At 42.5% G+C, this 63,105-nt stretch overlaps 1 protein-coding gene across 3 annotated transcripts; it reads left to right on the top strand.

The window, feature by feature from the left end:
- Positions 1-2,537: 2,537 nt before the first annotated feature.
- KLHL31 (kelch like family member 31) lies at positions 2,538-45,529 on the top strand. Of its 3 annotated transcripts, XM_057303911.1 has the most exons (4): positions 2,538-2,792; positions 32,090-32,204; positions 39,904-41,108; positions 42,862-45,529. In XM_057303911.1, exons 3-4 carry the CDS (start codon positions 39,937-39,939, stop codon positions 43,592-43,594), a joined length of 1,905 nt encoding a protein of 634 aa, XP_057159894.1. In that variant the 5' UTR covers positions 2,538-2,792; positions 32,090-32,204; positions 39,904-39,936; the 3' UTR covers positions 43,595-45,529. The 3 variants fall into 3 exon arrangements, with proteins under 3 accessions (XP_057159894.1, XP_026363006.1, XP_026363005.1); XM_026507221.4 differs by lacking the exon at positions 2,538-2,792 and having other exon boundaries at positions 31,876-32,155; XM_026507220.4 differs by lacking the exon at positions 2,538-2,792 and having other exon boundaries at positions 31,883-32,204.
- The last annotated feature ends 17,576 nt before the right edge of the window (positions 45,530-63,105 follow it).

The following is a 63,105-nucleotide window of genomic DNA, read 5'->3' as shown; positions in this document are numbered from 1 at the left end:
AGAAAAATTAAGAGGAAGAGAAAAGAAGTAACAACCTCCCATGCGTCAAATTCTTCATTGTGCAAAGTTAAATAACAGGTCTTAGTGCCCTCATCTGATTATTTCCTTAGTATACCTTCCTGGAAGTAGAACTGCTGTGTCAAAGGGTATGATGGGAAGGTTTATGCAGTTGACCCTTGAACAACAGGTTTGAAACATGCAGGTCCACTTATATGCACATTTTTTACAGCACTGAAAATGTGTTTTCTCTTCCTTATGGTTTTATTAATAACATTTTCTTTTCTCTAGCTTACTTTATCCTAAGAATTCAGTATCTAATGCAGATAGCATACAAAATATGTGTTAATTGGGTGTTTTCATGATCAGTAAGGCTTCTGATCAACAGAAAGCTATTAGCAGTTAAGTTGTTGGGGAGTCAAAAGTTATACTGGATTTTCCACTGTGGGGGTGGTGGGTGCTCCTAACCCCCCTCACCCACAGTGCACAAGTGTCAACTATAACACACTTCACCAAAGTGTCCTCCAGAAAGATGTCTCCCGGCATTCCAGAAGAGCTCTGCTTGCCCACACTCACCTGGGCTGGTATTATCCAGATGTTTTTGAATTTTGGCCCTGGAATGTGTTCAGATTCTGCTTGGTCTGTTTTTCTTTACTCTGGGGGTCTGCAATGCACACAGTCTAGCCCCACCTGCCACTCTGATCCCATTTTATACTCTAGTTCATCAGTGCTCAGCTCCAGCTACAAGGGTCTCCTCGCATTTCCTTCAACATCTCCTGCCTCCACACCATCTTTGCACATGCTGCTGTCCTCCTGGAATCTTTCTCCCCAGGCTATGCCTGGTAGACTTGTACTTTTCCATCAGCTGTGCACTTGACCACCTCTTTCTCAGGAATGCCATCCCTCTTACCCACATGAAGATCAGACCTGTGTGAAGTGCCCTTCAAAGTACCTCTCGGGTGAAACTTAACCCACTATGTAGTTTACTTATTAGGGTTCTATCTCCACAACTAAATTGTAGCCCTATGAACCCATCATGTTCTGTTATTGTTGTTTCCTGTTGTATTCTTAGCCTATAAGTGCCTAGGGCATGCTAGATACCTAACAAATAATATTTGAATAAATGAATTAATGAATATTAACAAACAAATAGAACTTACCTGAAGCCGCTGTTACACAGGGAGCATAAGTTAAACCTCACTAAATTGATTGATTGATGAAACCCTTAAGAGTCTCAGAGATTTTTTTCATTTGAAGAGTTCTCCCTTTAATTACTTGGAACCATTCTGATTCCTCTCACTATATCCCTCCTTGACATTAATACCTAAACCATGGACTTCCTTCCTAACACAATGACAAATTCTGGGATCCCATCCCAGTGACCGGGGATGACCTCTTTCCAGAGTATTTGACCATCTTCCTGGCTCAGATATAATCTGTCAGAGCGTAGAGTCCAAATAAAGAAAACAACGGTGTGTGTGTATACACTGGTGAGTACATAGCACTAGCCAACAAACCAACCCCCTCATCTCCTCACCATCTCCTGAGTGATTTTCTGCCTGAGCAGTCACTTATTTGTCAAACCCTGAGCATGGCTTCTGTAGAAGGAGATGGTGACATAGATTTAGAAGCAACCCAGTGGCTTTTTCCATCATTTCTCCCATCAGAGGAGATCTACTCAACACTGGACCACAATTCAAGGTCATTATATATTTGGTATAACCTGAGAACAAACCAGATTCTAGGCTTTATGCAGGGGACTCACTGACTGCCCGTAGGCTGAATCCAAGCCCATAAAAAGCTTCTGTTTGTACAGAACAGCGTGTAAACAGATGTGAATGTCTGCAGGCAGGGCGTGCCCTCTCTGGCCTGTCCCACATCAGCGCTGCCCTACAGAGCAGCCAGCACCCCCTTCTCATGCACATTGCCCATCAGGGAGCCCCTGGGATAGAACGCAGCAGATTATACTAATTTTCCCACTGCTCATAACAGTGACTACTCTTCCCACACGTATGTTTTCCTTCATGGGTTATTGTGAAATCTTTGTACCTATCCCTATTATTTTGAGAGGTCTTATGATATTTTCTATCCAGTCTTTCCTCCCACCTTTCATCATACGTCCCTTTCTACTGTTCACTTGGCCACAAAATCCAACTGTTTTGGAGCCTGGCCCTGTCCATGGTTTTTGTAGAGAGGGCGCCAGCTTGAATCATGAGACGAGACTTTATTCTGGACTCTGCCCCTGATAAGCCATGTGATGTTGGGCAAGTCACCTTGGAGCCCCAGCCCCCACTTGCCCATCCCAAAGTAAAGAAACGGGAATAGATGACCTCGCTTTCCTATCGACTGTCACATGTTACACTTGTGTGATTTTTTTTTTCTTGATCCTAATCCAAATAGAAGGAAATGTCAGGAGAAGAGTAACATTCACTTTATTTACTCAACAATTATTAGTTGAACAGTAAGTGCTGGGGATAGATCGGTGAGGAAGACAGATGAAGTCACTGTCTCTGCTAGAGGGAGAGAGTAAGCAAGTAAACACAGATGGCCAGATGGCAGTACATGCGATAAAAGCATGGTCACTTCATAAAGAGCCACTGGGTAGTGACTAATGAGACCAGGGAGGGCATCTCTAAGAAGATGACATCTGGGCTGTGACCTGAGAGAGGGGAAGTCGTGAGCCGCAAGAGGAACCGTCAAGGCAGAGGGGACAGCAAGCGCAAAGGCTGCGAGGCACATTTGAGGGCGAAAAGCAGGCCAGTGTGTCTGAAGAGTCCCAAGCGAAGGGATAGAAGGTACAAGGAGAGGGGAGGGAAGGAGGAAAGGTCAGGTGATAAAGGGCCTTGCAGGCTCAGATGAGCGCGGTGCTCTGAAGGGTTGTAAGCAGCGCAGTGTCATGGGACAGTCCCTGAGGCTGCTGACTGGGGTGTGAGTGGGAGGCTCGTCAGCACCACTGGAGCTGTCTGGGGTCGTGCAGGTGGAGAAAGAAGCAAATCTGGTTCGGTCTTGGTGGTGGGTCTGGCAGGTGGTGGGCCTGGCAGGACTTGCTGACAGGCTGCGGAGATGCAGGAATTCAGAAGCACCCTTGGGATTTTGGATTGAGCGGCCAAATGGCCACCGTGTCACAGAGCTGGTGTTAGGAGATCCCCAATCACAAGCATGAAATCTAGCAACCCTTCCAAGTCTTCTCCTAACATCTCCCTGCTCACCTTATAAACACCAGTTAAGACAGCTTTGTTCTTCCATTCAGCACATAGTTATTAATTGCTTACTACAAGCTACTTTTAAAGTAACATGGCTGTTTGGTTAATTTTAGTATGGTTGGTTTAAACAGCTTAAATTGGAGCCCACTTACTCAGTAATCTAAGCTACTGATGAGATGAATTCTTTTCTTAGCATTGGCAGGCTATTTGCAACCAATGAAGATGCCTCAGCTTCATGCCAGCTGTAAGAAAATAGTTTTGGTTCTCAATTTGTAGTATTCTAGAAATTCTCAGGAGATAGCCAAGATGAGGCTTGGGAATGTCTTACCCTTGTCAGACTCTGTCCAGTGGCACAGCTCAGCTCTGCACTGAAAATTTCGCTTGCTAGAGAGGAAAGGCACACAGTCAGAGGACTCCTCTGGTGTCTGTCATGGTGTCTGTTAGTAAGCGATGTACTCAGTCTGATCAGCTCCTTAGAACTGATTGTGGGCACAGGTCTGAGTATGCTCTGCACAGTGGGTTTTTTATTTATTTTTTTTTAAGATGTGTTTATTTATTTTAGAGAGAGAGTGCATGAGCAGGGAGAGGGGCAGGGGGAGGCAAAGAGAGAGAATTCTCAAGCTGACTCCCTGCTGAGCACAGAGCCCGCCAGAGTGGGAGGGGCAGGCTCGATCCTTGGACCCTGAGATCAAGACCTGAGCCAAAAGCAAGAGTCGTCCGCTTAACCCAATTAACCCAGGCACCTCACGCACAGTGTTTTTAAATATTCAAACCTGCAGCTGAGATCGCCAACTTAGTAAAAGCTCCAGTCTTAAGGGGTTATACTGATGAATTATCTGAGACCCTTCATAACTGGGGCAAAAGAAAAGCAAAGCCTGGTTAGCTGTCTTGAAGGGAAAAGACATGAAACCTTGACCAACTCCTGACCAATTTGGGTCCTAAAACTCGTAAATTTGGTTGTTTTATTCCACTCATGAACCCTGACTTATTCAAGTGCATAAATATTCCGCTTTCTGAGGATGATCATTCTAAGAGGCCTCAGATAAACAGGTGCAAAGTCATTTACTGAGCTTGGCTCACTTCCAAATGCCAGAAGCCTCATCTAGACTTTGGACATTTTCAGTTGCCATTTGTGGATATTTCTGCTCATTCCCACATTAGCAAGGGTGGAATCCCAAGCTCACGTCCCAAGTTCACTCCCAGCATTGCTGCCTTGAATGGCTGCAGCTGTCCTGGAAAGTCGTCTACTTTTCATGGCTTGAGGGACTCACAAAGACTTCCTCACACTCCAGATCCCACCTTCCAATACTCTGCAAATGATGCCTATTAGACCCGAGTGATAAGGCATCAGGTAGATGCTTTTTCCCCTTTGTAGGGAATTTTGCGGAGGCCCGAAGGAAAGGGGAAAAGTCATTCCCACATGCAGCAGCTGGAGTCAGCCACCTCCCCACAGGGTTGTTGGAGAAGCACCCATTCGAGAACTGGAAGTTCTGCTCCTGAACCTATCCACCTCTACCCCCATTTGTTACAGGATGACCAGGTGGGAGAAGGGAAGTTGGTCTCCTCTCCCCAAACTCTGGACAGGAAGGGAGTCTTGCCTCTCTTTTCCTCTGTGTAAATCTATCCACCCCAGGCTGGTGGGGCTGAGGGGGGCAGTAGAAGGGCACCCTAGACACCCACCATTTGGCATGAGTATCCCTTGGAGGGAGGGGAACGTGGAAGGAGGGTCCCTAGCACTGGCTGCCTCTCTGACAGCCCTCCCCGGAGAGAGCCACCTGCTGGACGAGGGCTTGCTGCTCCCTCTGCCTGCAGTCCTGCTTTATGTACGGCTCCTTCTGGCCATTCGTCGCTCAGTTCAGACATCATCTCTTCAGGGAGGCCTCTGCCCTCTGGATCTTATGCTCCAGAACAAGAGTATTCATTCAGTTGGGGGAAAGCATGGAGCATCTTGGAAAGTGCATCTAGGGTGTTCATTTTATTACAATAGAGATGGCCTCAATTGGAGGCTCAGTTGGAGGCCTGGAAAACATAGCTCTTAGGATATCGGGCTTCTTCCCAGATGTCTGGGAAGTAGGAGAGTGGAAAGTACCTCAGATAAAGGAAGTACTTACAGATATTTTCGTTCGAAGATTCAAATAATTTAAATACTAAAGAAAGTAGGGAGGATTATTAAACAATTCATAGGTCAGGACCTCTCCATTCCCACCGCCAGCGGTTTTGCACGTGGGGAGAGATGAGTGATATCTGCTGCCAGAAAAATGTTTCATCTTACCGAGAAGCTGAAATCGCCTTGGCCAGGATGAAATACTTCTTAGTGCTGTTATTTTGTGTAGACAAGTGAAATATCTGGTGGTTTTTTTGTCTGACTCCTTAAGGACACTCTTGAGGCTAAAATTTTTGAAGGTAAGCTTCTCAGGCCCAACCTTCCAGGTGACGTTGGCTTTGTGCTATTGTAACTTTAGTGTTTGGTGGCAGTTAAAGATGAGACAAGCCCCACTGAAGAAGACCTTTTCCGTAAACTCTGTCATCTTTCAAGTACATACATGAACTCCATGTACACGTTGGTGTTCTGATCGTGTCATGTCACTGCGTTGTGTTGTCATTGCATCCCACAAATGCTAATCACATCATGCATTGTTTCTATGGACAGTTTAACACGGTTTGGATATCACTGAGATTGTTTTGTGTTGGTGGCAAGAAGGCAAGCCATGGTCAGTAGTACAAGTCACAGGAGTGTGCGTGTGGGGAAGAGTTTTATAGATTACATAGTTACAGAAGACAATTCAGTATGTATGTGCAACTATGGATTTGGAAATAATGCACACCTGCGTGTTCAAGTGTGAACCTGTCAACTGTTCTTTGTGGTACGGGTCAATATGATGGTCACTTTATATGCCTGTTCCGCAAGTAAGGCACATTTTAGTCCTTTTTCTCATTCATTGGCTTCCCCCCCATCTATTATTTTGTGTAGACTATAAAGTAATCATCAATGATAATGAACAAGATAAAGAACAGGAGCTAATCAGTTGCATGAGAGACTTAAAAAAAATGCCTACACTTTTGAGTGTGCCTAAGTTTTTCCATGACTGGTTTCTTCCTAATACACATTAATACACAGTAATTCGGAATTTAGGTTCTGTACTGAGTGTGATGGTCAATTCCTACTGACTTGGTGGACTATTATTTCAACGTTGGCATTTTGATTTCATTTGTAATACGAGGGAGGCCAAAAGAAGATTCGGATAATACACACATGACTAATTTATTTAAAATATGCTTAGAATCTACCAGATTCTTCAAAAAGCATTCCTAAGCTACTTGCAGATGAATGGGGAAAAGGTGGAGTATCTTACTTTTTGCTCCTTGCATGACAGCCATGCAAGCATTTTGGTACAATGCAAACTACTAATTTGGCTGGCGTTCCAGGTTAAACAAATTAGATTACTTGGTGCGGTCACTCTCTGTCATATGCCTGGTTAAATCCTACCCTACGCTGCACTTCCTTATCCCCCTTTCCTCTGTTTTCTTTTTCTACGTAGCATCGATCACCACTCTCCCTCTGCCTGCCGCTCCCCCTGCTCGTGCTCTCTCTCTCTGACAAATAAATAGAGGGGAAAAAAAGAAAGAAAAGAAAATACTGTTCCTCAGACTCCAAAGTTCAGTTCCAGACATTGGACTTAAAATGACTTTACTAAGGTGTAGGTCCCCGCGGAGGCCAAGGACGGGACAGCTGCCCTAGTTCAGCGCAGCGTCAATGCCGTTGATAAGACAGTCTGTATTCTCCAGCTGGCTTTTGTTACCTGATAGAGAAATCAGAAAGATGGTTGGAAAATATGTAGCTCTGATCAAAAAACAGTTTAATGCAGTGATTAGAATTTAATTCCTGATATGTCACTTCACCCTTGGTAACGTAATGGAAGGGTCCTTTGACTGCCTGGGCATGCAAAGGTCACACTGATGACCAGTCTGATTAGAAGCCAGACCATCCCAGGAGAACTCCAAATGTTGCCTCTCCTTACTTTGCAGCCCAAGCCTACTGTCACCCTCAGGCCTCTGAACACACATCCTATTGATTGCTTCCTGCTTCACTTCACCAACATTCCAGGATCCTTGTTTCTAACATGAGTCCAGGACCCTGCCTTCAGTTCTTCATGGCTCCTTTTCCTTGAATGCTTGCTATTAGTGTTCTTGACCTTGGGCCACACCTCATTGTACATAAATTCAGAACTTGGACTTCTTTTTTTTGACATTGCATACGCAGAAGGAAGAAATATTGTTGAAAGAAATAAAAGAACTTTGAGGCCAGACTGACTTGGACTGTAATTCAAGCCCCACATTTGCTAGCCCAGCAGACTTAGAACCCTTTTTTTTTCCCTTGTGAAATGGGGAAAATACCTCCTCCCGTCCTGCTCACTTGCTGGGACTGGATGAAACGCTGAGTAAGCAAAGGTCTGTGGCAGTGCTGAGACTTTCTGGGCTCTCAGTAATCTTAGCCTTTTTTCTCCGAGCTGCCTGCATGATTTTCTAGACCAGCAAACTATTTCTGCAAAGGAGCAAAGGGTAAATATTTTTGGCTTTTCTGTACAGATGCTGTCGCAACCAGTCACGCAGGCCAGTAAAGCTCATTAGCTATGTAAATTGGCACCCGGGTTGTCCATGAGCATTGCATTCCACAATCAAACTGCAACCCAATACTAGAATTACTGTAATTCAGTCACTAAGAAGGTCTCTGACTCTTTCTGTTTCTCTCATAAGTCTCAGGCACAAATAAAAATTAAGCAGTTCCTTTCTACCTCATTCTGCTTTTAATTTAGAGGAAAATCTACAATGGCTCTGGGATGGCATCAATTTTCCTGAAATCTGTCTAGCTTTACAATCTTAGGAATAAATTGCTGGTATATAAGTTTTCTTTCTTTCTTTCTTTCTTTCTTTCTTTCTTTCTTTCTTTCTTTTTTTTTTAAAGATTTTATGTATTTATTTGAGAGAGAGACAGAGCACAACCTGGGGGGAAGGGCAGAGGGAGAAGGAGAAGCAGACTCCTGACTGAGCAGGGACCCCTACTCAGGGCTTGATCCCAGGACCCTGAGATCATGACCTGAGCCGAAGGCAGATGCTTAACTGACGAAGCCACCCAGGCGCCCCTGTAAGTTTTGTACGACTCACAGAATAACTCCTTCTTGTGGCAACACAAAAGTGGGGGGAATAAAGCTACTCCAGGCATATTTTAACCGTGAATCCAAAGTGGCTAGAAAAATTATCAGAGAAAGGAAAGCATGTCTATATGCCTTTTAAGATTTATACAAACTTTTACAAAAAACAAAAAAACCACAAGAGCTTGCAGAAGAGTATAACTTGACTTTTCACCTTTTAAAGAGCCTGCGCAGATAAAAGTCTGGTTGCGCAATGCCTCCTCCTCCAGGCTCAGCTACAAAGTAACCCTAGCTGATCTGAGATCATCAGCAACTACCACAGCATTTCTTTCTTCCTTCCTGGCTATACAATTCATCAAGGCTAGTGAATAGTCCGGGAGATGTCACCGTGCAAAGAAGAATGATGATGTCTTAGGCTTAATATAATGATAAGTAAGAAGCAGGGAGGGCAGTGTCATAGAAGCTGTCTACCAAGCAAGTACTCGATGCCGTGTATCCTCTAAAAGAATCCTTCAGGATAGATTGTCCCCATTTTACATGTAAAAATGCGAAAAGGTTCAGGACTCCTGGGCGGCTCCGTTGGTTAAACGTCTGCCTTCGGCTCAGGTCGTGATCCCAGTGTCCTGGGATCGAGCCCATTTGGTCTCCTTCCTAAACAGGGAGTCTGCTTCTCCCTCTGCCCACTGCTCCCCCTGCTTGTGCTCTCTCTCTGACAAATAAATAAAATCTTTTTTAAAAAAATTAAAAATAAAAATATGAAGGCTCAGAGAGTTTATAATTCTTCTTCCCAAATTCATCTAAATGGTAGGCATCAAGCTGGACTTGAAATCCTCAAATTCTCAGCTATAAATGATCATTCTGCTTGTACAACAATAAAGATGCCCTTTCAAAGACAAGGGAAAGAATTAAATATGTAGAACCTTGGGAAATCCTACCCTTTCTTTACTTTGTTTTCTGATTAGAACTGATTTTACTTGATCATCAGCCTTCAAGAAAAGAATGTCTTTAATTCAGTCGTTCCTAATGAATTCTGTTTAAATAACTGTTTCAGCTACATTGGGGGTTATACAGGCTGTCTGAACTAGTCTGAAAATCTGTAAACTTATTTTCCCAATGATAAGTCCACCAAATTGCTGATCACTTATTAATACTCACTTAGAGTAATGTTCAATTACATGTTATGGATTTCCAATGTCAATGAGCAAGTATCCCAGAGTGTTACATAAAGTATTAAAATTTCTGTATTACATTTACATCCATTCATTTTTATTAGACTTAATAGTTCTGAATGGCTGTGGCTTATGAGTAGGAAAGATGAGACAGAAAGTTAAGATCAATATAAATCTCGGCTTTGGCTATACTGGGAAATCACCCAGGGAGTTTTTTGGGTTTTTTTTGTTTGTTTGTTTTTTAAGATTTATTTACTTATTTTAGAGAGAGAGGGGAGGGGCAGAGGGAGAGGAAGAGAATCTCAAGCCAACTCCACATTGAGTGCAGAGCTGGCTGCGGGGCTTGATCTCTCGAACCTGAGGTCATGATCTGAACTGAACCAAGATTCAGACGCTTAACCAACTGAGCCACTCAGGTACCCCGACACCTGGGGAGCTTTAAAATGCACAATGTCTGGGGTCTATTGCTTAGAGATTCTGATATAATTTGAATTAAAGCCTTGCTATCAGGTATCAAGCTTCCTGGGTAGTTCTAAAAAGTAGCCAAGATTAAGAAGAAATAAAAAAGAAACAACAAAAAAAAATACTTTGTAGAAAAAGCAATACCCCATAGAAAGTACAACACTAGGTGGGGACCCTGATGTAAACTATGGACTTTGGGTGCTTACCATGTATCAGTGTAGGTTTTTCAATTGTAGCAAATGCGCCACTCTGGTGGGGGCTGGTGATAAAGAGAGGGAGGCATATGTGAGGGCAGGAGACATAAGGAAAATCTCTGTACCTTCTTCTCAGTGTTGTTGTGAACCTTACTAAAGCTGCTCTAAAAGTAAAGAAGTCTTTAATTTTAAAAAGCATACAAAATAAATATTTTGAAAAGAATTTCTTCTTTAATTTGGTTATAGGAAATGTCAATATATATGGAAATATGTCTAGGAAAATATTTAGTCAAGGTGATAATGTAAGCAGCTCTTTTAATTCTAAAGACTTTTTATGTGATACATGAAAGCACGCTTTTGAAAAGTCATACCTACGTGTGCCAGAACTTTCTAAGTGTCTTACGCCTGCTTTTCATGTAACCAAAATCATACTTTAAGGAAAATGTATGGCTTGTAGGTGTATATATTGGAAAATAAGGAAAACTGAAAATAAATGATTATAGCACAAAACTCCAGAAACCAAAAAATAACAAAGAAAATCAAAGAGAAAAGATAATGAAAGAAGGAAACAATGAAGATAAAGGCAGAAACCAAATAGGAAATCTAAAGAAAAAATGAATAGTAATAAAAAAATGAAAAGTTGAGGGGTGCCTAGCCGGCTCAGTCAGTAGAGTGTGTGACTCTTGATCTCAGGGTCATGAGTTCAAGCCCCATGTTGGGTGTAGAGCCTACTTAAAAAAAATAAATAAATGTCTTTTAAAAAAAAAGTTGAAAAGAAAAGTAAAATTACTAAATCTAATCTGGCAAACAATCACACCAAAAAGAGATAATGCATAAGCAACATTAAGGATAAGATAGAGTCTATGGTTACAAATATAGTAGGGAATAAAACAACTTGAGGACAATACTATAGTCAATAAACTTAAAAATCTATATAATTTTTCAGATAGTTTTCTAGAGATACACGAATGAAGATTAGTTCAAAAAGGCTTAGGATACCTGCCTAGAATAATAACCATAGGAGAAAACAAAGAGGAAACTAATCATTTACCTTGAATAAGGACACCATTTATCGTTTTCAAAATGAAAGATGTGTTCTTTCCCTCTTTCCCTAGTAGGAAAGAGACTTCTTTTTTGTTGTTGTTTTTTAAAGATTTTATTTATTTGTTTATTTTAGAGAAAGAGGGTGCAAACACGGGGAGGGGCAGAGGGAGAGGGAGAGAGAGAATCCTCAAGCAGACTCTGTGTTGAGTGCAGAGCCCAAAGCAGGGCTACATCTCATGACCCTGAGATCATGACCTGAGCCACAACCAGGAGTCAGCTCCTTAACTGACTGGGCCACCCAGGTGCCCCAAGGAAGGAGACTTGCTAGAACTTCACAACCAACTTCTGCTGCCATCTCATTAGCCAGAACTTAGTCGCACGGCCATGAGAATTTGAAAAAGGTCATCTTGACCTGGCTCCCTGTTAAGGTGAATGAACAGAGAGCTGAGGTAATAAAAGAGCAATCCATATAGGTCACAAAATGAACAAGTGAGGAAATCACATTTAAAGTGATACAGAAGAAGAAACCAATCAACCCATCCAGACGCAAACCCCATATGCGTTTATGTCAACGAAAGCCATGTGAGGAATGGTTTTCGAACAAATTCTTGGGAAATCTTGATTATGTCAGGATCTAGTCAGCTTTTCAAATGGAATTATAAACCCCTAGCAAGAGTGAATCGGGCAGAGGCCTGAAATGGAGTGGCTGGGTGTGTGGTGAGGTCAGCAGCTATGTGTGGCGCGAAGGACAGAGGGCTCCATGACGCTGAACTATAATTGGCTGGTAGAAATGCCAGCAAGTCAGGCTGGCAGCAAAAGAAGGGACTGAGCTCAATAATCTAGTAGCAGAAATTACATTTGCATTTCTGCCCGTTAGTGAGAAGCACGTGGTTCTTTGTAAAACAAACTTTCAGCAAAACGGTTTTGGCATATTGAACACACTTACTCTTTTAAAAATCATGTCAGTTAATTAAACTGTGTGATTATAATTATGTGGGAGAAGCTCTGCAAATATAAAAAGAATGAAAACTGATGCAAGTAAAATGATAATAGTTGTCCTTGATTGCTGGGGTAATTTTTTCTACATTTCTAATTTTTGCTCTCACATACTCAATAACTTCATACTTGAAAAAATAAGCTAACAAATGAATTTGGTAAAATCAAAGCTCTATAGCTCCAAACACAATCGATTAAATTTTTAGGCCTTATGCACCTGGTAAGATTGATAATTAGGACATAAACATAGATTTTTTAAATTTGTTTTTAGGAGATAAATATATTTAAATCAACAGTGGTCTTGTATTGTCCGTGATCAATTAGAATGATGATTTGAAAAGAGATGTCACTATATATTTATACAGTTCATCCAGGAATAAACTTAACAAGAAATGTGCAAGATCTATGTTTGTGAAGAAATAGTTTCAAAAATACACATATATATACATATATATATGGAGAAACACATCTTGTTTCTGCATGGGACACTAAATACTATAAAAATACTATAAAAATCCACATTAGTGTATTAAAATGCAATTTCATTAAAAAAAATCCAATTAGACTTTGCTTTAGAACCTGACCTGGGAATTCTAAATTCATCTGGAAAAAAGCAGAGAAGAAATTTATTTTAAAAAGAAGAAAAACTAAAGAATAACAAGGAAGTAGTTGTCTTTCTTGAAGTCTTGTAAAACTGCAGAAATTATAAGAGCTTTGGACAGTCACAGAAAAAAAAAAAGAGAGAGAGAGATTAAGGAGGTGAGGAGACCAGACTGCATGTGTGGGGTGGATTATATGATCCAGGGGGTATTTCAACTCCAGCTCCATGAATAGTGCTGAGAATGGTATTTTGGAAGTAAAAGAAACAAAGTAAGAGTTCTCCTTCAAATCATAAGTAAAATACGTATTTTTCATATGGACCAATGACCAGATAGATTAATGAATGACAAATTTATCCAAGCAAGTAGATGGAAAAACCAGAGATCTATTTTATAATCTTGGGATGAGGAAGTCTTTCTTAAAAATAAAATTCAGAAGTCATGAAAGAAAATTGTAACATAAATAGTAAACAAAAGATTCATATAAAAAGGTAAGCAACCAAATAGTTAAAGTGGCAAATCCAAAGGAGAAATACTTAAGTCTAATAAATATATTAAAAGACATTCATCCTCACGCATTTATCATGACGTGTAGACTAAAGCATATTAAGAGCCATTTTTCATACATTAGACTGGTTAATATTGAAAAGATTGATCATACCCAGTAGTTGCAAGGTGGTGGGGAAAAAGTATTTCTAGATGTGATGGTGGGAATGTAATTTGGTGAGCCTTTGGGGCTTAATCTGCATACATACCCATGGATATGTGCCCAAAGTGTTATCTATAAAACTGAAAAATTAGGGGATGCCCAGGTGGTTCAGTCGGTTAAGCATCTGCCTTCAGCTCAGGTCATGATCCCAGGGTCCTGGGATTGAGCCCTGCATCGGGCTCCCTGCTCAGTGGGGAGCCTGCTTCTCCCTCTTCCTCCCCCCCCCCCCGCTCATGCTCTCTCTCTCACTTTCTCTCTCTCAAATAAATAAATAAAATCTTTAAAAAAAAAACTGAAAAATTGGAATCTACTGAATGCATGTGAGGGACCAGTGAGATGAACTCCGGTTTAACTGTGCTAGAGGATGCAATGCAGCAGGGTCAATAGGGGCAAGTAGATCTGCATGTAGGGACGAGAAAAAAAGTGCATGACATATCACTGAGTTAGGAAACTGTTGGATGAATGTGTGCAAGGATAGCTTGATTCAATTTTTTATTTTTTAATTTTTTTAAAGGTTTTACTTATGTATTTGTCAGAGAGAGAGCAAGCACAAGCAGGGAGAGGGGCAGAGGGAGAAGCAGGCTCTCCGCTGCGCAAGGAGCCCCATGCAGGACTTGATCTAATGACCTGAGCCGAAGGCAGATGCTTAACCAACTGAGCCACCCAGATGCCCCTTAATTAGATATTTTTTACAAATTCTTTATATTATGTTGAGAACAGGGGATTTTTCGCTTTCATTTTATACACGTTTATATTGTTTCAAATTTTATTACCCTTGTCTTTTTAAAACACTCAAGTTAAGTATCTCTCTCTCAGTCCACGGCTCCAACTTCCCTTGCTCTCACTGGGATCCAGGCTACTCATCGCCTCTACTCTGTGTATAAAAGCTTTTGGAAAATAGTGATGCCTAGGTTCTGTCTCAGAACAAGTAAGTCAGAATCTCAAGGGTTAGAACTGAGGCACCCAAAGCCTGGTCTGAGAGCTTGTTAGAAATGCAGATTCTCAGGCCCCACCCCAGACCTACTCCATCAAAGTATGCCTCTTCAGTCACATCCCCCAGGCAATTCATTTGCACATTAGACTGAGAAACGCTGACCATTTCTTTTCCTGACTCAGGGTCCATTATTTAATATCTGTAAATTCCACTTTCCTCAACTGTAAAATAGGGGGAAATGATACCTGTGATAGGTGAGCTTGTGTGTATAAAGGATCCAGAGTCCCACCAGGCACATAGTAGGCACTCAGTAAATGGTAACTCTTTTTGTGCTGGTCACTTTCAACTTTGCACATCCAAAGTGGACGGCTCACCCAACTGACCTCCACTTACCAACTCGCCAGAAAATCCTGTGCTTTCCGTTCTATGAGGCATACAGACCACTGTTCTTTTTTTTTTTTTTTTTTAGATCTTTATTTATTTATTTATTTTACAGAGAGATAGAGACAGCCAGTGAGAGAGGGAACACAAGCAGGGGAAGTGGGAGAGGAAGAAGCAGGCTCCCAGCGTAGGAGCCTGATGTGGGGCTCGATCCCAGAATGCCGGGATCATGCCCTGAGCTGAAGGCAGACGCTTAACGACTGAGCCACCCAGGCGCCCCAGACCACTGTTTAGGATACATGAGGCAGTAGCTACTCTCCAGTGCATCCACGTGCTTCTGCTCCCTCAAGTTTAACTGTGTTGACCGAGAGGCAGCTGGGTGTGTTCCCAAACCCGTTTATGCCAGTAGCGCTTGTTTTTGAATTACATACTTTAAATACTGTGTAAACTGATGAAATAGGAATCCAAAAAAGAAAATTGTTCCTATGAAACACTAAGTTGAAGGCTTTCAAAAGCCCCAATAAATGCAAGTTTCTAAAAAATAGGTATGGGTGAGATGACCGTGGAAGACAAAAGAAAAGAAATCATATACATGTATACAGCTATATTCAGGTTGCTTGGCAAGGTTTGTAAAATTTTCAGTCCGATATAAGGGATCCAAAATTGAATTCACAGTTGATGTTTTGTGGGTGAGTTTAAGAAAGATTTATCCACTTGTGCTCACACGGAGGCCTTGCTCTAGGTCAAAAGATTAAGGATGAGTATTTATTTATATGTTTCAAGTTAAAATAAAGTGTTTCCAGTACAGATAGTCATCTCTCTGAAAGATTTCCCATGGGGTCTGGTCACGGAAGGCTTGGCACTCGGCAGGGCCCAAAGAGAAATTGTCTCTGCCGCAGCCTCTCCTTGGTACCCACTGTGTGTCCTGATTCTTCCCCTGTCCTTATCTGAAGTCTTGAGCAGCTCTCCCAGTCACTCTAGGTGTGAAATGTCGTGAGGTCACCTTTGGTCTCAAGGAAAGCCTTGTTTTAGTAATTAAAAGAATCAGTTTAGTGTAATCATAAAATTCCGAATTTTTTCTCTTCCCCTCCCTAAGCCTCGATTTATGCCAAGAAATCTAGGGTCTTGGGAGTTAAAGGCACAGGGGCCATGAGGGCAGGTGGGTGTCCTTCCTCTTTCAATGCCTCTCCTTACTAGCTGCTTTTCCATCCCCTCCAGGGTTGGGCCCAGGGCACGCAGGGTTAGACAAAGGGCACAGTCTTCCATGGATGGTGACCTGGCACTGCTGCTCGTTGGTCTTGGGTGTGCAGGCTCAACTCTCTCATGAGGTATTTTCCCCATTGAGCATCCCCACCGAATTGCATGATGAAAGCAATAACTCCTCCACCTGCCTGCTCTCACTGCCAACACTCAACCCTCAGACTGCTAGTTTGAGGAACTCTGCAGAAGGCTTTTACTGGGTGGGCCTTCTTAAGAAGACTCCAGGCCAGCTCCCTCACATGAACCCACACAGCTAACCAGAAAATCTCTCACCTCCTTGTCCCAATGTTGGTGAAAGTACAACTTGCTTCCTGTGTTATTATTACATAACTGCAATGTCAGCCACAAGTGCTTGCTCTTGGACACCCAGGGTCTCCAAGTACCATTGTACAGGTTATAAACATTGTCATCTATGTGGATGGCACCCTCTACAGTTGTGCAGTGTACAACTTGAACAGTCATCCTCTAGAGTTCAGACACTAGTCCACCGAATTCCAGAGAACACAGATCAAGTTCCTCAAGTGACTCCCTCAAAGCCTTTTTCACTTGGATGGCAAAGTGAGGAAGCACATCTCTCCCCGCTCCCCAACCCTGACTAAGAAAAGGGGGAAATGTCAGGGCTCTCCAAGAATTTTCTCCATAAGAATCCTCTCTCTTTGATATCTTTAGCCTCCTCTTTGACCTCCTAGCTCCATCTTAAATTACTTCTGAGGATCACAAAAAGATTTTTTTTACCACCTGGCTTAGGTAGGACACTTTGGAATATGAGTTTATTGTTTGTTCTTATACCTTCCTTCAAATTGGACAGAAATTGCTCTTGTTACACCTTAAAGTGACTTTTAAAATTAATTGACCAACTGTGGACCCAGTTGCTGCTGTACGTGGAAACACTATGTGTAGGAGGATGAGCCAACCAAAGGGAATCAAGCATGCAGAGAACTTTCACAGAAGTGTTGTTTTCCATGAACACAATTTAGATCATCCTTGAAACATCTGCCAGAACAAATCTAAGTGGAAGGGTAAGGGAGCCAGGGAGGGGTCCTGCTGGTGGAGAGATTGAGATTGAATGTAACTATTCACTTGAATTATGTTCTCATGTCTATTAAAACTTGGTCTGGCAAACATCAAAAAGACACAAGAAGGGAATAATCGTAGCTTCTCTTACTGCTCTGTAAGCTAGAATGACTGTTAAAGAGATGTCAGGTCAAATATTTACGAATTTGTGTCATGCAATGGCTTTGAACGCCATCAAAAGATCATGGCCTAAACCCCATAGGATGACATACTGCTCAAGAATGCAGTTGCTGGAGCCATAAGGAGGTGGCCCTCCAGGTCCACACTCATGGGCTCAGCCATGTTTCCCAAAGGAGAGCACGAAGCTAGCATGGCCAGGTCCTGATGGGTGTCTCCCCAGTCCCATGCTGCTCCAGAGTTAGCCTTCCCCAGTGTGAGTTCAAGCAGGAGGCCAGACCCCCACTACCCACCTGCTGAGCCCTTGTCCTGTTGGGTCAGACTTGTATGTTATGGTTTTCAAGGTCAGTGCTGCAAGAAGCAAATGTCCTTCAAGCCCTTCCAACTATGGTGAAACAACGTGGCCATTAGGTGGATAGCAATGTCTTGTTAATGACCCTGATGCCTAAAGACATTGCCCAGTAGGAGTCACAAAACACGTGTTTTTGTTTTGTTACCATGGGCAATGTTGCAAAAAATTAGTGTCCAACATTTAGATATTAGGATATTTCGTGTGAAGAGGTGGGATGCTTTTTTTTTCTTGTCTTAAAATTAGGATCTTTCTCAATATACCAGGCCTGAATTCCTGCATGGCAATGGATAACTCAAACACTGTTTCTTGATACCCTGTGATAACAAACACATTTGAAAATGTAGGCCCTGAAATTGTACAGCGGTGTCCAGTGGTAAGGCAGGTCACACAGTTAATGCAGGTTTGCTTACCTGACTTTAAAAAGATCATCCTAAAAATAAAAGCTAAACTTGATATTCTCTTTAAGGAATTTCATGGACTGCATTGCAATCTCCTGCCCCCGTTGGAGAAACACACTGTAAGAGTCCTGACCTGATTCACCTGGAAGATGCCTCCAAATCTTTCAGGCCCAAATGTTATCTCCTATGCCAGAACATCCCTAGCCTCCTCGGGCTGATCCCCTGTGTTTCCATTACACCTAATGCTAGTGAGCCTGTTTCTGATTACATAATCATCACTTGTGTCCACAACTGGACTGTGAGCAATTGGAGGAAAAAGGTAATAATTTACAGGGTATTCCGAGCATCGGAGCTATAATAGCCAATTAACGCTTCTTTCATAGCGCATCATCCTTCAGGTCTCCGATTAAATATCATTTCTGTGAAGAAAGCACTCAACCTTTCCTGACTCAATTGGCTTTACCAGAGCCCCTGTTACGCCTCTCGAAACCTGGTGAACTTGTTCACAGCAGCTGTTACAATGGTAGTTCATTGGTGGGAATTATTATTATTTTTTAAGATTTTATTTATTTATTTGAGAGAGAGAGAGCACAAGCAGGTGGAGCAGCAGGCAGAGGGAGAAGCAGACTCCTCACTAAGTGGGGAGCCTGACTCAGGACTCGATCCCAGGAACCCGAGATCATGGCCTGAGCCGAAGGTAGATGCTTAACCTACTGAGTCACCCGGGCGCCCCCATTGGGAATTATTTGTTTGTGATGGCGTTCTTCACCATATTCATGAGGCTGGACCCGTATCCTCTTGCTCCTCAATGTATTTGCCCGTCTTCCTTGTACAGTGTCCAGCAGCTATTCTCAAGTGGTTGGACGGCTCATTCATAATCGTCCAGAGTCATGAGTATCCAGCAGAATAATTCTGCAGCCACCCCGGGGCTCCTATTTTCTATCACCTATCTGTGTCTGTACGTTCCAGAAGGAAGGGCCCGTGCCTTCTTTTGCTTACTGCTGTGGCTCCAGTCCAGTGCCTAGTTCAGTGCCTGTGTATGTGGAGCACCACCTGTGCCCACCTCCTGTTCCAGCCACTACCCCAGCCCCCAGTTCTGTGCAAGCATTCAGCTACGTGATGCAGGTATAATGTGTCAGTATCCCACTGGGCCCACACCACATCACTCTCTCTTCCTGCCCTGGTGCTTCTCTGGCCCAAGGTACAGAATCCTGGGAGAACCCACTTGACTCACAAGAATACACAAGCCAGAGGCCAGAGTGTTAATGCCTGTGAGGCCATTCTTGGTCCATGTGGACGGTTACGAGATCCACTTCAGAAATCTCAAGAGGTCCAGGGGGCTGGGGCACAGCAGCCCACAGTGCTAGCCAACTTTTTAATGCATCCTTGTGCTGCTGTCTTCCCCTCTGTCCTTTTTCAGTCTCCTGGCCTCTCACTCCTCCCCGGGATCGTTTCCCAAATACACCTCTTGTCTCAGGCTCTGCTTTCAGGGAAATCCAGGCTAAGACATGATGCAACAATTTGTTGTTGAAAGAATGAATGAATGACCCAGTGAATGAATAAAACCTTAACCATTTTGGAAACAAGAGCATAGTTGGTTTACCAAAAATATCATGAATGATTATTTGCATTCATTAGAGTTCCTAAGAACAATTACCTCTGATAGGTAAAAAATGTTGTCCAAAAGAACATCTTTAAAAGAATACACTCATTAAAAAGCAAGAAGAGAATGGAGGGTGGTTGCCGGGAACTGGAGGGAGACTGGAGGGACTGGAGGGATTCCAGTTTGGGAAGATGAAAAATTTCTGGAGATGGCAGGTGGCGATGGTTGCACAGCAATATGAAGATACACAGCACCCCTGGAATGTACACCTGAAGATGGTTAAAATGATACATTTTGTTAAGTATATTTTACCACAATCAAGAATTATAACAAAAATTATAAGTATAATATGATTACAATGATAAAAAATATGAAGAACATAAATATTAGTAGGAAATAAATACAAATGTTGATAGCTGTGATATGGGAGTGAGATTTTGGAATATATCATTTTTAGCTTCCAATTTTCTCTGCCTTTTTTCTACTGAATTCTTAACCCAATAATGGTGATGACAATGCTATTATTCTTTTGAGATGGCCCCAAAACATGAATCTCCATATTTTAGCTAACACATTAAATTCCAAGTACAAAAGGAGACTTACTAACGAGACTGCCTGTCTTTAATAATGATAGTGGGAAACTTCGTTTTGTTCTCTTCAATTTCTCATTTGTTAGGACTTAATTTTGACAGGAGGTAAAAATGAGACCATAACCATTGTATGGCTTACTTTTGTAATGGACATGCTTATAACATATATTATGTATTTTACAGTCTTATGTGAACTGTGAACATCAAAGGGAGGAGTGCTTTCCCTTTTTACACAAATAAGGCTAAGCCCCCATTAATGACCTCCTTAATCTCCTTTTACCTCCCATTTTTATTGTTATTATATAGTTTGCTACCATTGATTCTACATTAACATCAGTGTTCTTTTATCAAGGTTGTCACACTTTCCTCTCGCACTGTTGTGGATTTAACTAAGTCTGTTTATCCCCAAACTTAGTGATTAGTGTGCGCACTCCATCTGCATCCTGCTACCACTACTGATGGCAGGACTCAGATTCCAGCTCAGTTTCATCACAGCCACCATTTCTGTGTTCTGGAGCAAGTTGCTGTATCTTGTTTCCAACTGACTTTTCAGAAACAGTAGAAGGCAACATAATGAAATTGAGAAATCCTTAAGAATTCCTATATGCATTTTCTAAGGGTCGTCCCATGAAAATAGGTTTTATGGTCAAATATATATGAAGAAAGGTTACATGTTCATCCTCCTGGTAGAGACCAACAATGCACAAGTGTTTTAAAGGCTCTAAGAAGTTCTTCACTAAAAAAAAAAAAAAAAAAAAAGAAAAGAAAAAAAGTAGTAATTTATCTTTGCTGATAAATGAATAAATACCTGACTACTGAAATGTTTCTTTTATGTAACACCAATTTTTGTAAAGATTTTATTTATTCTTAGAGAGAGAGCGTATGCACGCACGGGCATGCACGTGAGTGGGGGGAGGGGCAGAGGGAGAGGGAGAAGCCGACTCCCCACTGAGCGTGGAGCTCTTGAGGCCTGCTTGATCCCAGGACCCTGAGATCATGACCTGAGCCAAACAGCAGACACTTAACCGACTAAGCGACCCAGGCACCCTGTAACACCAATTTTAACATCCCTTGGAATGAAGGTTCTACATAACATACTTTGGGTTTTACAAAAATAAAAGTAACTAAATCGGCAAGGGGGATGCAAGATCTTCTTGGTACAGTGGAGAATTCCCTGTCACTGTAAAAAAGGAAACCGTATGACAATTAGAAAATGGACCATGATATGAAGCTCTTCGTGGCAAACTGAATTGCCTACAGTGACTAGGTAGAAATGAGAAAACCAGCCGGGATGGGTGCCAGGCAACCCACACGTGGGCAATGGAAGTGACACGCGGGGGGCCATGCCCTCTCTCATAGGTGCAGTCACCAATCAGCATCTGCTACTCTTCCCATGTACATGCACCGGCCGGTACTGCCAGACTGTGTGATTGCTTGTGGAACCGCCTTTGTATGGAAATTGTTCTAGGGAACAATGTATTGTTCTGTGGACACCCCTTTATTCAAAAATATTAGTTCAATAAAATAAAAAAAAAGAAACACTGTAAAGGCCAAACAAAACACTTGGGCAGGCCAAATTTGGTCCATAAGACAATTGTCTTAAGTCCTCGCAGTGGCGCTCAGAAATGAGAGCCCCTACCCTCAATGATCTAAAACTGAGAGTTTGGAAATTCCTGTGCCATGTTTTCAACAGTTGGCTTCCATCCCAATCAAATGGCCACCTCTTGCTGTAAATGCCTTCTTGACTGCCTGGGAACCGACTTAACTGAAACACGTGACAAAAGAATGAAAATGCATTGAGTGAGGATGTGAAGGGACCTCCTATGGGGAAAGAATAGCAATGTATACTATCTGGGTTTTGATCAGCTTATTCTTTCCAGCTGTTTTCCACATTGCATGGAGTCACTGTGTTGCCCGAGAGATCTCAGGGACAGCCATCAAGCTTTCAGAAGATAATTTTAATAAATTCTTCTGTTCAGAAATAGCTTTTGCAGTTTAAAGCTGTTTTAGGACAACATATAATTGATCCCAACTTGCATAAACACAAGCCACTATGGTGTCAAGATTTTATGATTGCTGGTCTTCTTTAAAAGGGGGTTGGGGGCCAGAATGAAAATGATTGATGAAACTTTACCAAAATGACATCACATCTCTCCTTTCAACTTCTTCAAATCTTGCATAACGATAGAGCTTTTGATCATGGTGAGGCAGAGGAGAAGTATTTTAGTGGAAGAGCTGGATGGGTGAAAAAGGAGAGCAAGGCAGGAAGGAGAGAGCGGGGCCATCACTTATCTAGGGCATTGAATGAAAGGCGCCTTCAGTCTTTTAATTACCTTTTGAAGGTAATTTGACAATGCAACTAATGAGAAACTAATCTTTGGCATCTTGTCTAATCTTGTTTAAATCTTACTTAATTCCAGAGTTAGTGAGTCATTAATGCAAGCAAATGGGTCATTCCTAGAGTGACAAACTTTCTTGAGGGTTGACCATTTACCAGGCATCATACTGGGTATAGAGATTAAGAAAAAAAAAAAAAAAGACACTACAAGGACTTTGTCCTCCAAGATGTGCCAGGTCAGGGAGGAGAAAATCACATTATCATAATGTGGTAAGTGCCACGAGAGACAGCTATATCCATGGCATCACAGGGACATGGAAGGAGTCACCTAACAGCCTACAGGTGGGTAGGAGAAGGGAATATGGACAGGTCAGGGAAGGAGTCTACAAGAAGGTCTTCGATGGGGAAATGCCATTCAACACCTGTTAGTAAAGTTATATCATGTTAATTCAATATGACCACGGGAACACTGTGGCCAGGAAAGCAAATTCCCGAATAAGAGGCTTCTACATTTTAGATGGGTTAACTCTGCATTAATCCACACCAAATGAGTGTTAGTCCTCAGCTTTCATATGTAGATTGTTTTTATTATTTGATATCTAAAAGCAACCCTCAGTGACTGTATGCTTACAATCACTGGAGAAGCCGGCTGTGTGTTTTGAAAACTGTCATACTTTTAGAAGTACTTGTAATCAATATGTTTTCTCCTTTACAAGGGTGTCTTTATACCAAAACAGTACTGCCACCTTTAAAATGTCCTTATAGAGCATGTGGCTTGCGCGTGCCCTCTTACGTCAAGAACTTCTTAACTATACCAAGCATAGTCCATGCACAGTTGGCATCTGTAGATGTTACTGGAATAGGCTGTGTAAATTCACGAATTGGCTGCAGTTTCCATGAAAGTTTTTACTACACTGACTGACCTCATGTTTATTTTCCAAAAGTAAGAATTTAATGAGACCTTTGAATGCCTCTGTGCTGGACTTACATAGTCAGTGTTTTCTGCTTAAAACCTATGTGTTTAAAATAATGAACTAGACCCCTTTGCGTCACCTTGAAAAGACAATGTTTCATGTCTACTATCTGAAAATTCTTGGCATGTGGATTCTTCTAGCTCTGCCTCTCTTTCATTTGTTTTAGAGAGTCACTAACTCTTTCAAAGATTACTACTCCTGTAATAAAGATGAGAAACTTGGTTGTCCCATGTGACCATCCCAGAGCCAGTCCTTCTTAGTAAAGATAAATAGATTAATGCGGGTGTGACCCTGATGTCAGCTGACATCTCCAAGCCTTTTTGATATTAAATAAAATTGGCTTAACCTTCCTAAATCACAGCCAGTTGAGAAGTTCCAAGCCCTCACCGGGATTTGGGGGAATTAGCCAGGGCCCTAGGCTCACGTGGTGTCACCTCTGACTCCAAGTTACTGCTCTGTTGAGCTGTCCCTCACAGTTCATCTCCACAGCTCTCCTGTCATTTTTGTTCTGTGCCAACCTGGGTGACTTCTCATTGATTTCCACAGAAAACACCCACCCAGAATATTTGTATAGCAGCCTTTACTGGGACTTTTGTATGCCGTGGAGAGCATTTACAGGGCAGAAATGCAAACTGCTGAACAGGAATCATGAGGCACCTTTGTTGGTCCGGGTCCCTCCGCCACCCTGCCGTCAGAAATGGCTCCATCCTCCCTGGCTCCCCCCCGCCCCCGCCCCCTACCTGCAGATGACAGCTTCGGTCTTGTCACTCGGCCAGTCTCCCTCAAGACTCCCACCATCTCCGTGCTTCCCCGGTTTCCAGGCTGCCCTCCCTCCGTTTCTGTCCCTCGGGTCCCCTCATTTCATTATGCAGAAGGGCTGAGCTCCTGAGCCTGTACGCGGAGTAACCAAGGAAAGAAATGTCCTGAAAGGACACCGTGCAGCTCACAGACTCACTCCCGGAGCACCAGAGACACAGACCAGGAAAAGGACGAGAACTAATGAAGACTCCGCGGCCGCAGCCAGAGCGAAGAGCCCCGGACACCACGGCTGCCCCTACAGAACAGTCGAGGCCCCTGCTGGAAGTCCCCGGCCCTCCGGCTGAGGATGCAGAGGCCGCCACTGGCCCTGCTGCCCAGGCAGCTACTGAGAAGGGAGATCGCCCATGCTGCTCGCGGGGCCACCCCGGAGCCGGAACAGCTTCCCCCCTGCCCTGCTCCTGTGCATCGCTAGCTCCCACTTCCTAATGCGGGGTGCAGGCAGCTGCTCGTCAAACCCATGCCCAGCCCTGTCGTAGCCGCCAAGAAGCCCGACAAATCAAGCATCTGGCTTTTTGGCTTCTATGGGGGAGACTCTGCTTCCCACCCAGCCTCATACAGCGGGAGGGTAAACACAACCATCCGAAAGGGGTTCAGATGTCCAGCAGCCCGAGGTAAAAATGTCCGTGTCGCCTTCCATTGTCCATTTGTCTCCTGGCCTTTCTGGCGCCAACCAAAGACTGAACAATAGCCTTTGTAAAACAAAGGGCCACGTTCCCCATCTTTGCCTTCTAGGAACGCAGAAACTCAGTTTTGCTCTCTCAGACTTTCTCTCAGGCTGTCTTCTGCCTGAAAGGAAACTGCGTATTTCAGGCAACCGAAATTTTGGAAGCATCAAGGCAGGTGCCCAAACCCTACTGTTTAAGATGACTCGTCATTTTTTTTTTCCAGGTTCTGTTTAAAGGAAAACTTTAAGACAATTTCTGTCCCTAAAGTTCAGTTTTTATTTTGAGCAGTTTCTAGTAAGTCCTGGGATTGTAATAGAAGGGGTAATTATAAGGACAGGAGAGAGACTCTGTTGACTCCCGGAGGCTGTGTCTTCCTTCCACGTTTTCTTTATACCTGCACTGACCATATACCTGCATTGCCCGTATACTCACAGTGTCTAATACTAACTTCTGGGCACTTGAAATAGGGCAAATCCAAATTTCAACACTTGAAATGTATCGAAAGTATAAAAGACCAGATTTTGAAGACTTAGTACTTACTTAGCATGTAAATTATCTCATAATTTTATATTGATTGTCTATTGAAACAGTATTATAGATATATTGAGTTCAGTAAAATATATTATTAAAATTCATTTCACCCGTTCCCTTTTTCCATTTTCTAATGCAACTCCTAGAAAATTTGAAGTTACATGTGTGGCTTATATAATGCTTATATTACACTGCTTTGCACTCTGAAATACACCTATAATTTTTTAAAATTTTATTTTAATTTCAGTATAGTTAATATATATTGTACTAGTTTCAGGTGTACAGTATAGTGATTCAGCAATTCCGTATATTACTTAGTCTTATCATGATAAGTGTACTCTTAATCCCCTTCACCTATTTCACCCATTCCCCCACCCAACTGGTGACCATCTGTTTATTCTCCAAAGATAAGAGACTGGGTTTTTGGTTTTTTGTTGGGTTTTGTTTTGTTTAGTTTTCTCTTTCTTTTTTTTCTCCCTTGTTCATTTTTTCTTTTATTTCTTAAATTCCACACATGAATGAAATCATTTGGTATTTGTCTTTCTCTTGACTGGCTTATTTCACTTAGCATTATACTCTGTAGATCCATCCATGTTGTTTGCAAGGGGCAGGATTTCATTCTTTTTATGGCTGAATAATATTCCACTATGTGTGTGTGTGTGTGTGTGTGTGTGTGTGTGTGTGTGTAATTATATGTACATACACACATATACCACCTCTTCTTTATCCATTTATCTATCAGTGCACACTGGGCTGCTCCCATAATTTGGCTATGATAGATAATGCTGCAATAAACCTAGGGGTACATGTACCCCTTTGAATTAGTGTTTTTGTATTCTTTAGGTAAATAGTAGTGAGATTACTGGATCATATGATTATTCTAGTTTTAATTTTGGGGGGAGCCTCTATACTGATTCCACAGTGGCTGCACCAGTTTGAATTTCCATCAGCAGCGTATGAAGTTTCCTTTTTTCCACATCCTCACCAACACCTTTTGTTTCTTGTGTTTTTTATTTGAGCCATTCTGACAGGGATGAGGTGATATCTCAGTGTGGTTTTGATTTACATTTCCCTGATTATGGGTGATGTTGAGCATCTTTTCTTGTGTCTTCTGAGAAGAAATGCCTGTTCGTGTCTTCTGCCCATTTTTAATGGGATTATTTGGTTTTGGGGGTATTGAGTTGTATCAGTTCTTTATATATTTTGGATACTAACCCTTTATTGGATATGTCATTTGCAAATATCTTCTCCCATTCGGTAGCTTGCCTTTCAGTTTTGTTGTGTGTTTCCTGTGCTGTGCAGAAGATTTTTATTTTGATGTCACCCCAATAGTTTATTTTTTGCTTTTATCTTCCTTGCCTCAGGAGACATACCTAGAAAGATGTTGTTATGGTCGATGTCAGATAAATTGTTGCCTGTTCTCCCTACTAGGATTTTTATGGTTGCAGGCCTCAAATTTAGAACTTTAATCCATTGTGAGTTTATTTTTGTGTATGGTGTAAGAAAGTGGTCTGGTTGCATTGTTTTGCCATATGGCTGTCCCATTTTCCCAACACCATTTGTTGAAGAGATTGTCTTTTTCCCAATGTATATTCTTCCCTCCTTTGTTGAAGATTAATTGACCATATAATCGTGGGTTTCTTTCTGGGATTTCTGTTCTGTTCCATTGATTGATGTGTCTATTTTTGTGCCAGTATCATACTGTTTTGATTACTCCAGCTTTGTAATGTAACTTGAAATCTGGGATTCTGATCCTTCTAGCTTTGTTTTTTTTTTTCTTTTTCAAGATTGCTTTCGCTGTTCAGGGTCTTTTGTGGTTCCATACAAATTTTAGGATTGTTTGTTCTAGTTCTGTGAAAAATGCTGTGGTATGCACCTATAATTTTCAGTCATTTAGCATGTAGCCCATTCTATTCCTGCATACCACAAAAAAAAAAAAAAAAAAAAAGCCTTTGGGACCAGAAGACACAGTTATACCAAAAATACTCTTATAAAATTCCTTTGCATGAACAAAAACAAAATTTATTCATCATCATTTAGCAATTTTCTAAATTAAGTAATGAACTAACCAATTATTGATCACTAGTACGTGTCAAACCCTGTGTTGTTGATTGGGACTATGGTGATAAACAAATCAGTTACAGTCACTGCTTCATGCAAAATGAAGTGGTTAAATTAGCACAGATCATGGAGCCTGACAATGTGGGTCCAAATTTTGGCTCCATCCCTTACCAGCATGTGCTCTGGGATAAGTTAAAAGTTCTTCAGTTTTCTTACCTACAATACATGAATCCTATCTGATAAAAATATCGTGAGGCTTATGTCAGTTTATAATGAAAAGCACATAGAAGGGTACTATATTAATTATCTATTGCTGCATAAATTAGCAGCTTAAAATAATATACATTTATTATCTCACAGTTTCCGTAGGTCAGGGATCCAAGCAGAGCTTAACTAGAGTCTTTCTTTCATGAAATCAAAGTACTACAAAAGTACTGCACAGTTTGATTACTAAGTCATTAGTTGAGAAGCAAACCTCACAGAACAGCTTCATGTCAGCCGAGGCCACAAACAGCATGTATGACACATTTGAACTGAAAGATTTTGACATGTTCAGAATATAACATTAATGCACATTGCAGATCCCTGGTGCCAGAAACAAGAGTGACAGGAGGACAAAGCTAGTCCTTAGTAGTTTCATCCTCCTCGATTTTAACTGAAGCACTCTCTTGAGCTTTGGCCAACATACAGCACTTGATCTCTTTCCGGTGGCTTTTACCAGGGTGGAAGCACTGTGTTACCCAACTGCCTGTGCTTATCCAGGATGCTTACAAGGGTTGAGGTCTCATCTGAAGGCTCAACTGAAGAAGGACCTACTTGCAAGTTCATGCAAGGGTGGTTGGCAGGATTCCACATCTTTGGGGGATGTTGGACTAAGGGCTTCATTTCCTAGCTGGCTGTTCCTTGTCTGGGTATTTCAGGTGTGACACTGAGTTTCATTAAAGCCAGCAAGGGAGAACGTCTACTTTTAAGGTGGAAGTTGGAATCTTTTGTAATCTAGTCATAGACATCATATCCCCTCAATGCTAAGGTATTCTGTTGTTTAGAAGTAAGTTGCTGAAAGTTAAGAGATTATTTGATGCTAGGAATCCCAGGGGGACGAGATCATTTAGGGGTCATCTTAGAGGCTACCTACCACAGGTACCTGGTACAGAATACATGCTAGCTTTTGTTGTTTATGGCACTTACAGTCCAATGAGGGGTTGTTGAACTGTGGAGGAGAAGGGAAAATAGACAGCTTCTTGGGAGCAAGTTTGAGGACCTTAAGGCAGGAGAGAGATATGGTATATTTGAGGCACTTGGAAAGGACTGGTTTTGCTGGAGCATGAAGATGTCGTAGAGGAAATCAGGGATCAGATGGCTGAAAGGCACTGTAAGCCAGAGAAGGATCTGGGACTTTATCCTGAGGAAATGGAAAGCTATTGAATTTTCTGCTTGGAAGTTACATAATGAAATTTGAAAATATCACTTTGGCTACATTGTGTGAAGGATGGATCAGAGAGAAGCAAGAGGGAACACAGGAAGGCCATTTTGGGGGATTTCACAATGGTCCAGGTGAGAGGTAATAATAGCTGGGACCAGAATGGTAGCAGTGGGAAAGATATTACAGATATGTAATAACAGGACATGGTGAATAATGAGATGAGGAGATGGAGGTGCAGGGTGGTGAGGAGGCAAATGATGATCCCAAGTCCACCCTTTAAAGAACTAGATGGGTAATGGCTTGTATACTACCAAAGGGAATATTGTTTTCTAGAAAGAGCATATTTTGAGGGGGAAAGATGACTTGAGTCTTGGAAATAATGAATTTAAGGATCCTGTGAGATATCTAAGAATATATGAGCTTATCTGCCAAATGCAGCTTTGGGAATTGAAGAGAGCCTAGGAGCTCTGAAGTCCTTTAACCTGCAAGAGTTGCGAGGAAGATCTTCTTTTAGAAAAGGAGAATGAGAAGAAATGACCAGAGCAACTGGAGAAAAATCAAAACCAATAGGAAAAGAGAATTTTAGGTGGAAGTGATTGGTCAACTGTGTGAAGTAATTCAGAAAGGTCAGGCACTGGCAAATGGCCAAGAAGCGAGGTGACTCAGGGTTATTTATGACTTTGGCACAAGCACTTTGGTAGAAGGGCAAACAGGGAAGCTTAATAGGATTGATTTGAGGAGAAAATGGGAAGCAACATGATAGAGGCTACAGATATAAATATACACAATACATCTGAGAAGTTTGCCTTTGAAGAAGTGGGGAGAAATATGGCAGTATCTGGAGGGGCAGATGGACTAAATTGAAAGCTTTGTTTTGTTGCACTTGTGTTAAAGAGAAGAATTTATGTGCCATTAAACAGGTAGAAATTGGCTAGCAGAGATGGGGGTGGGTGGGTAAGAGGAGAGTAGGATGAACTGATACAGCAAGGTTGGTTCCTGAACAGATGTTGTATCTGTAACCCCAAGTTCCAGTGCAGGGGCTGGGTTTAGAAGGAGGGCTTTCCACTTTAACAAGGCACAGAAGGAAAGGTTGTAGACTCCTTCATGGTGCATTTGTAGATTTGGTATTAGAACACTGAATATGTTCTGATAGAATGGCTTTTATTGCCTTTTTAAGAAACCCTTTTCCTTCAGGTGTTAGGTAGCCGAAGCATTCTAAATCCTCGCTACCCCAAGTGTGGTCTTTAGATCAGCAATAGCAGCATTACCTGTGAGCTTGTTAGAAAAACAGAATCTCTGGCCCCACGCCAGACCTACCTTGTTAAAATCTATCTTTAACAAGGTTCCCAGGTCATTTCTGCTTACTTCTTGAAGGGCCTTTCCATAATCATATAACATTATCATAAATACTGATCTAAAGCTGATTTTTATCATACTGCTAGGAAGAGAGTTGAATGCCTTGGTCTTTTACTGGAATCAAGGAGGTGGAGACATGAAGGATCACTTGGGAGTGGTTCTCTGTTAGCTTTGTGTAAACCATACAATAAAGAACTTCTTTGATATACTTCTGACACATTTGAAACTGGAGATCTATGGGCGAAAACAAAGAATTTTTTTTTAATAAAAATAGTTTTCCCTGCTAAAAAGCTGAACGGGACTTAATTATAAGTGGTAACGAAGATGCTAACCAGTGAGCTGAGAGGTGTGGGAGGACTAGAATTCAATATGTATGGAATCATAGAGTCAGAGTTGAAAGGCTATCAGAGATGATCCAGTACAAGTGCCCAGCCAGAGCGAGAGTCCCGACATCACCCAGTCCTGTAGTTTCTTTCACTGCCCCCCCCCCCACTTCCACTCATAAGGAACTGGCTCCTTTTCATCAGTAGGGCCCATTCTCATCATTAGAAGCCAATTGTTATCAGAGTTTTCTTTCCTTATTTTTAATATTTCCCTGAAATTTCTACCCATCAGGCCCGATTTTGGCCATGATAGGCTATAAGAATTTTCACTGAACCCCCTTGTTGCACAACAACCCCCAATACACTTGCTACAAGAATTTCATCCATCCTAAGTCCTCTCTTGGTATTTTCTTCAGAAATATTCACAGCTTCTGAAGCTCTCTTTGTTCCAGCCACCTCCTTCAGGATGCAGAATGATTTCCCACTGTGCCACCAGGCAAAGCAATGCCTAACACATCGTCTGACTAATGAAGAATAATTACAACATTAATTTTCCGTGATCTATTTTTCTATTATTACAGCCCAATATCACATGAACTCTTAGCAGCCATTTCACATCTTCGGAGTCTGTTAAAAACTTGTGGTCAGTTGTAATCCTCTGATTTTGTTTTGTTTTGTTTTCACAAGGAGTGTTACCGAATGAGGTATTTCTACACCTGCATGTGTGCTTGAGTGTGTGTTAGTCTCGGACCTTCCCGTGGATCACTGGAGAGTCAAGGACTGGTTGCAGACCTCAGTGTGGGGCCCTATACCATGACCTAATCATGTTGATGGCACCTGTGAGGTATCAAAGAAAGCACCTTGTCCTCCTAGATGTGCTCCTCTTCTAAAGAACAGCCTATTTATAAACTCAGTCTTTTCAGAGGACCTGAAGTGACCAGGCTGTTTACCTTGCTAATTTTTTATTCACAAACTGCCCCTCTTCTTACCAAGTATGTACCCTGAAATCCCTGCTTCCAACAATTCAGTTCCCACCTAATTAATTTTCTTTCCTTGCAACCAGGGTGACTGACTCTTGACTCTTTTTTTTTTTTTGGAACGACTGAGCAGGCCAAGAAACCCAACCCCTCTCCACCAACCAGAGCCCCGCCTCTGCCCCAGGAGGCCTGGAGCTGAAGGCCAAAGAGGGAGAGGGGACTGCGCTCCTGCTCCGTGGGTGGCAGGCCTGGTGGGGGAGCGTGGGCTCTGCTGTCTCATCCAGTTGGACCGCCAAGGGTCACTCTAAAAATTGCTGCTGCTGGGACTCGTCAGGTGGCTGCTGGTGGCTCCCCACCGTATTTTCCTTCTCCCCCCCTCTCTCTCCACAGATTGCTTCCCAAGAGGAGCCCGCTGCTGAACACTCATCATCACAGGTCCAGACACCACACAGGAGGGTAAGGAGCTGGGGCCACGATCTCCAATTCCTGTCTTCTAGATTCGAGGGTGCGTATGGCTGTGTGGGTGGGAGAGGGCGGAGGTTTCCGCGTGCTCGCGGTGGTCGAGCTCTATCACCGACAGGCGGTTTTCAGCCACATCGCCAAGTTCTGGATCTGAAATTGGGAGCCAGAACACATTCTCTCGAGATGTAAGGAATGCCAGAGATCAGGAGAATGTCCTAGTAATAGAAAGGCAAGAGAGGGATGCCTTTAAAAAGTAAAATGACTCGTCATTCCCATTAATAATTTTCACTCTCTAAAGCCTAATGCCTGTTTTTCTTCCTCCACTTTATAGAGAAAGGAGGGACGAAGTAAAACTCGCAGGTTTTGTTCACAAACTTTAGAATTCCATCTTCATTTTTATAGGAACCATGTAAACGTTTAGTACATGATACTTTTAGATGAAATACAATCAGTTTCAACTCAATTGGTAGCACAAAAATCAGAGGACTCCTTGAATTCCCAGAAATATTCCTATTGGCAAAACAGAAACTCCCCCTATAAAAAGAACACATTTTTTACTTAACCATAAAGCGAGTTTTTGTTCTCAATGTGCACCCATGGCTGTCCTGACCTCTGCTTTACGTTAGAAGAGAAACGGTGACGTGGGAAACCCCCCCGTAAGTTGGACTTCACTTAAAATGGCAAAGCAGCAGAAGCTTGAGTGTTTCTATTCCCGGGGTCCGTGCTGATGAGCTGGGACAGATGCAGCGACTGGAATGTGACAGGACAGGGGGAAGGCGCAGCTGATTCACCTCTTTGGCAAGGACACATTCTGGGATCCCAGCTCATTCTGGCATGAGAGTGACAGTGACACTTTGGCACACATGGCTTTTCAGCTTGCCCTGTGCAGAGTCTCTCCCAGGAGGCAAGGGGGGAGGTGGCAGAAAAGAGAATGTTCTTAAATATAAAGTGACAATTCTTTTCTATAATCAGCTGTAGGAGATTTTCATCTGAGAGCTGTGTCAGGCCAGGAGGAGCTTCCCTCTAGGGTAATTCTTTCACAGGGACTTGCCCACTCCTCAGAGTAGAAGGACGTCACCATTTCTTGTCTGCACCGTCCTCAGCCCGGTGGTTCTGGGTCTATTTTGGGTCAGGGGTCTTTTTCAGAACCTCGTGGAAGCTCTAGGCCCACTCTATAGAAGAAGACACATAAACACACATGCGTAACATGTTTCATAATATTCTAGAAATTTCCTTGGAACTCATGGACTCACTTGAAACCCCACCCAGAGCAGGGTTGCTAGATAAAATATAGACCATCCAGACTACACCTGAATTTCAGATAAACCGCAAACCAGTTTTTGGTGTAAGTTTGTTCCAAAATATTGCAGGAGATCAGTTATTCTAAAATATGATTCATGGTTGATCTGAAATTCAAATTTAACTGGACATCTTGTATTTTTATTGGCTAAATCTGGCAACTCAGCCCCCACTGCGTGCCTCCCAGGTGAAGAATGCCCTGGTTCAGTTGGTGTATCTCTATCTGATAGAGTTGATTCTAGGATTCTGGGGGGAGAAAAGACGCAGGACCAGATTTTGACAATTTTGGCAGCAAAAGCCAGCTGTTTATGCTTAACTCTGTGTAAAGTTTTAGACCTGGAAGGTACACATATCCTCATCTGACAGAGGATTAAACAGAATTCCTAATTGCTTGATGTTTTGCCATAGGTCTGTTAGAGGATTAGAGCAAAAAGAACACTAAAACCCAACTTCCAGTTCTGTGACAACCAAAGAGACATGAACCTGAAAAATTACATTTCCAACCACCCCCACACACACATATAAACACACAAAAGACTAGCAAGAGAAAGAGCTATTTTCCTGAAATTTCAATAAAACCCAAAGCAAAAATCTTAGCACTGGACCCTTGTGTCCTATCTCCAGTCTTGGGGAATGGAATTACAGCTAACTTTGTGCGTAGTTTCTGTATACTGTATAGATAAGAACCAGGCATAAGCCTCTAGCTAAGTTGAACAAGATGGAATTAATATTTGTTTTTAAGAAAAAATTGATAATTTCATATTCAACCCAGCACTTAAAAGGAAGTGCTTTGTGCTCTGATCAACAAATTCATGCAGGATCTCCTTGAACCTATTTCTATTTTTGGCTTACCCAACCTATGGGAGTTTTCTATCTTTACTACTCGTAACAGGATTAAGAAATCCACAGGTTCTGTTCATCCCCAGATTCATTCTACATTCAAAAAGGCAATTCTGTCATTTTAGTGTTTGGAGTTACAAAGAACCATTTCATGTTCTCTATATCCAAAATTTTTTTTTGGCAGCCTCAGGTCTGTATCATTCAGTCTCTATCTTCTCACACTGGAAAGAGGAACTTTTTAACCTGCTACAGATTTTAACCTACCCTGGCTTTAAGAGTGGTGATTATGGGGGTCAGGACTCAATCTGGGCTTGAGTCATTGCTTCACGACCTGTTGCACGTTTGTGTGACCTTGGATATGTTTTTAAACTCTCTCTGAATCTTAATCTCTTCATTTGCAAAATGAACATAATATAACCTATCTTTTCGGATTTCAGTGATGCTTAAATTAAAAAAAAAATCATGTAAAGTACTTAACCCAGGGCTCAGCACACAGTAAGTTCTCAATTAATAAATGCTAGCTATCTAATTATTATTTTAATTAGAAATGGAGGTAACAGTTTACAATTAATACATAATATAGATTCATGCTTGATGATTTACATTTAGGAATAATTATTAATGTACTTAAATCTGGCAAATACAAAAGACGAAAAATGCAATGGTTCACATGACTATCCAGCTATTTATTGGATGTCAAACGCATGACACTATCGTAATAGAAATGACACGAGAGCCAAGGTCTGGGGCGGGCGATGGGAGGAGAGTGTGGAGCTGCATCTCTGTTATACTTCTATCTAGTTGCTAAGGGGCAGCTCTTCCAGGAACCCAAGAAGCTGCTCTGGGTAATCCCAGATGGAGCAGAGAGGGGAAGGGGGCTGTGGTGTCCATGCCCAGAAAAAGAGAATTCTCTGGGTTTTCTGCACCCCAAAATTTTGCAAGGATAGGGGAACTCATCCTATGCTATGTCTTTTTTCCAACTCTTTATTTTATTTTATGTTTTTTATTCTTATGATATGTTAGTCACCGTACAGTACATTTCCAACTCTTGACTCCTCTACAAAATCATCCTGCTTTTTATACTCCCTCTGCAGACCCTTGGTAGTTTCCCCTACTTCTCTCCCCACCCCCTCCAATCCATGCCCACCCTGTCATGCCCTGGAGCTCCTTCCTAAACTCAAGTGGTCCTTCAGAGGCTGGGGTCTTCCCAACAATACTGTGTGATATATACCTAAAGGCGGAGAGTGAGCTAGTCAGCACCTTCTCAAGCTTAACTAAGGGTACTTGAGGATACCTCAATCAGATGTGATAGAGGGGAATACCAATGTAGAAAAAGAAGATTGGAAACCGGAAATCATAATCAGTGCTCCTACAGTGCACCTTTGCATTCATTTGGAATTCCCTGCTGGCCCTTTTTCTCCTTAGCTCCATCGTATCACTGTGTTGTCGAGGCCAGATTCTCTCTTTTCTCTGGAAATCTCAGAATTACATCCTGTCCCTGCGACAAGAATGATTCAGTACAGTATACCAGTTGTTAAAATAGTGAGATCCTTCTGTATGGAGTTGGTAAATAGGCAAATCAACAGCCAAATAGTGGCTGCTCTGATGTCCCCCTGAATCCCGCCCACTCCTCCATTCTTCTCTGAGAAGCCCCCGGGCCCATTATCCAGCAACTGAAGACTTACACGGACTGTAAGTGTACTCCAGGGAAGCCTCTGGAATCCCGCTCCAGAATTCTGGCCTGTGAATCCATACTATTTAGTAGGTGCTCTGTTTTATCTGGTGTTGACTATTTAAATACCACCCTGTTTGCTGCCAGTGAAAACAGGAGTTGCCCCTCATCCACGGGGGAGACCTTCCAAGCCCCGCAGTGATGCCTAAAACTGCAAATAGTACTGAAGCTTAGATATAATATGTTTTTTCCTGTACACATACACCTGTGATAAAGTTTATTTTGTAAATTAGGCACGGTAAGGGATTAACAACAGTAACTAATAATGAAATAGAACAATTATAACAACATACTGTAATCAAAGTTACGTGAATGTGGTCTCCCTCTCAAAAGGTTTTATTGTACTGTAGTCGCCCTGCTTCTTGGGGGGCTGTGAGATGATAAAATGCCTACGTGATAAGATGAAGTGAGGGGAATGATGTAGGCATTGTGACCTAGTGTTAGCCTACCACTGACCTTCTGATGATGTGTCAGGAGCGTCATTGCTTCCTGACCACCACTGACCATGGGTAACTGAAACTGAGGAAAGCAAAACCACAGATAAAACGGGGACTGCTGCAATCATTTAATGGTAGATAAAAAGAATATTTACCATTTCAGTCTAAAACATTCACGTTACTGCTCAAGTTCAGGATTTCCTTCAGAATAATGAGTGGTCATGAGCCCTCCATCTATGTGAATAGAAACTTCTCCAAAGGGGTTCTTCTAGGAAAATAGACAAGGCTTTTCCCAAAGACACATGGGTGCTTCTACTCCAGATGGTAGAAACTGACGTTTAAATATATATATATATATATATATATATATATATATATATATATATATATATATATGTTCTGCTGTGCTCGCCTAGTTACTTGTTACCATTTGGTACTTGTCATGTCTTGTCTGTCTCACGTAACTTACATATCATATGGCGCCATCATTCCCAGCACAGCGCTGCCCACACAGCAGTAGGTGTCTGATAACTGCTAGCTGAACAAAATTTTTAAAATTTTCCCCAGAAATATCCATCACGGGGACACTTAACCACCTAAGTCAAATGCATTTGAAGACTAAACTGATGGTGGGTTGAAAATCTATTTCACAAGGTAAGGTCGCATCTGGCAATGCTTGCAAGAAAGAATGAGGAAGGACAAATGTGCTGTAGTTTGTAAACAAATATAAATATGAATACGACAGTTTGAGCTTCATGAAGAAGACAAAAGCCCTGGCAAAGAGATAGATCTCTGTGCCTACGTACTTGCTAGGCTTCTTCCATGTGGAAAGGAATAAGGACAAACACAATAGAACGGTTATGGAATTTTTAAACGTACATTCCAGTAATTAAATTGAAGGGCCTTTCAAGGGGAATCAAAGCCAAGTTTCACCCTTCAGGATGAACTCAATGGTGTGACTTAAAAGAGACGCATACATACACACACCCCTCAATAAGCTATGAAACACCTACTTACCTAAATCATTGGACACATCGGTAGGAGAAGAATAGCATAAGTTTTATATCTTTACTATGGGATACTATGCAAGTATTAGAGAGAATCCTGTAAATTTATGTGTGTGCTGATATGGAAGGAGGTACACTAGTTCTGCTAGGTAAAAAAAGCAAACTGCTGAATAGTAAAGCATATTGTTTGCTTTGATGTAAGTTCTCATAGAGTGGTGTGCTGGAGCTGACTGTGCTGGCTCATGAGATCTAACGGTTACATTTTCAGAAATTTGACAAGCTGGTTGTTAAGCAGTAGATAGCTTAAAATCAGCTACAGTGAGTGTATTTGCACCAAAGGAATCCACACCTTACAAATAAGGGCTTCCCCCCACCCCTTAGAGAGCTGGTTTATCAGCACACCGCTGCTCAAAAATGGGCAGATACGAGTTTGTATAAGCCTATCCAATTATCTGGAATAATATATACCAAACTGTGACTTGTTGAATTTACACCTACTGATTTTACAATCTTAAAAATGAAAAAAGAGTAATCTCACAAAAAAAGTGAATGCTACCATGCTGTAAGTAAAATCCATCGAAAAGTCCAAGTATAACATCTTCTGATGACTATGCTCAGTATTTTGAAAAATTCTAAAACAATTTAATCGATATTTTAAGGACTATGCATATACTTGCTAAATTTAATGTATTTCAAGTCTGTCTAATACTAAAGCTGCTCAGAGCCACCTTAAAGTTTCAGACCACTTCATACGGGTTTAAAAATTGGTTCAAATATTGGGGCGCCTGAGTGGCTCAGTCAGTTAAGCATCCAACTCTTGGTTTTGGCTCAGGTCATGATCTCAGGGTTGTGAGATTAAGCCTATGTTGGGCTCCATGTTGGGCATGGAGTCTGCTTAAGATTCTCTCTCTCCTCCTCCCTCAGTTCCTCCCCTACTCACGTCTGCTCTCTCTCTCTCTCTAAAAACAAACAAATAAAAACTGGTTCAAATATATATAACATTGATCATGGAAAATGGTTATTATCCATATAAATATATCTTTATGAGGATATATCTCCATGAGCATGTTCCTGGATATAGGTTTAATGTCAAAGCAAAGACTGTATCAATCATACTCCCATCCACAATGTATGAAGAGTACCACAGCAAAATCTGATATTGTGAATATTAAAAAATATTTTAACCATCTGATAAGCAAAATGTGTCCACAAAGAAATAAAAAGGATCTCTGTATTTCAGTTGACAGTTCCCTGATTTAATTAGTTTAGCTTTAAAAAATGTATTTATCAGCTATTTGTATTTTATTTTCTGTGAACAACCTAGTTACCTAGTCACAGTCTTTGATAATTTTTAATTGGATTACCTTTTTCTTATTAATTAATTGTTGGAGCTCTTCAAACATGTCAATTAACCTTTTATCTGTCAAGAACGTCACAAACATCTTCCACTATCAATTGCTTGTCTTTTAAATAGTTGATGTTGTTTTACAGAAGTATTGAGGGGTTTTCTTTTCTTTCTTTCTTTTTTTTGTTGCATTCAGATATTTCAGTCTTTTCCCCCATGGCTTCTGAATTTTGGGTCATGCTTAAGAGGGCCTTTCCTACCCTAAAATTAAAACAAACAAACAAAAACCTACCTTGTTCTAGTCTGTGTGAGTGTGTATGTGTGAGTGGGATGTAGAGATTTCATACATCTAGAAGTTATTTTAGTGACTATGTATAGTAGAAATCGGTTGAACCAGTGTATCGCTACAAGTCCTTACCCATTGATTTTTAAATTCCACATTTATTCTGATATATATAGATTTTACATGGATTCCTGAATTTTAGTATTTTTTGAGGAAAACTTCAGAGTTATAATTCATTTTTTTCAGGAGAGTAAGCTAAGCCCTTCAAGTGATGTTTAAGGACTATTCTATAATTGCTGTACGGCTAGATCAGAGAATATTTGGTCTTTTCTGCTGTATAAAATGACTTGGCAGTAGAGCTATTAAGAGGTCTCATTTTATAATATAAATCTTTCTAGAATTGTCTTCAGTGCTTGATGCTGAAGTAAACAGTCAATAAAATGTACTTCTAGTTTAATGTATGTCTTGAAAATGAAAAAAAAAAGAGTAATCTCACAAAAAAAGTGAATGCTACCATGCTGTAAGTAAAATCCATCAAAAAGTCCAAGTATAACATCTTCTGATGACTATGCTCAGTATTTTGAAAAATTCTAAAACAATTTAATCGATATTTTAAGGACTATGCATATACTTGCTAAATTTAATGTATTTCAAGTCTGTCTAATACTAAACCACTTTGAGGTTTAATCTACATTATGCCATTTAAAAGCTATTGTGAAAAAGAACAGTTTCTCAATGTAGCATTTCAAAACCCAAAGCTCTGTTAAAATAAAACCATGCCTTCTTTTCTTTTTTTTAGCAAGATCTTGCCTGTGACAGTGTGTTTGCCAACATGGCCCCCAAAAAGAAGACTGTCAGAAAGAGCAAAGGAGATATCAATGAGATGACCATAATCGTAGAAGATAGCCCCCTAAACAAACTAAATGCTTTGAATGGGCTCCTAGAGGGAGGCAATGGCCTTAGCTGCATTTCTTCTGAATTAACAGATGCTTCCTATGGCCCCAACCTCTTGGAAGGCTTAAGTAAAATGAGGCAGGAGAACTTCCTTTGCGACCTAGTCATCGGCACCAAAACCAAATCCTTTGATGTTCACAAGTCAGTGATGGCTTCGTGCAGTGAATATTTTTACAACATCCTAAAAAAAGACCCATCTACCCAAAGGGTGGATCTCAATGATATCTCACCGCTGGGCCTGGCTACTGTCATTGCATATGCCTACACCGGAAAGCTGACGCTCTCCTTGTATACAATAGGAAGCATTATTTCTGCTGCTGTTTATCTTCAGATCCATACCCTTGTAAAGATGTGCAGTGATTTTCTGATCCGAGAGATGAGTGTTGAGAATTGCATGTACATTGCTAACATTGCTGAAACATACTCCTTGAAAAATGCAAAAGCGGCAGCCCAAAAATTTATCCGGGATAACTTCCTTGAATTTGCAGAATCAGATCAGTTTTTGAAACTTACATTTGAGCAAATTAATGAACTTCTTATAGATGATGACTTACAGTTGCCTTCTGAAATAGTAGCATTCCAGATTGCAATGAAATGGTTAGAATTTGACCAAAAGAGAGTGAAATACGCTGCAGATCTTCTAAGCAATATCCGCTTTGGTACCATCTCTGCACAAGACCTGGTCAATTATGTTCAGTCTGTACCAAGAATGATGCAAGATGCTGATTGTCACAAACTTCTTGTAGATGCTATGAACTACCACTTACTTCCATATCATCAAAACACATTGCAGTCTAGGCGCACGAGAATCCGTGGGGGCTGTCGAGTCCTCGTCACTGTTGGGGGACGTCCAGGCCTTACTGAGAAGTCCCTTAGTAGAGACATCCTGTACAGAGACCCTGAAAATGGATGGAGCAAGCTTACAGAAATGCCAGCCAAGAGTTTTAATCAGTGTGTGGCTGTGATGGACGGATTTCTTTATGTGGCTGGTGGTGAAGACCAGAATGACGCAAGAAATCAAGCCAAGCATGCGGTCAGCAATTTCTGCAGGTATTTGATCCTTTATTAGGAACTGAAATGGTTCAATATTATGAGGAAATTACTCTGACATAGAAACAAATGAGTCCTGCCTGTTAGCTTAGTTCATTGGCTCAGTAAATCAATAATAATAATAATAATGCCACATTACATATATACAGCAGTCCACATTACATAAAGTATATGCATATATAAAATGCACTCTATATTTCTGAATAAGCCTATGAAATGAGCTGGGAAGATGTGGTTATTCTGATTTTACGTGTGTGAAATCTGATACCCAGACAAGTTATACCACAAGTGAGTGGTAATTCACATTCTCATTTATGGTAAGGTACCCTTCACAGTACACTGTTTTTCTGAAAAGAAACTGGGTACAAATTTAGTTTTTAACACGAAGTGGTAAGAAAGGTCAAAATAATACAAAATTTCATTTAAGTGACTGTTACTGATGACTGTCAGATTCATAATTGGCAGATGTAATGAGATCATTAGAAATGTGGCAGATAATCAATTCTAAATATTTTTGAAGACTGAATACCATAAAAAATGTCAATATCTTTGTTGCATGTGGAAACAGTAAAGGTATAATATATCCTTCAGAAAATGGAATTCAAATCCCATGTTGTTTGTGTATATTTATAATAAAAACACTTTCATATATATGAGATGTCAGGAAGTCATACTTATATCCTGGTAGAAATACAAAGTCAAACATAAGTAATGAGCAAGATCTGAAAATTTATAAAGTATATCATGAAAAATATTCTTTATTATTTCATTATGTGTCTGTGTGTCATTTAAATCAATCCAAAAAATTAACTGATTTTTTGCCCTTTATAAGTTAAGTTTTGATTTGGAGGTTAAATGGGAGAAAAATGAACATCAAACTAATGCAGGGAGGTCTGTGTTTACAATACTTTGGAACTACGTAAACAGTTAAAACAGGTTTTCTGTGACTGCTTATTTTCCTCCTGCTGACAACTATGTTAAGTATTCAAGTAATTGTTTTTGCAGTACTGACTTCAGTGCTTATGGTATAATAACTGTAATATAGAACACTGAAAAAATCTATCTCTACACTAAAAAATCTACCCACCAATAAGTGCTAGAAAATAGAGAAATATCGAAAGTTAAGCCTCTGGTGATGCTTTTGGATGAGTTCCATTGATCTCATTCTAAGCAGGTGATAGACTTGGTTGAGTGACTTAGCTTTACTGTTACATTGGCCAGGTCAGGTGTATGAATGAGAAGGTGTTTGCCAGACATGGAGAAGTCAAATTAGCCAACTCCTATCTTAATTAAGCAGTAAGAATAAGCCAGGATGGCTGGTGTCTGCAGATAAGTGGAACTGACTTAAATGTGGCAGTGTTCCCTTTCTGATTGCCACAAATACCCAGCTTCCACCGCCTCCCCGACAAGCACATCTCATAAATCCTCCCCTGTGATGGACAGTGTGGAGTATGTAAGAAGAGGGACTGACAGGTTGGTTTCTGTGGGGACTTCTCCAAGAGGCCCCCTAAAGGCAGTGGTTTTATAAACGGGAGGAGGGGAAGTCACGATGCCCGTCTTGTCTTTATCAAGTGTCACACTTTTTCACTGGCTGAGAAACTAACACTGGCCTCCAGGTGAGAGGCCTCGCTCTGTTAGTAGCGTAGCCTCCTTGCAGGAAGAGTGTCACAATTTCCACGCTGTGGTTTGTGGAGTCACGTGGGTTCCCTGGCTGCCGCCAACAAGGCTGTCACGCTTGCTCTGCCATTTTCAGATACGATCCGCGTTTCAACACCTGGATACACCTGGCCAACATGAACCAGAAGCGCACGCACTTCAGCCTGAGCGTGTTCAACGGGCTCCTTTACGCTGTGGGCGGCCGCAATACCGAAGGCAGCCTGGCCTCGCTCGAGTGCTACGTGCCCTCCACCAATCAGTGGCAACCCAAGACGCCCCTGGAGGTGGCGCGCTGCTGCCACGCCAGCGCGGTCACCGATGGCCGCGTGCTGGTGACCGGCGGGTACATTGGCAGCGCGTACTCGCGCTCCGTGTGCGCCTACGACCCGACCAGTGACTCGTGGCAGGAGCTGCCGGGTCTGAGCACGCCCCGAGGCTGGCACTGCGCGGTCACGCTGGGCGACAGGGTGTACGTGATGGGGGGCAGCCAGCTGGGGCCGCGCGGGGAGCGCGTGGATGTGCTGACCGTGGAGTGCTACAGCCCGGCCACCGGCCAGTGGAGCTACGCGGCACCCCTGCTGGTGGGCGTGAGCACGGCCGGCGCCTCGGCGCTGCACGGCCGCGCCTACCTGCTAGGGGGCTGGAACGAGGGCGAGAAGAAGTACAAGAAGTGCATCCAGTGCTTCAGCCCGGAGCTCAACGAGTGGACGGAGGACGACGAGTTGCCCGAGGCCACCGTGGGCGTGTCCTGCTGCACCCTCTCGATGCCCAACAGCGTGACCCGGGAATCCCGAGCCAGCTCGGTGTCCTCGGTGCCAGTCAGTATCTGAACCCAGGTAGATTCGGGGACGCAGGAAGGGCAAATAGGCGTTCGTGGGCTCCCTTTGGGTTAGCGAAAAGGAAAATATATAGCATTTACTACAATGATTGTATCTTACACTATATCGAGGCATATGTCTTGGTAGTTTTAAATTCCTGGTATGGCGGGCGTAATCTACCTCTGTGTCTTTTTTTTTTTTTAAGCAGAATGCAAGGCCCTGGCCAACAAAGAAAAGAAACCATTTATTTCCGTGGCCACTGGGTGGCAGACAGAATTCGTTGTAGGCCCTCTTCCACCGGGGCATGTTCCTTAATGGATAGCGGTTACACCCACATTTGAGATTTTTCTTCTACCCTTTAGTACACATGAAGCTTATGTGAGTAATCAATTTCATGTACGAAAGTTTATCTTCTTCTCTCGACTTTTTCTGTAGGAAGTTAAAAGTATTCATTTATAGCTTTTATTTTAAAATAGAAGTCTATCCGTATCCTTAAAGACTTAATTCTACATTTAAAAGCAGTTTCTTTTTCTAGACATGACTGAGTAAAGAATATTGAAAGGCATCCCATGATAAAGCCATAAAGCTTAAAACAAAGTTGGGGTGGAAAGTAACAGGGATTCCACCCTGGGACTGGCACACTGATGCCTGTGGTTTATCCCCTATTCTCCTCTTCCTTTGTGCCTCAGTCCGCAGGGTATTTGCTCTCGAAAAATACTGCTCTCAAAGAAGGAACTACAAGTCATTTAGTGTATGGCGTAAATTTAGGTCATTTCGTTGTTTCTCTTAGGAGTATTTGCACTTTAACTTTTGTCCCCTATTAAAGGAATTGTGAGTATCATGGGAGCCTTACTGTGACCCTAAAAACTACACCGAGATGCAACCTTGACCCTAATATAAGCCCCAAGAAGAACACCAAATAAAACTACGGCCATAAGGACCATTAACTTAAAGTTTATATAGCCCGAAGGTTATACAACTAATAACGAGAATTTGATTTCCCTCATTTTTCATAAGGATGAGAATGAAGGGAACATTTGGAATTCTTGGGTTTGGCGATAACAGGATGAACGGCTTCTCCTGTTGGTAAATGTCACTGTTTCCAATCGCGTAGCAATCCTCCTGATTTCTTAATTAAAACTCTAACACTATTCATTTCACATGGAAATATCGATGCCCATTCTGTTCTGTATGTTTTAACTTCATCCACTCCAAGTTAGCTTTGCAAATTAAAGTGTATCCACTTGATATCATTTTTCTTACATATTTGCCATGTTTTGGAGCAAGGGAATGATTGTAGTAAATGATACATATTTTCCTTTCTTATAATTTATCACTTTATTCTTTGGTGGCTTATTTGTTTTGGAGACGTGGCCTATCAGTTATGGGTTATGTGCAATTGGGTTTTGAAAAATAAAACTATTTCACTGGTTAACCATGAGATATATGGAAACCTAACTGGGTTTTCATTAATCCCATTTCTCCTACCTTGTGTAGATAGGTTATTGCTAGCATTACAATATTTATATTTAAAATATGTTCTTTGAACTGTGAAAAGTGGTTCATGTAGGACACTTTTATATCATTGCCCCTTACGAAAAGGTCAATCTCTGTATTTAACGGTAACGCTTGGTAAAGCGTACAACACTGTGAGCTGAGAACAAGGCATTAATAATGTAAAACCACTGGGCTGTTTCCTCACCCCACACAGAACATTCGGAGCTTCTCCAAGTATGGAGCAGGTCTAAAGGCATTGGCTCCCTTGACTCCTTCTCCGTCCAGGCTGGAAAATCAAGCTGTGTGAGAAACTAGTTTATGGAACAAGTTAAATCATCGAGCCCCTTAAGCTATCAGTGTACAAACCATAGATAACTTTTGTCCTTGCAGCGTCATTGGTAAAATAAACTTTTCATTTTTAATAAATTATTTTGGCCACAACTGACAAAACCTATGTGAGTTTTGACATCTATCGTTTGGTCTAAATGTATATTCTTGTACAATTGAGCAGCCTGCAGTATATTATACATTTTGAGAGAAAAAAAGGTGACTTATCATGGATCACAGGTCATAAGTGGGCAAATAGGCATAATTCCTGATGTACACTAGTAGGTGTGTACCCATTGAGATCCTAGAAGTTTTGTGAAGTGGAGGACGTAAGGCTTGGAATGAAATAGGAATCAATCAGTTGTAACATTTGATCTTGAAAGAATGAGGAGAGATTGAAACGAGAGGATTTTTCAGCCTTCAGAACTTGGTAAGATGTACACAGACTTGGCAATGGCTTTCTAGACATGGGACTGAAGACATGTTAGAGCTGGATAAATCCTTTGAAATGACCATGTAACGTATTTTCTACATTGTTTATCTGAAGACTCAGAAAACATACCCGTCTGGGCTTACCAAGTTCCTGGGTGCATTGCTGTTCTGTCTTCTGTTTCAACAGTTAGGTCAATAAATAAAGATCAGTATGAATTTAGAACACTAGAATTGCTGGCATTACAAATTGGTAGGGAGCATGGAACATAAGGGTGGGTGAAGGTGTTATGTCCTGGAACATCCCTCACGGACAAGTGAAAGACACGGAGGTCTGTAGAATCAAAGTAAGGTGTGTCCCGTTTCATGTGTAAGTGAAACGTACTTTGTAACCCACCATTGGAGCTATTGCTCCTAGAAAACGTGATGGTTTGTCCTTGTTTCCCAACTGGAGAACAACTTCATTTTTAATGTCTTATGCTTACATTCAATGACACTCCCAGCCTCAGGATCCAACCCTAGACCTTCTTTTATTTTTCTGAAAGAAAAGGGCATATTACTTTTGTAGTGCGTATTATTTTTGTAATTGCCAAGTCCTGCGGTTAAGTAAAGCATCAGTTCAGTCTATCAGAGCAGTAGCAAGTTACCCAGCAGCTGATATAATAAGCTCTCTTTTTCTGAATGGGCCAGAGACCTGATGTGCAAGTCTCGAGGAAGAAGGACTTTAATGTAGTCTGTCCGTTTTTAGTTAGACTCTTGGTGATCTGCTGTCATCCCCGATGCACTAGTTGCTTTCAGTGGCACTGAATGATTTTTATGTTTACTTCCTCTGGTGTAAGACTGGTTAAGGATAGAAAGTCAGTGATGGTACAGATTAATACAATTCTGATCAGTGATTCGATGGTAGTGGGGTGTTACTAGCAAAGAGGTATAACCGGGGAAAGAAGGAAGTGAGAATGTGCTGAATGGTTCTGACCTAAGGCTGAGCAGCAATTATAGCAAGTGTATTTTACAAACATGCATGTAACTAGAGGCTTCCCTGGAAATATGTAAGTGTTAAAAGGTCAATTTTTTGCTGGTTATCTTGGCCAAATATCTTCAGAAATCGATCCAAGATGCTAGATAAAAGAAACTAGAATCACTTCATTTAATTTTTTCCCTGAGTTACAAAGAAACACGTTTATGTAATCTTCTTTGAATGACTTTTCTGAATTCTTTTCTGAACGAATGTTCTCTGAAGGAGCTATGTCTCCACCCGAGCCACTGATGAATACGTTCTCCAGCACAAGGCAGCATTACAAGGAATTATTTTTTAGTATGTCTCTTCCTCCCAGTAAAAACTATAGCATAATTACCTGAACACTCCTCCATGGTAATTATAAGAACTAAAGAATCTGAAACATTAAAGATCTACCCTCCAGCACATTCAGAGGGTGTAGACCATTTAATTTCCCTCCCAGAGAATTTGAGATAAAATACTTGTCTTGGACACTCCTTTAAAAAACAAAAAACTTGATATTTATTCAGAAAATTCTGGCAAAACAAATTCTTCGCTTAGAACATTCTGGTATTATAGAAGGAACAACAAACTAAAATGTATGTGGTATCTGTATCCTCATCACTATCAATAAAGCTGTATTCAGTAAGAGCTTAGTCAATGATCAAATGTGGGTAGTTTTGAAGTGTCCTTTGTGTGATGATTGGGGTGTTTGGTTTTTTTTCTCCAGTTAGTTTTCATGATGATTCACCTCAACAAAACATAACAAGGAAAGAAATGACACATAATTGAAGAGCTATTCCAATAGCTTGCAGACTAATAGAAGAAAAATGTATAAAACATCAATAGTGATTTGCTTTGTAGCTCAGACCAAAGCCTGCATTTGGTCTGTCTCGGCCCTGACCACTTAGAAATCATAGATTAAGTGTGGTGGTTTCTAGCCTCGTGCTTTCAGTGGCATTGAATGATTGATCCCGCTCTGACCGCAGCCAACCTGGCACGGATTCAGATTGTCATCATTTGCGACGAAACTACGTTTTAGGAAATGAAATTGTGGTGTTGTCTTGGCAAACCCTCACAGCCTTACTCTTCCACCTCTCCTTCCAAGTGAGCAAAGGAAATGTAACCAAGATGAGATGCTCTAGCTTTGATCTGATTTAGTAGTTAAAGAATATCAGTTGAGGCAGTCATTTCTAGAAAATTCTAAATGGCAGCAATTACTTTTTCTTAAACTTCTCCAAGCTTTCTAACCATGAAGAGAGACTAGAATGGCCCCCAAACAGAAACAAGCTGGTGCCGCATTCCCAGTTTTGAGCATACCGGCAGGAGCCCCAGAGTTTCCTTGAGTTTTCCTTGAATTGCCACATTTAGAACTCCAAGCTTCCCCACAGGTCTGCACTTCCTCCCACGTTCACATACCAGCCTGTCTAACCAATTCACAGCACATGTAAAATTATTTAATGACACGAATGACATCCAAGGTACTCCAGGAGGTAGCAAAGGAATAACCATTTTGCACCTACTGTTTGGCAAATTTGATAGAAAGAATAGAGACAAAAAGATATTCAGACCCACCTCTAGGCTTTCCCCTCATCAGGGTGGTATAGAAGTGCATTAGGAAGTCCACTTCAGGAAAGGGGACAGGCCTGGAAGGAGAGAAGGAATCCAACCCATGCCCTCTAGAAATACTCTACTCAGCCCCTCTGTCTTCCTTTCCACCCACATTCACAAGTTGGGCTATGAATGTAGTTATGTGATGAATTATTCCTTATGCCAACGCCAATCCTCCTCCCAGTTTCAGACCAGACATGCTCCTTAGAGAGTGGTGAGGAAGGGAGGCACTTTTCCCCAACCTTTGGATAAATAGAGTAGCCTCTGGTTAGCCTGAAGATCCTATATTGCTTCTTTTCTTATCCCTTTCAGAGAAGCACCTCTCAAAGTCAGGCTGACTCATCTTAGAGAAATGACCATTCCGATTTTGCCTCAATATTCAGTCATAGCTATAGAAGCAATGTTCAAAAAATACCTTTTTTATTTTTAAGATTTTATTTATTTGTCAGAGCGAGAGAGAGCACAAGCAGGGGGAGCTGCAGGCAGAGGGAGAAGCAGACTCCCGCTGAGCAAGGCACCCAATGTGGGACTCAATCCCAGGACCCTGGGATCATACCTGAGCTGAAGGCAGTTGCTTAACCGACTGAGCCACCCAGGCATCCCCAAAAAAGACCTTTGAAAATTACTATTTCTCTCACTCAGATGGGGCAATAGGTCAAAATGGAAGAAACAAGACCATGATTTTGTAACAAACATGTCTCTGTCCCCCAACCCCACCCCCACCATCGCAACATGTACCCACGGGAGGGAAGTGTCTCGTGATACGAATGGAGGACTTACATCTTTGTATCCGGCTGTTTTTGCTTTGTGCTCACATTTAGGTTATCACCATCGGCTCTGCATTCAGAAATTCTTTTTCCGTCTTGGAGACATCACTACCATCAGTTAGGGGGGGAAACTGAGCAGGATCCATTTTGGGCGAGCCAGGTAGGAAGCGACTGATGTCAATTCTGCCTACATCCCTTTGGCCAGAACTAGGCGTATGGCCCTACCTAGAGGCAAGGGAGCTGAAGAAGAAGCCTTCAAGTGAGCCCAAGAGGAAGAAGAGAGGATTTCATATAGCATCACCTCTGCACATTGAATGATTACATTTTGGAAACCACTGCTCCCATCTTCCTTTCTGGTTGCCCAGGAGCAGAGAGCTTCCCAGGCAAACTGCCTCCTCTCAGCCTCTGGATCTATGTTCTCCTCTTTCCCTTTCCTCGCTCATAAGACTTAAGTGTATATTGCCTTTTCCCTTCTGAAGGGCAAGCCCAGGCAGCTCCTGCAGCCTTTTCTCCATTCAGGGCCCTTGCAGACCTACAGCACACATTACGTGTATTTGGTAAGCCTCGAGTATTGGTATAAATCTGGTTCCCACAAACCATCAAGGAAATCCATCCAATATCAGAATCACCCCCTCCTCCCTCCCTCCTTGGGTCTCTCTGTCCCTCTACTTCTAGAATACTCTAAACTCTTCTTGATTTTTACCTCTTCTAACACAATACTGACTATAAATCATACATCTGTGACCAAATTCCTCTCACTCCAGCCACAGGAGGACGGTCCCAATGCTCAGTGGTTTGGGAGAATAGATACATGACGTAGAGACCAAAAGAGGAAATGCAAGGATCTATTCTTAATCACCATACGAAGAGAGGATTCCTCAGAGAGAGAGAAGGAAAATGAAATGGCTATAATCTGACCCCCAAGTCTTCTTCCCTAATCTTTTCTTCCCTAGCCTTTTGATTTGTTGCTGAGTTCCAAGTTGAGAAGTGTTTTCTTCTATCACAATTTTACATATGGGTAACAAAGGAAATTCTGGGTGCAAAAAGAATTCTTTCCTAGTTTAGCATATGTCCATTGAACATAACCGTGTACGAAGCACCTGGCTGGAATACCGTCGTGGAAAGGTGCTGTGTTTCCCCAGGGCAAGTGAAGAACCAGAACTCCCAGGGGACACCGCGGCTGCCTGAAGCACACTCACGGTCAGGCAGAGCCAACCCGAAAAAGCGCAATTACATTCACAGGCGTTTACTTCTTGCCCAGTTTTGTGCTCTCCAGGTCCTGCGGGGAAGAGAAAGGCAAGCCCAGCTTAGAGCCTGCCCTCAAGGAGCTTCGCGGTCAAAGTTTTTCTAATTGACTCCCTCTGGAGTTTATTCTCCTTCTGTTTTCCAACCCCACGTCTCTGATCCTGCTCTTTCTCCGCCCTGCTCTGTGCTCTAGGAGGCTGACCCCCAGGGACTGCATCCTCAGACTCAGACTCTTTGTTCCATAGGTTCTGTTTACCCAATGGGAGGCATCGGGAGAAGGTAGAGGGCAGAAGAGAGTGCTTGGGGCATTTCTTTCCTGTCCTTTCTGGGCCTCAGCACTGCACTCTGGCCAAGCCAGTAACTCTGCAAGTACAGCCCCGCTCAGAGCCCTGCCACTTCGGGTGTTTGCTTGCGGCTCTATGTTCTGCCGCCCCTTTTAGAATCTGCTCCTTGAAAGTGGGAACCTTGTCTGCCTTGTTCCCTGCCGTTCGTCTGGTGTCTAGAATTGCTGGTGTACAGTAGGGGATCAGTACTTTTTGTTGAGTGAATGAACAAATGCATGAATGAATGAAATGATAAAACCATCATGACTTACTGCTTGCTAGATTCCTATTCCAATTATTATTCATTTATTTAATCAATAAATACTCATTGCACACCTACTCTATTCAAAGCACTTTCCTTTACCCCAGGAAGGGGTGAGCGCAAATTACACAACCACGATAACTAGGTCTTCTCTCAACCAGCGGAAGCCAAAAGTCACATTGGCAAGAAAGAGTACAGGGGGAAGGAATTATCCAACCAGACCTTTACTGTCCGTTTCTGTTTTTAAAAAACCTCTCAGAAGATTGAGACTATCTCTATAGTTATTATTAATATTATTAATATTAAACTTTTTTAAATCACTTTTCTCTCTATAATTGCCAAATCTTCAAGAACAGTTTAGGACTAGTTACAGCATTTAGCTGGCAAGTGTTCATTTAGTAATATTTAGTGGCAGTATTTAAACTGTTTATTCAATATGTTTAGTTTTATATAAATATATATACAAATTTGATAGAATATATATTGGTATTTATGTATATATTTGTATTTATATACATTCTATCAGATGATGCGCATATATATACACATGTGTATATTTAGTAAGCACTAAATAAATACCAGCTAAATGCTGACACTAGTCCTATTACAAATACATATATGTGTGAATATATATATATATATAGTTATATTGTTATAGACTAAATGTGCCCCCTAAAGTTTTATAAGTTGAAACCACATGTGATGACATTTGGAGGTGAGGCTTTGGGAGGTAATTAGGTCATGAGGGTGGAGCCCCGTGATGGGATCAGGGTCCCTCTAAGAAGAGGAAGAGAGTTAGCTCTCCACGCGCCGTGTGAGGATAAGATGAGAAGATGGCCGTCTGTAAAGCGGGAAGAGTGCCTTCACCCAGAATCCAACCACACTGGTGTCCTTATTTCAGACTTTTCAGCCTCCAGAACTGTGAGAAATGTAAGCCACCAGGTCTTTGGTATTTGGTTACAGCAACCTCAGCCCACACCGACTAAGAGATAGAGATAGGGAGATAAAGAGGTAGGGGCAGAGACATAGACATAGCTGTATGAATATCTTACCATGTCGCTACATGCTTGCACCCTGACTTTTATAGCTGTTCTCACTCCATCACCTACTTTATATGAGAGCTAAACGAGTTGATAGGTAATGTTCATCTCTTTAAATATTTCTTTTTTTTAAAAAAAAGATTTTGTTCATTTGAGAGAGAGTGAGCAAAAGAGAGAGAGCACAAGCAGAGAGGAGGGGCAGAGGCAGAGGGAGAAGCAGACTCCCCGCTGAGCAGGGAGCCAGACTCTGGACTCGATCCCAGCACCCTGGGATCATGACCGGAGCCAAAGGCAGATGCTTAACTGACTGAGCCACCCAGGCACCCCATTTCTTTAAATATTTCTTGAGGGCAGCCATGTTCCTGGCCACATGGAGGAACCTGAAAAGTTTGGAGCCTACCCGTTGACACCCAGAGGACTTCTTCCAATTCAGGAATAAGAGATAGAAGGAGGGACTCAGGGAGCAGGGCACTTGCAGCCCGAGCGCCGGCACCCTGCAGAACCCCCAGACTGGCCTCCACCAGTGATTCTCTCATTTCTCTCAAGGTTAACGATACTGAGGACAAGGCAGAGTCCTGGGTGAGATAGACAGTAAGGCTCCGGGCCTGAGTCGACCAGAGATACTAGGAGAGTGAGATGTCGTATAAAGAGATAAAAAGGGGCAAATTCAGCTGCAAGGGGGATCTGCCTGTTGTTCTTTGGAGACGCAACCTGGAGGCACACTTCTGAAGGTGACGTGGCGGACGGCGGACCAACCCCGGGCAAGCCCGAGGGCCCCGCGCTGAAGGTAGCAGGGCCGCTGGAAGAGCGTCTGCTCATGGAATGCTCGCACTGAACGGGGACAAATGGGCTCCATCAAAAATCCGTGAAGTATGAAGACATATCCGTTCCCTCTTATTTCTCTTGAATTTTTCCAGTTGAAATCCAGCTCAGTAAGTTAGGACTCTTGGTGAAGCCCTCTGCCCCTGCGTGCGCCGACCAAACACAAAGGACAGAGGGAGCCTTCAGGGGTGGGAGGTCCCTGTGATCTCCGTGGGCTGACCCGAGTCTGGGCTGCAGAAGGGAACTGTAAATCAGAAGAGTGAGCCTCCGCCAGAGCTGGGGGTGTGTGGGCGCTCTACCGCGGCCTGTGCCAGCCCAGCCCTGACGTGCGGGGCCTGGGGTCTGGAGCCCCACGGCTTGGCCGCCTCCCAGGTTTGCGGCAGGGCCTTGGCGGTAGGTTTGCAGGTGGAGCCGAGAGATGCCGGCGCTCTCAGGCTGGTCTTCTCTGGCTGCCTCAGCCTTTTCCATTCTGCACCCCCTTCCCCCCAGCCCCACCCCCAGTGCACCATACAAACAATTTCTTCGTGCACTTTCTCGTTCCTTGGGCAGAGCAAAGTGAGACAGCACTGTTGTACAAAACCTGGCCTCCCCGTGTCCCCGTCCCACCAGCGGTCTGTCCTGGATGGAGGCAGTGGTTTGGGTCAGAGGCAGAGCACTCTGCCAGTAGCTGTGACTCACAGGACACTGGCAATCAGAGGTGGCACTGTGGTGCCCTTGGGGGCGATAGAGGGCTGCCGACTGGCACAACAATGACCTTCCAGCCGTGCCGGGCGCCGCCAGGGCTGTCGGGAAGCTGGAGACCATGACCAATTCTCTGTGGATCTCCTGGTGATTCTGGTGTTTGCTTTTGATAATAAAGAGCCCATGTACTTTCAAGAGGAGAAAAAGAGCTAGGTAAGATTTTCTGCGCAGGTTGGAAGAATATGGTAAAGTCGGTGAGACGACTGGACTGCCTACAGGACCAACAAGTCCTCGAGTCTCCGCCAGCCGAGGTGAGTTCTCGACGTTACTGGCACCATGTTTGGCAGCACTTGACAGAACTCTGAATGAGTTCATCTCTTCCCTGGAGGATACAGGAGACCCTCCTGACAAATGATAGAAAAGTGAGACACCCCCCTTTCATTTCATTTCATGGGGCAATAAAGGCTCCCGGTCAAGGACAGACCCATGGCCACTTGCAGATGAATCAAAACCCCTCCAATCCCTAAAACTCACATCAGAAACGTCTGTAAGGCTCTTGATTTCATCTCAGTCACGGTTTCAGAGTCCTGGGATGGAGCTCGGCAGCAGGCTGGTGAACTCTGGAGCAGAGAAATCAGCCGAGCTAACCCACACTTCTAACCTGCCGAACCCAAAGGCAATAAATGTGTGTTGCTTTAAGGCACAAAGTTGGGGTGATTTGTTCAGCCACGTAAGAAAACTGAAGCCCCTGCTATTCAATGAGCCGCCCTGACACGGGCCCAAGAGACTCAGGGCATCCCCTGATCATCAGGTCCCCAGGGGAAGAGCAGGGTTAAGCTGAGAGGACTCTGGAAGCCTGGGTCACATGCAGGTTTGATTCACCTTCCAAAGCACCCGCCCCCTGCGTAGCCACAGCCACTGGCGATATGCCCATGTTCTCTCTCTTTAAAAGTCATTTTGGTGTATCTCTTTTTTAGTTAAACTATTGTTTAAGTTGATGCCACATGTACTGTTAGTGAGGTCTGATAGAATGAGAATTCTTAAGGTCATGTTTTCCAGAAACAGATGGCTGTTCTAGAATTCTCGTGCATACATCATGTCCACTTCAGTGGACCCAGTAGAATGTACATGATGTATTGTATTTTGCTCAAAAAAAAAAAGTGTCCATTATTACTTAAATGATCCCTGAACTCTGACACGACCAAATGGAGACATTCAGAAGAATAAAGACCATTTCTTTACCCTCCCAGCTGCTATTAGAAATCGCTAAAAGTAAGTGATTATTACCTTAAAATTTTTTGGCTGGTTTTTAAAACAACACATACACACACCCCACGTGGCAGCGTCATCCCCAGCTAAACTTAGCAATGTTGTTATTATTATTAATTCATAGGTTAGATGATTTGACATTTTGCAACCATGTGTTTCTTATTTTTCTATTTCTTTTTAACTTTTATTTCATTTTTTATATTCCTTACTGTTAAAATGTTTCTGAATTTTATGCAGTCAAAATAAGTTTTCCTTTTATGAAAAAAATTAAGATCCTTCTCAAGCATTTGCTACGTCTAGCAGCCTGCTAGGTGCCAGAGACCCAAGATGGCTCGTCCTTGTCTCACTGTCCCTCCACCCCCTGGGGAGGTAGGGGTGGGGGCAGAGTCTGGGGAGGCAGACACGTACACGAACTGCTGTTGTATGACAGGATACAAGGAATACATGTAATAACAGGGGTAGGTACGCAGCCTCATGGGATTACTGCAGGGGTGACACATTCTATCCGGAGGGGTCAAAGCAAAAGAGGCAAACTTGGAGCTGATTTATTAAAAAGATTTATGAATTCAGTGTCACTCTGAATTACGTACTATGTTCAAAGACCATTATCAAGTCTATGTTCTTGCCTGTCTTGAATTTTGCCAAGAAATTTAGCAAGTGTTGACCCCAAAATGCCTCTTCTCTGGTCTTTGGAAAGTAGCCTAAACTGAGTTGGAAGGCTGGAGTTTTATACCTAGACCCAGTGTCCGCTAAACAAATAGTTTGGGTCTCAGTATTTGTAAAACTGGCAATTGATCATAACCATCCTGCTTACTTCATAGGACGATTATAAAAATTGAATTAGATCAGGTATGTGAAAACACGAGGTCATTCTACAAATCTATCGAGGTCACACCATTTCTGTTCTGAGTTGCCGGTGGCCAATATTAATTACAGCTATGTATTAAAAGAGACAGTAATCAGAGTAACAAAAATGTCTGATGCCTTAGAGTTTCACAGCACCCTTCCTCTGAAGCTGGGCACCTCTGTTCCCTCCTTAGGCCTTCTGTATCTTTCCAGGATAAGCCAGGGCCTGCGTCATTACCCACACTTGCAGAAGAATAGGGAAGATGAAGTGGGAGGCCCGAGATCGACAGGCAGAATCAAGACGTGAGCTCCAGCTCTTGCCTTCCGACCATTTCCCAGTACATAGAGCCCGCTGAGTACCAGGCAGAAATGACCGTGGTGCCTTCTCACAAATTATTTCAATAGTCGCCCAGAACCGATAAGGATATATTGATTCCAAGTACAGATGGTCAGCAGTAAAGTTCATTCTCTTCAATATTCAACTGGAATTTAAAGAAAAAAATGCCTTTAAATTTTAAAAGGAGAAAACACTTCCCGACTACCTCTCCTCTTTGTCCGTCAGGCTCCACCCATACCAGGCACACACAATCTCCACCTGTGGAAATGCCCCCAGCGGCAATGCCATTCCCTGATCCCAGCGGCCAGAAACATCTCCCTCTCTTGAAATCCCTGGGCTTAGATTAATGGGTGAGAACCCAGGCTCCCAAGGCCATCCATCTGCGTCTGAATCCCAGCCCGGATACTAGCAGCCTCTCTGCCTCTGGTCCCTTATCTGTCAGTGGACACTGGTGGTGACACTAAAAAACAAGCAACAACAAAAGATCGTCATTACTGGGTTATTAAAAAGATTAATAAGGGGCGCTTGGATGGCACAATTGGTTAAGCATCCAACTCTTGATTTCAGCTCAGGTCATGATCTCAGGGTCATGAGATCGAGCCTCATGTTGGGCTGCTGGGCTCTGCACTGGAGGTGGAGCCTGCTCAAGATTTTCTCTCCCTCGCCCTCTGCCTCTCCCTGTCCCCCCCGCCCCGCAACTCCCATGCACATGCACACACACACTCTCTCTATCTCTCCAAAAACAATAATAATAATAATAAGATAATGCATGTAGAGCATTAATGACACATGGCAACGCCCAGCAAGGATTAGCTGTCCAATTCTCATCTGTTCCTTTGCAGATTTTTCATCTGCAGCCAGGTAGCCAGTTCTCTGGGGATAGGAACAGATTCCATAGCACCCCTTGCCTAGTGTGTAAGAGAACAACCCAGCTCCGCCATTTATGAGCTCTGAGGGCTTAGCCTGTCATTTAATTTCTGTGTCTCAGTCCCCCATCTGTAAAATGGGGAGAAGATGAAAATTAAAGGCAATAATGTATGTGTGTGTGTGTGTGTGTGTGTATCTTAGCCATTATTTGCTGTTTAAGAGTCTATATTAAAATTAAAGAGTCAAGACTCTGATGTCGCAACGTTTCTCAGACCGTATTTTCTGACCTATACAGTTGAAATTGCAGATCCAAATTTGGAGAGAGAGAGAGAGAGAATGCAATGTGAGGATGCTTGGGGCTGGAAAGACAGCCACAGGCAGTCTTATGAGATAGACTCTCCACGAGAGACAAGAAGCCCCCAACTCTGCAATTGGAAGACGGCCACCACCTCCTCCCTGATGAGGGGGAGAAGGAGGAGGAGATACGGACAGCAGAGCAAGGAGGGGAGAACGTCAGGGCACAAGTAAGATGAACAAGAGGGGTGGCAGAGGGAAAGAGGAGAAGGGAGAGGAGAGGGAGACAGAGACAGGACAGGACGAGGAGACGAGAGAGATTTGTGAATAAGGAAGCCCAAACCTAGTGGCCACGCGACGGAGTGATACAACCTCTAGAGGTGTGGACATTTCCGGGGGTGGTTGTTTGTTCCAACAACTGAGTTCGGATGTGGTAGATATGCGGGAGATGGTACCGCAACTAGGTAGTTCCACGTCCTGCTTAACTGGCCTATTCATTCAAGTAGGCGACAAATTCAGGACGCAAGTCTATTTCTCACATTAATGCAGTGTTTTTTCTTGGTTTTGATACAGGCCGAATATCTCAGCAATGCCACTAAATTTGAGGGGAGGGGCGCCTGGGTGGCTCAGTCGGTTAAGCATCTGCCTTCAGCTCAGGTTATGATCCCAGGGTCCTGGGATTGAGTCCCGCATGGGGCTCCTTGCTCAGCGGGGAGCCTGCTTCTCCCTCTGCCTGCAGCTCTCCCTGCCTGTGCTCTCTCTCTCTCTGGCAAGTAAATAAAATCTTTCAAAAAAATTTAAAAAAAAGAATTGCAAATTCTTGGGGAAAAAAATTGAGGGGAAATTGTATGTTGCTTTGTTGACCACTCTTTTTTTAATCGGGAAGATTACATACTATTTTACTAGTAACTTTACTTAGCTTACTCACCACCGGGAGAAGCTCCCTTCCTGAGGTAAGGCCACTATCAGTATACCACAGCACACCCTCGTATCAGGCATACTTGCATTTGCATATTCAGGTGCAAGCATTTGACTACATCATTATGGCTTAACTAGAGTTGGTCCCAGGCCATAAATATCATACTATTTAATTCCTACTTATTTTCTTTTGGTTTTTTCTTTATGATTCAGTTGAGGCATTACATGGATTTTTAATTATGTATAGAAGTAGGTTATGTTATCTATGAAAGTCACTTTAGGATAAAAGAGTTTTAATAAAAAAATTGTTTAGGTAGGGGGTGTTGGGACTGATGGGATTAAACCCCTGTCCTAGAAGCGATTCTGGCCCCCCCATTCTCTAATCCTTTCTCCTCTTGACCACTTCAACGCTAGGAGCCAGTGGCCTGCAGAAGCTCCCCCAGAAGAGGCATTGGACTCTGGCCCTCTCTTGCCTGGGTCTCTGATACCTCACCCCAAATGTGTGTTGTGTATGGAGGGAAGTAGACCTGCAATCAGTCATTATCACTATCACTAATTCTATTGTATAATAATAACATGATACAAAAATAAAACATTTAGTTTTGAAAACACGATATTTCCAGTTAGTGGGCCTAGTTGGAGAAAATACGACTACTTAAAAATGGTGCCCATGTGGCCTAGATCATTCGAAGGTCAAGAGACATCTGTAACCATCCAATCACTAATGCTCTAGAGAGCATTTCAACTGAATTTCAAAGGCTCTCATTCAGTCCCTTCCTGCAAAGACGATCCCGCAACCTTGGGCAAGTACATAGATTCAAATTTGCATTAGCTGAAAAGGACATAACAACACTGATTTTCAGTGAGGAAAACATGACAACGTTGAGATCCAGGATGGGAGTATTTCCCAGGTAGGAAAGAAGCAGAGTAATGGTTAAAGAAAAAACTTTGCAACCAGACCACTGGGTTCATAATCTTAGCCCTGGCCCTCACCAGCGCTGTGACCTCGGGTAAGTGGTACTTCCCATTGCCATAAATTGGTTCCTTAGCTGTAAAGGGAGGAGAGCAATAGCAGCTACCCCGTAGGGTCCTTAAAAGGATAAAAACGTTATCTGCTGTCAAGCATCTAGAGGTGTTCGGCACATGGGACTCACTCAGGACATGTTAGCTCTTAGACTGCTGTGTGGGAATTTCCTTCCTGCATCGCAGAACGGCTTTAGCCATACTTACGTGCGATTCTGCTCTACCAGGTACGTGGCGTTCTTTATAACCACGTCATCAAGTACAGATCAAATTAGAGGGAAAAGCTCTAAAGAGAAACAAAGACACCAGAGAAATCCTCTTTGACAGGCACAGCCTAAGACAAAAGGAGCTATGTGATCCCTAGCCATATATTCAGAAGAGTTTGGACAATGCAGCGCTTTGTTATGCTTCCTGAATTCATAGGACCCGAAGAAGCTAATACAGGAGAACAATAGCTGACATAACAGCTTTTCAGTCATACTGCCAGTTGCTGACAGTTTGCCAAACTGCTTTTGGCCTGGCTCTGAATTCACATCACGAAAAGAGGGAAAGTATTACAACGATCACTTCCATTGGACTTTGAAAGTCCCAGGTTGTCTGCAAGATACATCAAAATAAAGTCAGAATGTAGCCTCTGCCTATGATGACACAGTTACTAAGCTTACTCCACTACCGAGGTATCTAGATAGGAGGAGGACATTTAACAAACATGAGCAGAGGGGAGCGCTACAGAGTTTGAGTTGTTTCACGTTGGCCCATAGTAGGCATATTCGTTTTCTAGGACTGCCGTTACACATGACCACAAACTGAGCAGCTGAAACCAATAGAAGTGTATGCTCTCAACAGTTCTGAAGGCTAGAAGTCCAAAATCGAGGTTGCCAGCAAGGTTGGTTCCTTCTGGAGGCCTCTGACGGAGAGCCTCTTCCATGCTTCTCTCCTAGCTTCTGGAAGTTACCAGTCCTCCCTGGTATTTCTTGGCTTGTGGTTACCTCAGTCCAGTCTCGATTCTGTTGTCACTGGCCGTCTTCTCCGTGTGCCTCTCTGCCTTCCCGTGGCATTCTCCTGTGTGTGTGTCTGTGTCCAGATTTCTCCTTACAAAAACACCAGTCATCCTGGGTTACAATCCACCCTAATGACTTCAACTTAACTTGATTACATCTGCAAAGACCTTATTTCCAAAAAAGGGGACATTTGCAGGTCCCGGGGGTCAGCCTTTCACTGGATCTTTTGGGAAGACACAATCCCCTTGATAACAGGTGGTGAATTTGCTAACTGCTGAAGAGAATCCAGCATTAATCAAGTGCTACCCTGCGCTCTGAGCATTTTCAGTCCTTAGATAAGGAGGGCAAACGTGTTTAACCTTCAGACTTGATTTTGGCCAGGATAACTCTCCTCTAGTAGTTTTTCACCCAGATTCTCTGTTTGTTATTTTTCTGCATTTTAGGAGAAATCGCATTTGCCTCATCTTTAACTCCATTAACTCTTTACTTGGATGGACCACTCCGAAGAAAGTAAAATTCCAAAGGCTGTTTAGATGGGCACTGTTGCCAGTGAAATGGGAGAAAGAAAGAGTAGAGGTCACCTAAGGGACACTGCTCAACTCTTACCAGAGGCTGTCCGTGTGTGCAGAATATTCACTGGATGGGAGGAAGAAATAGCAAATGGGAGCCCTTCTTTAAAATTAAAAAACCTGGAATAACACATTCCAGCCCCTTCTGTATCTTAAAAGCAGGCAAGAAGTTTGATTTAGGCCATTTCCTTCCAAAGTTACAAATGTAAGAGAGAAGGAAAATGACAGTGACTTACAGTTCCATGCAGGAGAAAGGGTTCCCCCTTCCCCCTGTCCTTTAGGAAAAGACAATTAGAATAAAACATTGCTCAAGGAGAGTATAAAATGTATTTATCTGTTTGTCTGTTTCTTTCTTTCATGGATCAGCAACTGTGGCCCGCATGCCAAATCTGATTGCTGCCTGTTTTGTGCATAAAGTTTTATTGGAATACAGCTATACCTGCTTGTCTTACTGTCTCATGGATTCCCACCACAAAGGCGGACCAGAACGTTGCCAGCAAAGCCTAAAGTATGTACCATCTGGCCCTTAACAGAAAAAGTTTGCCCACCCTTTATTTAGATGTAGGGGATTAGGAACCGAAGAATACCACAAGACAGCAAGCAAGAATGGATTATGCATGGGTTACAAGTAGTAACTTGCAGCAAATCTCTTGGCATTGCCATTTCTCTGACAAGCTTACGGATTCAGCAGTAAAAGCTTGGCATTAGTGCCTATTGGTACAAGCCAAGTAGGATTTAAACAACCAAAACCCTGAGTAATCATAATCATCCTCATGCCAAAAGTCAGTATCACGAACAATTAGAATCCTAGACCTGATGGAAAAGTAGACTGAATCCCAGCCCAGTATAGCCCTTCTAGGGCTCAGAGGAGGGGATAAAAATCCTCTTCTTCTACTTTTTGTAACTACTTTTTGGTGTTGGGATGAAATCTGGCACAGCTTCTCCCTGCTATGTTGATTCTTGTACTTTGTCTCTTCCTTTGCCTGGGTCGCTAAACTGTGGGAGGGTACGCCCAAATAGCACTGGAGACCCCAGGCCCTTCTCAGGTTCGCAGAGAGTACCCCCCACACCAGCACTCTATGGAAAGCAACTGCCACTTTATCCCAGGGGCTGAGATTTCTCTCCAGGGCCCTGCACCCCTTCCGCAGGCCTCTTGCTTTGATCTGGTGCACCCACATTCTCAGTCCAAACCGTGCATCTCAGGCCGGCCCCTATGGTTGAATGCTTCAGTCAAACTGTCTGCCCGGCTTCCCATCAGATCATCTTTGAAGCCAGGCCTGCTGCAGAAGTGCCAGCCCCAACCTCTCCCAGTCTGCTCTGACCTCATTGTTTTCCCCCTAAGGGCACAATGTCCAATCCCTAACACTAAGCCACGGGGACTTCCACGGAACATATTGGCTGGTCCCTTTTTGCTGAATCTACTTTTCCATGACAGTTTCTGGGTTAACTTGTCTTAGAATATACTGGAACCTGAAGGGTCTGCTAATCCTTTATGCCCTAAGAGAATAAAGAAATTAGTGTGTATATATATACATATACACACACACACACACGCACACACACACATATATAGTATATATAGTGTATATAGTATGTATATAAATAGTACGTGTGTTTCTTTGTCAGGCAAGTGTGCCTGACAATGAAAAGCATCTGATATATGTTATTTTGCCAAGGTCTGAGCCAGCAATTGTAGTTTCTTCAGGGCTACGTGGTATTCAGAGAGCTTCTGGAACCAAGCATACACTTCTAAGAACGGTATTCATCTTTAGGATGCTGAAACTCTAGTCTTATCTAGTATCTCTTTTTTTGTTGTTTTTTAAGATTTTATTTATTTATTTGCAGAGAGAGCACAAGCAGAGGGGAGCAGCAGAGGCAGAGCCAGAGGGAGAAGCAGACTCCCCGCTGAGCAGGGAGCCCAATGCAGGACTTGATCCCAGGACCCTGTGATTCATGACCTGAGCTGAAGGCAGATGCTTAACCGACCGAGCCAACCAGGCATCCCTTACCTAGTACCTCTTTTTACTGTTTCTCAATTCCTGTTTTCAGGTGAAAAAGAAAGGCTTGGAAAATTTGCCTTTAAGTAGAATGAGAAGGAAAGACCGATTATTTTTCTTATTTTACTTTTAAGCCACTGAAACTCAGTTTGGCCCATAGATAGGTGATCTTTGAACCCTCACTAGCTTTGTCTAAAACCAGCATTTTTTTTTCCATCTTCCTAACAGAATGCTTTTTATACTTTCCTGTGCAGAAAAGAAAGAAAAAAAAAAAGACTAGCACAGAAGGAACCGCTAAGAGCAAGAGGCAGTCTTCATCCAATTTGACTCCACTGGGGCCATCTAATTTCATGTCGTGCTAAATTATCCATGATAATGATAATGAGTGTTTACTGTTCATT

The sequence above is a fragment of the Ursus arctos genome, unplaced genomic scaffold (genome assembly GCF_023065955.2).
Source record: "Ursus arctos isolate Adak ecotype North America unplaced genomic scaffold, UrsArc2.0 scaffold_29, whole genome shotgun sequence".
NCBI lineage: Eukaryota > Metazoa > Chordata > Mammalia > Carnivora > Ursidae > Ursus > Ursus arctos.
This window is presented reverse-complemented; position numbering and strand designations above follow the sequence as displayed.

Bases quoted from the DNA above. Each gene is read 5' to 3' on its own strand.
- KLHL31 (XM_057303911.1), top strand. From the start codon at position 39,937: ATGGCCCCCAAAAAGAAGACTGTCAGAAAGAGCAAAGGAGATATCAAT. The intron at 41,109-42,861 runs GTATTTGATCCT...TGCCATTTTCAG, and splicing joins GCGGTCAGCAATTTCTGCAG to ATACGATCCGCGTTTCAACA.